General features: G+C 38.0%; 1 pseudogene; it reads right to left on the bottom strand.

The window, feature by feature from the left end:
* Nucleotides 1–57,365: 57,365 nt before the first annotated feature.
* Nucleotides 57,366–59,282, bottom strand: LOC147024121 (uncharacterized; annotated as a pseudogene).
* Between the last annotated feature and the right edge of the window lie 12,807 nt (nt 59,283–72,089).

The raw sequence follows: 72,089 nt of genomic DNA, 5'->3' as shown, positions 1-72,089 counted from the left end.
CCAAGGTGTGAAAAATTCGGGCGAGCAGCTATGGGTATTGAACCACATCTGTAAGGAAAATGTAACAAGGCTTTTCACACTCCACCACACCGCAGCGAATTAATAATTATATTATTATATAAAGTTTTTTGGTTGTCCAAAACAACTTGAACTTATAGATGGTGAAGAGTTGAACATATGACGACGCCGAGATTAAAGTTGAAAAAAACTATCCAAACTTGAATTGAAGGAAAATTTAATTAGTCACAGCAATGGATAAATGTAAGTAGAGGATGTTGAATTCAAATGATGATTGTTCAAGTTTTACATTGTACTGAGATAATGACATAATACAATAAGTAAGCAATGTATGATTGTGAATGAAATGTCATTGCAAAAGTATATTTTCAAAAAAGTAGGAAAGGTCATGATTGAAATCGACCTTGGAATAGGAAAAGGCTCGTTCAAATCTTCCACTTTTTATGATCAGAAAGTCTTTTGAATTTGCAGAAATCACAACTTTACAGGAGGGCCTTTTGCGATACACCTCTACCGGTGCATATGAAGATCACAAGACCTTTTTCTCGGATGATAGTCATTGTGCAGGTCAATAATTGAATAAACCATATTGGTTTTTTTTGAGGACAAATGAAACAACAGATATTGTACTACTTTAACCTTTTGAATTGTCATTTTGTTCTAACTGCTCTGCAACTCTGATGCCATTCTGAAGTGATGTACTATCAGTGCAACATGATGACTACTATTATAATACAGGATATGATACCTGATGACAAATATTATAACACTATTATAGCAAACAAATGTTATAATACTGTTTATAAGACTGTGTTCAAAATGTTCTTGAAACTAGATGCCATAGATGAGAATTGGTGGTGTGTGAGAATGGAGTTGTCTGAGTAAGTAGGTACAGGTGAAGACCGGTGCAAAGTGCAAGAAGGTAGTGGTGAGTCAGGGGTGCAGGCAAGCAGAAGTGAGGGTGTGGGGCAGGCAGTCAATGGTGATGCATGGATGTGGGCAGACAGTGGTGAGACAGGGGTCTTTGGTAGGTGAGGGTGTAGAGGAGGAGCAACCTGAAAGAAAGGAATAATGGAGATGATGTTGGTGGCAGATAAGAGAATTGGACATGTAGATTTAGCTTTACGCTGTCAGGATGGCAATAATAGAGTGATGGCGATGTCAAAAGACTTGGTGGGTGGGCGGGGGGGGGGAGGGAGGAGGGAGGGATCAATATTTGATATCACAGAAAAGGTGAATATCAATAAGCTGGACCAGAGCAGGGGGACATTGATAGTAGCATATGGAAGAGCAAATGAGGGTGGTAAAATTTAATCTGAGTTTAAAGATCATTGGAGGTAAATAGTAAGCTGACTGTAAACAATATATTGAAAGTTTACATTCTCTGGCCTTTTTCAAAGAATAGGATAAGAAAGAGAATTTACGAGCAAGGTATTAGTTGTTACCTGTATTAGAAAAAATTGTGCTTGCAGCAATATTTTGCAATTTTTAAAAAGAGGGAATCATTTAAGGGGGGTGGGGGGAGTGTCTTCTGAAGGATGAGTGGAACCTAAGCAGATGGGGCACAGAATACTTTGCATTGAGGATTTTGGAGGGGATAAAGGCTTACTGTATGTGGGCTAGAGGATGGAAGAAAGGCCCCCAAAAGACAGCACATGTGGATGGAGTCGGCAGAAAATAAAATTTATGTGAAAGGAGGAGTTAAAAGTTGATTGTACCAAGGCCAGTCATATAAATATTAAGATGGGGGAGCTTGAAACAATAGTAAGGATTTAGGATTGTGCCATACAGTACTGACATGAAGTGAAACCTGGTTCAATGAGGAGAGTAATGAAAATAAAAGAAAAGGAAGCCAGAGGGCAGACACTGTAGTTGTGACTGGAAGAGAACACAGGAGGAGGCAAAGTACCGGTAATCTTGGTAAAGCATAGTACTGTATTGTAACATTTGAACAAAATGAGGTGACAATGAACTAAAGTGGAGGAAACTGTGAATGCTAAACCTGTGAATGTGTTTCCAGGTTGTTTCAAAAAAAGTGGATGATTTGAACATTTTATTGGAGAAAAATTACAAAATTTAGCAAATTCAGTGATACATTGATGGAAAGCATGCAAAATGCCATTTTCAAATCACTCATTATACTGCTTGTAATTGACATTTTCAAAGTGTGCTCTGCCTCTGTTTAAGCAGGCTTTGACCTGCCTGAAATTCTCCACAAATCGTTTGCAAGTGGCTGCAGTGGTGGCCTGATGGTAGTCCGGCAACGGCATCCGCCCTGCACTCCAAAGCGACCACACCACAATGCCAGGGCTCTGTCTTTCAATACAAGCTGACATATTCCTAGTTATTATGTACACACCAACGATGCAACGACATGTGAGGAATAATACAACACTTGATACAACATGCAGATCAATACAAATCAGTGCGTATACATATCAGATATAAATACAAACAAACAAGAGTTCTGTCTTTTCAACTTATGACTAAAACAAATACAGTTCTTTCAACTTGTGCTTAAAGGTAATAAATTTCACGATTTAGCTCTTCAGCTCAATTTATCCCTTCCAGGTTGGAACACACAACTTACATCCTTAACACAAAACTTAACATTTCCAATTACATAGGATTTACAAATCAGTAACACCTCCTCACAATAACAATGCAACAGTTTCACAGCAAGCAAATTTCCAGCGAGCACAATGAACAAACAGAAATCCAAAGACATAACTTGATAAACATTCGTAACACTTATTCATTCTCCCCCATGGGGACTTGAACTTCTTAGCGAGCAGGGCCTCCAACCCTATCCTGGGGGGTGGGGGCTAACCCCCCCTCCCCTTTCAGAGGCCTACAACCCCTGTTAGCACGGCAGAGCCTTCAACTCTCCGTTTGAGGTTTCGAATCCCGATTTAAAACATTTGAATGCCCATGATAAATCCTGTAATCTTAAATTGCCTCCAACGACCTAATTTTTCGGCCGGTCACTAAAGGTTCTCCTTTGTATACCTCGCCTATCAATGGAGTACCACGTTACTGGTTTGGCGGAGAGATGCAGCATCCAATCTGAAGTAAGAGGAAACATCTCAGTGGCCACTTGCTTGCTGTTATGCAAAAGAATGCTGTTCCCAGCCCTGCCGGGGTTTGTGGTCCCTGTTCAGGCACCAAAATTGTGGTGGAAAAGAACTTAATTTCCACAATCGATTGATCAGCATATCAAAGGAGAATCTTTAATTGTGTATGTACAGAGGAAGAACATTTATAGCCTGGTGTTGGCGCAGTGGTAAGGGCAGCGGCTTGGGATCCTGAAGGTCCTGAGTTCAAGCCCCGTTGGACCACTGAATTAATACACCAGGGGGTTGACTCAGCCATCCTTCCGAGGTCGGCGAAATGAGTACCAGTGTACTGGGCCGGTGTATACCCTGGTTAAAATAGGTGTACCATATCCCTGTGTCGTAAGAGGCGACCAGGGTTGCGTCAGGAAGGGCATCCGGCGTAAAACATGTGCCAAATCACTATGCGGATCATGCGGATGATTCGCTGTGGCGACCCCTAAAGGGAGCAGCCGAAAGAAGAAGAAGAAGAAGTACAGAGGAAGAACATTCAATGAGTCATTGAAACAGAAGCCTGAAGTCATCACTCTTATACACAATTTGATATCCAAAAATGGGAGGGTGAGACATTTGGCAATTCAACCATGGGATGAGCTGATAAGCACTAGGGAAAATAACTCAGAACTGCAATACATGGCCACTTTGGATGGGAGGGAGAGAATGACACAATCAAGACAAAAGTTTACAGTGTTAACAACCAGGTCACCCTGTTTCTATGCAGTGAGCAAGACCTTTTTCATAGTAAGATATTCCTTTTATCAATATGCAAGTCAAAAGACTTTGGAAAAGGTAAACATTACTGACAGCCAATTCGAATAGAGTACAAAAATTAATTTTATAAAGTACCAGCAACAATTCAACAAGTGAATATAATTTAGAATACATGTTAAAAGTGGAGCAACATTTGAATACCACAGGATATCTGAACATCATTGGCAATAAGGTGCATCCCTTAATGGCAGCAGTGTATTCATCTATGAAAGAATTTCTACTGCAGGTTAATGTCCCATGCCACAAGGCTAGGATTGTCCATGAATGGTTCCACAAACATGACATTGAATTCAGCTGACTGCAGTGGCCTGCCCAGTCACCAGATCTCAATCCAATTTGGCATCTGTGGGAAGAGATGGAATGAGCTATTTGGAGTGGAGATCCGCTACCAGCCAACTTTACGCAACTGTGGGAACATTGGTGTCAACATGGCCAACATCCACGTGGAACGCTTTGGACACCGAGTTGAGTCCATGCCCTGACAAATTGAGGCTATTCTGAGGGCAAAAGGGGGGGGGGTGAAACCCATTATGAGGGAGGTGTTGCTAATGTTTTGTAAACTGAGTGTATATCATATACATATATATATATATATATATATATATATATATATATATATATATATATATATATATATATATATATATATATATATATATATATATATATATATATATATATATATATATATATATATATATATATATATACATACATATATATATATTTAAAATCCCATTAGACTTAAATTGTCTAATGTGAACTTAGACTTAAATTGTCTAATTGTCTCATGTAAATTTCTTTTGTGAACACTTTTGGTTTTCACCCAACTTTTCAAGGATTATAAACAAATTGATATGCATGTAATATTGCATGAAGTAAATCTATATACAACTAAAACTCTCATCTTGTATGTATGTATGTTCCAGAAATATAGCTAAAACGGTACACGATAGCACAAAAATTTTAGGACCACCTTACTCACCATTCGCCTGCGGTGTGCAGTATCAAGTTTCGTTCAAATCAGGCAACGAAAAAATTATTAAAAAATCAATTCCCGATTCAGTCAAGTTTTGCTTTGACGATGCATTAAGCGCAAGGACAAACCATGGAGAATGTGTTGATATACCTCGAGAAACCAGTTGGCCGAATGACTCCTGAGATAAATACTCAAATTTTCTTCAAGTTAAAGTTTGACCACTAAATAATGTAAAAATTTTGGGTCTTTTTTTTTTCCATCAACTGCTGTCACAACGGGAACCCGACGGGTTCACGGGTCATCTAGTAAACATTAAAATTGGCATGGTTGTGAAAACCTGCATCTGTAATTAGTCGGGAGGCTGGGGAAATTCCCAAAATATATTTATCAAGTACACGTACACTTTAAAGAAGGTACAGGATGTACACACATATTTTAAAGTTGTATGAAATGTACATGTCCAATTTTGTACACTCAACATCACCTCTGAGTTCATGTACATTTTAAAACTGAACAAGGTCCATTTTCATTAGAATGAAAATAGTCATCATTAATATTTGAAGTCTTTAATGAAAAAAGAAGGAGTCCTTTTGTCGGTATTTTGTATGTACTATGCGTATGTTGTTGAGATGTCCAGGCGTGTGTTCAATTATATTATCAAGCAACTAGCTTGTGTTTGCCAAGCCAGTTGTTCCTTATCAATGGTTTCTAATGGAGCGTTTGCTTGAGTGCTTAAGCTACTCGACGAGTGTTCGACAAGAAACTTGGGAACTGAGCACACTCCAGATTCATTGCATAGTGACGAGGATAGACATCCATACACTGTGCTCCCCGGCATTGCCGCGTAGCGCTGTATGTTTGTGTATATGAAGACCACAAGGGGAAAACCAGAAATGTCAGGATAAGTCAATTTTGAAGAAACTGAAAAACAAAGTTTGAAGACTTTGGTGGACTGTTTAATAACTGTCATATAGATTTCTTTTCCAGTAAAAGGAAGAGTGATCATTGGCCGATCAAATTAAGCATGTAGCATTTGCCAAGCTTCTGTGTTATTTAATTTAAGAGCAAAGAACGAATCAATGTTGCAAACTGACATCACTGTTTATTCCCTTGTTTAATAATTGCCATGCAATTTTAACCCAGGATGTGTAGCAAATTCATGCTTGTTGGTTATTATCATACATTACATGACTTTGGTGATCACAGATTATTTTTTTCAACATTAAACGGTCATTGTTTTTTTTGTTTGATTGGTGTTCAACGCCATACTCAAGGGTATTTCGCTTATATGACGACGGATTCTCCATTTCTTACTCCGTACTACTTAATATGATGGAAAACCGGGAGGAAACCAAAGATAAACCACCCCCGCGATAGCCGAAGTCACCTCATGTGACTCCCTCATATACCTAAGCAGGTTGATTGGGCGGTGGGTACATCGAATGAGGATGGGTACTCAGATGCGTTAACCATTAAGTCACAGCGTGGGTCCCATAAAAGTCACAATAAAGGTTTGACCAGGCTTGAACCACGATATGCACCAACTATGGAGCCCGTGATATAACCAAATAGGCTATTGTAGTGCTCAGAGTTTATGCTGTGAAAGTTTTACAACCTTTCATTTTTTAGTTTCTCAACTCTGAATATTTTGGTGGAACAGTTATCATGAATGAAAGGGAGATAACCAGGAGTAAAGTACTGAGAACTCTGGGTTTCTACTTGTTCAGCTTTGACAACACTTGTTTTTTCATTGCACGGCTAAACTTTATCCCATATAAATTATGTGACACCTCTGGTTATTTGTAAAAGTAATATTGTGAGAGGAAACCTTATGTTGCCAACTATTGGCAGGTGCAATAACCCTGAAATTTATAAAAAGTGACATCTCTGGTTTTCCCCTTGTGGTCTTCATATATATATATATATATATATATATATATATATATATATATATATATATATATATATATATATATATATATATATATATATATTACTATCCAACCTGTACGTGTTTGTCCTTTCCCTCCATTGGTCTAGCATTGTCCAAGCCTAGATAGACTCGGAGGTAATTACCACAGATTTGACCAAAAATAGTCGGTACGCAGCAGCAGTTAAAATGCTCGGCCACCCTAATTAAGATCGAATCAAGATAAGATTGGTGCTTTGCCGAGGGCGCACTCCCCGCTCAGGCAACCATGTGACCTCTAGTTAAACGGCATAATTAGACTGTGGACACTGGAACTCGTGGTTCTAAAGCAACCCACCATACCACTACATTAATTGTGAGTGGTGGCCCCAGGTACGGCTCTTCCGAGGACATCTGGGGATTAATCCCCCTGAGTGACAAAGTGTCTCGGTACCCATGGCCGCAACAATGTATATATGTATGTATGTATATATATATATATATATATATATATATATATATATATATATATATATATATATATATATATATATATATATATATATATATATATACACACACACATACATAAATACAGTATTAGAATGAGTGTATGACTCACTTTGGGGAAACTGAAGCTGGAATAAAATTGTAAATTTGAGATATTTGTGCACACAAAATAATTGAATTTGAAACTAATTAAATAATGAAACTATCACAGAACGTGCTTATATGAGCTGATTGAGAAGAAGACCCAGTATTTCAGTGTTTTTCCAGCATGTTGCAGATGTATATGCACACACACACACACACACCCACACATATTTCTGTCTGTGTATGTATATATATATATATATATATATATATATATATATATATATATATATATATATATATATATATATATATATATATATATATATATATATATATATATATATATATATCTTCTTCTTCTTCTTTCGGCTGCTCCCGTTAGGGGTCGCCACAGCGGATCATCCGTATGATCCGCATAGTGATTTGGCACATGTTTTACGCCGGATGCCCTTCCTGACGCAACCCTGGTCGCCTCTTACGACACAGGGATATGGTACACCTATTTTAACCGGGGTATGCACCGGCCCAGTATACTGGTACTCAATTGGCCGACCTCGGAAGGATGACAGGCTGAGTCAACCCCCTGGTGTATTAATTCAGTGGCCCAACGGGGCTTGAACTCAGGACCTTTTGGATCCCAAGCCGCTGCCCTAACCACTGCGCTATATATATATATATATATATATATATATATATATATATATATATATATATATATATATATATATATATATATATATATATATATATATATATATATATATATACACATTTCTATCAGTAAACATGATAGGGTTTTTGGTTGTATCGCAGGTGGGATAAATTATAAATCAAGAGGTAGTCTTCATCCTCTACAGGAATTTATCGAGGCCTCACTTATAATATTGTGTCAAGTTTTGGTCACCACATCTAAGGAAGGATATAGTTCACATCTAGAACGTTCACCATTTCGTGAATAATTGGTTCCAGGACCAGCTAAACTAAGCTATGAGGAGCAACTCTGAGGAGACAGGGATATGTACATTAGAAAGGAGGTAATTACGAGGAGATCTGGCAGAGGTGTTTAAGACAGTAAAGAGTATAAGAAAAATGAATGCTGACACTTTTTTCAGAAGAATGGTCAGTAAATGAATCTGAGGAAATCGGCAACTTAGGGGGAAGTAGACGAGACTTAGGATGGTAGTAAGGCAGGGCCGTTTCACTCAGAGGAGCTAATACATGAAATTGTCTCCCGAAAAAGGTAGTCATAGAAGAAATTGTAACAAGAAAGATGTCGGCCAGAGCACGATACTTTTGAAAATCACGAAAACGAATTTGACTGTAAAATAATTGGTGGTTGAATTCAGTGACATGATATGCATATCTTTAAATTTAAAGTCAATCGGATGAAAATTAGGGATTTTAGAAATTACACTGAAGTTGTTGACCTTCAGCCTCTGTTGATTCTTTGGCCAATGTTGACCTAAAAAATAATTTGTGGTTGAATTCACTGACATTATATGCAAGCCATGTTCAAATGTCAAGTCAATCAGATGAAAATTGAGGAAATTTGAGATTGATGTTGATCTTTGGACTGTATTGACCTAAAATAAATAAATAAATAAATAGCCTTCTTGCTTATGACGAACTCTTCCATGTGGTGATGTTTCCTGCAGATTGGTTTAAAATTGTGACCTATAGGTGGTTGGCAAATACAGATAAACAGACAGACAGACAAACAAACAGACAGAATAACAAAGTCGACTGACCAATATACTTGAAAAATCTTCGGTTTTTTAAGTCACAAACAAAGACAGAACAAGGAGAAAGACAAAGATGTCATAGCCCCCATGGTTTTAGTAATTTTGCTGTGCGGAGTTAAAGAGCGAGCCCATATTTTCAAGATTTATGTGTGTATGGAACTGACTTGAGTGGTCATGTAACATGGAAGGTTCCATGCAATTTCGTTATTCGGTAATAAATATTAATGATGTGGATCGCATTGTTATATTGTGGAAAATAGTTGGTAACGTGACATGTGTGATGCTTTCGATTGGAAATGCAAATTTCGTACAGAGGGGATTCAATGCTTATACATTTTTGGGAAGACATACTTCTCCTCCCTTGATTTTTTTTTTTGAGCTGTTAATTACTGTTAATTATCTTCAAAAGGGGTGTAATTAATCCAATGCAATCATGCAATCCCTTGGAGTTCTCTCGGGATGGAAGTAAAGTTTCAGGTTGCTAGGTTTCATGGTTTTGGAGTTATGGAGGACATACACACACACCCACACACACACTGATATTTCTGATTATAGCCGAGCAAATACCACCCATCACTTCGCTGATGGATATACTAAAGGGGGGAGGGAGAAAAGGAGTAGGGAAGAGGGAGAGAGGGGTGGGGAGAAGAGAAGACAGTGTGAGGTGACAGGAAGGGGCAGACGTGCGGTGGAGTTTAATTGCGATTCATACCGTTTCATCAAAATGATTCTGCATTGAATAGTAGTGAAGATGGCAACAAAAACATGTCTGAAATCCATTTTCTACCGGTCATATTAAAAACATGGCCCAGAGATAAACATGGTCCAGACACATCCGGAGATAAAACTCACCGGACGAGTCCTGAGACAAAATGACCGGACACACATTGCTCAGACACATCTGAAGACAAGCTCCCATTCGGAGACAAACTCCCATCTGGAGACAAATTCCCGCCCAGATGCATCCGGAGACAAACTCCTCTCCAGACTCGTCTGTGGACAAACTCGCGTCCGGGGGATGCATGTGACAGGTGGAAAAAAAATTGGCTCTGTAATTTAGAAAACACGTCAACAAGATAACAGCACAAAAATTAGGTGTTGTTTCACAACTCGCTCAAGGTGATGGAGCATGGACCACTTGCTCAGGGTGGCAGAGCACGGACCACTCACTCAGGATGGCAGAGCACAGACCACTCAATCAGGGTGGCAGAGCACGGACTACTCACTCAGGGTGGCAGGGCAAGGAACACTCACTCAGGGTGGCGAGGCAAGGAACACTCACTCAGGGTGGCGAGGCCTGGCAAAAGCATCCAAGGTGAGCCAACAATTCAATCTCTGCAACGGGGCTCAAGTTGTCGACCTCCTCGTGGTGAGCCCTGGTAACTGATCACTCAGGCGAACGACAGCATCCAGAGACAGCAGCAGCAGTATCACCACTAACGTTTATTTAAACGCTGCTACAGCAACTCCAATGCACCTTCAGAGACTACAGCCTGGTGCCAACCCGGAACATGTGCCCTTTTCAGGGCAGACATCAACAGATGTCATACGGGACAGTATCATTGTGCTGAAACTGAATGTGGAAGGCCTTATTAAGGGCAAGATCATCATTATTAAACATTTGCTACAAATCCATAAAGTTAATGCAATTCTTCTCCAAGAGACCCATATAAGCGATAGCTCCCGCTTGAAGATTCCCGGCTTCACCTTGGCTGCAGATACTGAGAGAGATATCCACGGGATCGCCACCTTTATCAGGAATACAGCAAAGTGGAAAACAATTGCTACTTCCCCCTCAGACTCCAGCGTGGAATGGGCAGCAACACAAATCGAAAGCGTCACTGCCATCAATGTGTACAAGCCACCAACATCCCGGCTTCAAGCAGACTCCATTCCCGCCTTTGGCCCACCCTGCATCTACGCTGGAGACTTCAATTGCCGCAGCACCACATGGGGCTACAGCACAACCAACCCGGATGGCACCACACTGGAGGACTGGGCCTAAGCAACTGGTGTGAAACTTCTGTATGACCCTAAACAACCAGATAGCTTCCACTCAGGCAGGTGGAACACGACTTCAAACCCTGACCTGGCCTTCGTAAATTTGAATGGCCCTATACCCCAGCGCATTATCCTGGACCTTTTCCAAAATCACAACATAGGCCGTCGATAATCATCCCAGATAGCCCTATTGAACCAGTCCCGACTAAACCGGTCAAGAGATGGAACATCCGCAAGGCTAACTGGGATCAGTTTACAAACCTGGGGGATTCAGGGATAGATAGTCTTCCCACTCCAATTTCTTCTAACCTGGATAATGCCAACTCAGCCCTCTGTAAACTCCTCATCAGGTCAGCAAAGAGCACCATTCCACATGGTTTTCGCCACTGCTACATCCCCACATGGGATGAGGAGTGTGACACACACCACAACGAATTCCTGAATGCTGAACCTGGAGAAGAGGCAGCCACCAAGGCATCACAGCTGACAAACTGCCTTGACAAAAAACGCAGGGAGCGTTGGGAGGAGACGGTTCAAGGAATCGACTTCACACACTCCAGCAGACTGGCTTGGAAGACCCTCAAGCGCCTCACTGGTAGAAGTTCCAAGCCAACTCAATGCCCTGTGATGGCCAACTCAATTGCTGAGCATCTCCTTTGGCCGATTTGGCCAAACATCTCCTTTGGCCGACATCTCCTTTGGCCATCAAATGGCCGATTTAAGGACGCGAACAAGGACTATACTCGCTCCATCAAGCAGGAAACCACAAAACTGTGGCATGCTCCAGGTGTTGATGGCTCCCTTTCAGCACCCTTTTCAGCCGAAGAGCTGTCTCCTGCCATCCTTCAACTGAAAAGCGGGAAGGCCCAGGGGCCCGATAACATTCCTCCGGAGTTCCTGCTACACTGTGGCCCAGGATGCCTGAACTGGCTTCAAGAGTTCTACTCCTGTTGCCTCTTCAACCAGTCCATACCTAAAATCTGGCGGAAGGCAACCATCATTGCTCCACCCAAACCAAACAAGCCTACGGACGATTCAAAGAACTATCGACCCATTTCACTACTCTGTGACCCCTTCAAGCTCCTTGAATGACTCCTCCTTGCCCGGCTGGAACCAGTTGTCAACCCACAACTACCTGACAAACAAGCAGGCTTCCGTCGTGGACGCAGCACTGCCCAACAGATCGTGAAGCTGTCAAATGATATAGAAGACCGCTTTGAGAAAGGCCACAAAGCGGGCGCTGTTCTAGTCGATCTTACTGCAGCCTACGACACTGTCTGGCATCAGGGTCTAACTTTGAAGCTCCTCCGGACCATCCCTGATCGACATCTCGTGTGGTTTGTCACAAATATCCTTGCAAACTGCAGCTTTGTCCTAAAGACCAGTGATGGACAGTCCAGTAGGCCTCGACGCCTCAGAAATAGAGTCCCACAAGGCTCAGTATTGGCTCCAATGCTATTCAAACTATACATCAGCGACCTGCCACCTACAACATCCCAACAGTACGGCTACACTGACGACCTCGCTCTTCTACACTCAGACAGAAGTTGGTCAAATGTAGAGGATGCACTGATGTCAGACATGGCACTTGTGGCAGTGTACCTCAAGACCTGAAGACTGAAGCTGAGCATGAAAAAAACCACTTCAACAGCCTTCCGTCTAAACACCAAGGAGGCCCGCCGTCAGCTCACAGTCAACATCAATGGGTCACCTCTGCCCTAAAACCCTCCCCAACATACCTGTGGTGAAATTAGATCGGCAGTTGACATTTAAGCAACACCTTGAATCCCTTCGTGCAAAAGTGTCCTTTAGGAATAACCCCCTACGTCATCTGGCAGGGTCGTCATGTGGAGTCAGAACATCCACTCTCCGAACTAGTGCTCTCGCCATGGTCTACAGTGCTGCCGAATATTCCGCTCCAGCATGGTTCCGGAGCTCACACACAAGGAAGCTAGATGCAACTCTCAATAACACCTTGAAAATCGTCATCGGCTGCCTGCGACCCACCCCAACTGAGTTCCTGCCAATGCTTTCAGGCATCGCTCCTGCAGCCTTTCGCAGAGAACACCACGCATATAGTCTGGTGAACAAGGCCCTGCTGGACACCAAGCATCCATTACACAATCTCGTACAGGACTCACAACAACTGGGCCATCAACGTCTGCCTTCTCGGCGCCCCTTCTCTCGTCACGCAGCGACCCTGTGTGGCTCGAACTTTAACACCCTACATACATGGAGACCTGGCTGGCAGCAAACCCCTCGACCCATTCAATTAACTGTCATACCAAACATGAAGTTGCCACCAGGCGCAGATCTACCCCGTAAAGAATGGGTAACCCTGAACCGGCTGCGCACAGGGGTTGACCGGTTCAACGCCAGCATGCACCGTTGGGGGCTGCGTCCATCTGCAGCCTGTTCATGCGGATATGTGGAACAGAGTGTGCAGCACATCATCTATGAGTGCCCTACCCTCCGCCCACCTGAGAATGCAATAATCGATCTGACGAACCCTAACCCCACCACAGTAAGCTAGCTGCAGCGTCTGTGTGATACCGCATAGCTGTCTCAAACACAAGTAGTAGTAGTAATCTCCGCAACGATCTGTGGAGAGACAAACGATGCGAGCCGATCCACATGAGTGATATGTAAAGCTCATTCAAATGACTCACTGATTCACTCACTGACTCACTGATATTAAAGTTTGGATCCTTCCGAGTGACATAGAAAGCTGAAATTTTGCATGCCCACAGACATTAAAGCCTAGACACAGGGAAATATCACAGAATTGGTGAAAAGCATCCATAAAGGAAAATATAAATAAATTTTAAAAAAAATGCAGTTGAGCAACCCGTGACATTGGGGAAGCACAGTAACAATTGGGAATTGTTATTGGAAAAGCACAGTAACATTAACGGGAAGCACATGCTGATGCACATCAAAGCCGATACACCGGAAAAAAATCAAAAAATCATTGAAAAGTGTCAGTGAATGAAAATTTGAACAAATGAAAATAAATAAATGAAAACTAAAATGCAGGTGAGCGACCCGAGACAATGGTGAAGCATGGTTCATTTTTGCTTGCAATGTGTAAGCATACCCTGATAGTACTGCATGTAGATCATTGGTGGTGGAGGTGGATGGAATTTTTAATTGTATTAAGTGTGAAAAATTGCTAAATTGAAAAGTGAAGTGCTGCATTAAAGGAAAGGTTAGCATTATCATGGGAGTTAAGGGAGTGTGACAAGTAAGAGTTCTTTATATGTGAGGAGGAAATTGACGAAGCAGGATGGAGCAGGTGCAGATAAGTAGTGGTATGGAGTGGCTGCAAGCGAACAGTAGTATAGAGGAAATGCCGATAGACAACAGTGTGGAGGGGTTGCAGGCAGGCAGTGGTGTAGTTGTGGTGCAGGCAGGCAGAAGAGTGGAGGATCCGCAGCTAGATATCGGTGTTGAGGCATGTAGAAGGATAGGAAGGAATAGACCACGGAAATAACATTGTTGTGATGAAAACATTAAATATGTACATTCAGCTGTCTGCAGGAGCATTTGAAGAATTTGAGTGGCATGTTGCCTGTAAAAAGTCAAGTCATTGATGTTGCAGAAAGGATGCATGGTATTGTGCACAACACAGGCATTGAAAGATAGGTATCGGGTAATGGGTAGCATAATGAATACAAGAGGTTATGAGGTTATGTTTTCTGGCATTCTTCTAGGAATAGTAATGGGAAGAGAATTAATGAGCAGAGCAATAGACATTAACCTGTGGTTGGAAAAATGGTGGTTGAAGCTAGATTTCACAGGAAAGAAGCAGCGTGGGAATAATTGAGGAGCAAAAGGAGTGCTTTCAGAAAGATTATTGTAGCCCAAATGTGAGACATGCAGGAAACTTTATAGTAGAAATAGGGGGAGCAGGGCTTTCTTAGGTGAGAGAATAGAGGAAGGGTTTATAAAGGTAGGAACCACACAAAAGAGAAATATTTGTATGAGCATCCAGGAAAGGAAAATGACAGAAAAGGATTGAAAAACATTTACACCAGGGATGGCCAATCCTGGCCAGTTAAAGTGAGGCTCAAATTAACTGAGTAAATAAAAAAAAGAACAAGGAATATGTAATACATAACATGATACTTGTGAATACCATAAAACAAATTTGACCTCAAAAATAATTAGTGGTTGAATTCAGTAACCTGATATGCAAATCCTGTTCAAATTTCAAGTTCATGGGATGAAAATTGAGGATTTTAGAAATGTCACAGCTTAGTTGTTGACCTTTTGGTCGATGTTGACCTCAAAAATAATTGGCTGGTTGAATTAATTGACCTGAAATATAAATCCTCTTCAAATTTCAAGTCAATCGGATGAAAATTGAGGATGTTAGTATTCTCCCCTAAGTTGTTGACCTTTGTCCTATGTTGACCTCAAAAATAATAGGTGGTTGAATTGAATGACTTGATATGCAACTCCTCTTCAAATTTCAAGTTCATCTGATGAAAATTGACAATTTTAGAAATTCTGACAATGTTGACCTTTTGGCCGATGTTGAGCTCAAATAATTGATGGCTGAATTCAATGACCTGATATGCAAATCTTCTTCAAATTTCAAGTCAATGGAATGAAAATTGAGGATTCCAACTAAGTTGTTGACCTTTGGATATTTTTTATGTAACTTTTTTCATTTGATGATCCTTTTTTCAAATTTCTTAGACTTATGTGGACCCACCTGAAGTCCTTCAATTGACATCTTCAAGTCCATTGACCATGGTTTGGGAATGAATACTCCACAACGTGTCATCATCTCGATGGACTACTACTCCTACTACTACAAAGCTACAAATTCGTACAATAAGTCTAATTAGGCCATCCAAGCTATACTGAATATTTCGAAACAGACTGAGCTATCAGAGTGCAGTCATCTCTTGATTTGCGGAATTTCTGCATTCTCGAAACGTACATAAAGCAAAATTCCATATATCGAGCCCTATTTACCCATTGACTTCCATTATATAATTGGAGAAGCATTCCTATGGAAAATTTTTGGCCCCAAGACAATAAAAACACATAAGAATCCAGCAAACCGTTTTAATCCAAATTCGGATTTTAGAAATTTTCAGTTGTGTTGCAACATGTATTTTTATGTGCCATTTTTCACCAATTTTTTTTTCTCAAATTCAATGGCATGAGCTGAATAAATTACATGTGCTTTACTGCTTATTCTGTTTTCCTAAGTACTTGTATCCATTGTCTCTGCTATGTATAAATTTGCTTGGAATTTGACAATAAGTTTTTGTTGCAGAAAATGTGAAAGATGGGTAACTTTTTTTTTTCATGAATTCTCCAAATAAAAATTTACATATACAGCACCATGTGACATACGACATGTTGATGTTTGACAAATGAAAAACCTGCAGAAAAGGCTAATCTATAAGATGTCATACATCAATTTGATCCATTGGGTCTATAAAAATGTTTTTATGCCTCTGCTGACGAAGTCACTGGAGGCATTGTTTTTGAGTTGTCCTTCCGTATGTACGTACATCCGTCCGTGCTCATTTTCTCTGTTTTCTCTGCAACTGCGTATCTAATTGACATGGAAATTTCACCATAGGTGTGACTACTCATGTAGAATGTTGTAATGATAATTATGACGGCATAGGTCACGTGGTATGGCAGCTGTGGAAGAAAAATAATTATATTCATGTTCTCTCAATAATAATTGTTGCTGGAACTTTATATGTTTAATTTTTATGCTATAGTCAAATTGGCTGTCAGTAAAGTTTCCCTTTACCCAAGGGTCATTTGACCTACATATTGATAAAAGGAATGTTTTGCTGTGAAACAGGGTAACCTGGTTGATAACACTGCAAACTTTCGCCACGATTGTGTCATCCTCTCACTGACACCCAGTGGACACCTATTGCAGTTTTGAGTTATTTTGCCTAATGCTTATCAGCTAATCCTGTAGTTGAGTTGCCAAATGTCTCCCCTCCCATTCTTTGGGATATCAAGTTGTGTATAAGAAGAATTGCTTCGGGCTTCTGTTTCAGTGAAGTCCATTCAAATGTTTCAGTGAAGCGTTCAATGTTCTTCCTCCGTATATACGAAATTAAAGATTCTCCTTTGGTATGCTGATCCAACTTGTGGAAGTTGAGTTATTTTCCACCACACAGCCATATTGGAAAGAAGGAAAAACTTTGGACCACCTGCTCTGAAACCGCTCTATGGGAAAAACATTGAAACTTGGCATCTGTCAACTACTTCCCATCGGAAACAAGTGCGATTTTTTTTTTGGTGATGTCATAGTTGGCTTTGTTATGATGTCGTTATTGCATATGTCGAACGCTTTATCTGATAAGTATGAAAATTTTGAGGCTCATCTAGGTGGGAGCAATTGTCTGGGGGAAAATCAATTGATGATGTCATTGGTCATGTGGTTCAGCAGGCATTTTTTTAAACATAAAAACTTTCAAAAACCTTCTCCAAAATGGTTGAACAGATTGAGGTATGTGGTTGAACAAAAAAATTTTTTGCCAAGTATGTTGGTCTGTCGCATTTGTTTATCTCTCTGTCTCTGTCTGTCTGTTGGTCACACAATTTTTGGCCACAGTTTTCAAGCAATCGTTCTGAATTTTTTTTTGCATGAATAGGTGACCAGCCTAGGACAGCAACGCTGAATTTTGGTGAAGATCTGAATCCGGATGTGGATATGAGAATTTTTAAGTGATTCTTCACCATTGAGAGATATGGCCAAAAATGATATATAGCACAATATCTCAAAAATATATTGGGCCCGATATGTTCTCCTGGATCAGGCAGGCATTGAGTGGCAGAAGTATGCGCTCTACCAAGTGCCCTTCTAGTTCAAATTAGAATGTTCTTTATTCGTTTCAGAAGGACTGAGGAAGGTCAACGTTGTGGACATACAGGAGGGAGGTTGAGCCCACCTTACTTTCCACACAACTACACTTTATATATATATATATATATATATATATATATATATATATATATATATATATATATATATATATTATTTACAGGACTTGTGAAGTCCACATAATTAGAGTTGTACATCATCATTTTCCTTCCTTAATGAAACCGGAACTCAATTTTTCTTGATGTTATCCATTTTTCTCATATTGTGAATGTTGCGATTTTACTCCATAGTGCACAGTGTATCATTTGTAAAAGTGATGAAATGAACAACCTTGTATGTCTCCAGAAACGACCAGGATGAAGAAGGTGATTGGGAGGATGTGGAAGATGATGAGGATTGTGAAATCTGTCCCAAGAACAGGATTACCACGTTTGAGAAAAAAAGGATAAACGATCAGGTTTTGGACGAACAAAGAAACCTCGATTGAAATTGTGCATTGCCCCAGGTTGTGTGGACTTGACACTTGAAACACGTGGAGACTACCTGCCTCTTCATAGCACACAGCTCCCTTGTAAGAACACAGTGGAAAAATAAGTTGATCCTGAACCTGAAAAGACATCATTTTATAAATGTCTACTGGGATCAGAAGGGTCATTTGGTGAATACTTAACTAGCGACGAGGATGTGAATAATGAAATTAAAAACAATGATGAAGTTGTGGATGATTGTGTGAAGGAGCCATTAGTTCACAATGGGGATGTTGATAATGAGGTTAAAAGCAATAATAATGACATTGTGAATGATTCTGTGAAGGATCAAATGATTGAGAATGGGGATGTTGACATTGAAGTAAAAAACAATGATGATGACATCGTGGATGATTCTGTGAATGATCAATTGTTTGACAATGGGGATGTTGACAATGAGGTTAAGAGCAATAATAATGACATCGTAGATGATTGTGTGAAGGAGCCAGTGGTTGATAATGGGATGTCGACAATGAAGTTAAAAGCAATCATAATGACAAAGTAGATGATTGTGTGAAAGATCAATTGGTTGACAATGATGTTAAAAACATTGATTTTGACATTGTGGATGATTGTGTGAAGGAGAAATTGTTTGACAAAGAGGATGTTGACAATGGGGATTTTGACATTGAGGTTAAAAACAAGGATGATGAAGTTGTGGATCACTCTGTAAAGAAGCAGTTGATTGTGGAGAACAACCAGAGCTGTGAAGAAATGTTTCGCAAATGCAAAACCCACCTGGAGCCTCTGAAATCACACTTCATGAAAGATCCAAAGCCGAGGCGGAGGCTTCATAGAATGCGCCAGCAGCAGCCACACTTCAACCGCCTCACCTTCAAGCCACACAAGACAGAGTTTGACTCTTCTGGCCTTGGTCATATTCTTGAAATGTATGACTTCTCTCCAGAAATGACAACTGGGGATTTCAAGGAAGCCTTTTCCTCATTCCGTAAGAGTGGATTTGATATCCGTTGGGTGGACGGTTGGCACGTACTGGCGATATTTTAAAGTGCAAATGCAGCAAATGAAGCTTTGGCGCTGCCACAAGCGAAGCTGCAAATACGCCCGCTTTTCCTGGGAAGCAAACAATCCCAACATGAATTCCAGATTCATAAACAGTTCCTGCAGGCAGTCAAGCCTCAGCTCCCACGTGATACGTTTGTTGCATATCGTTTGATATTGGGGGCACTGGGATTGCTGCGGAACAGTGTAAGCAGGCAGCAGTATGAAGCAGATATGCAACAGAAAAAGAAGGAGAGAGAAAAGTATAGGATTGCCAGATAGATAGAGGCCTGATTGGAAGACTGAGCTGTTGTAATTTGCAAGTTTGAAAGCTGGTAGTAGTATGAATGCGAGAGTTCTAAGACAAGTCCAATTTATGATTTTTACGAAAAAAAATTACGGATATGGGGTTTAATGTGAGGGTTGGGGTTTGGTTAGGGAAATGATTTTGATGTGAGGGTTTGGGTTGGGATTGGGGTATGGCTTTTGATGTGAGGGTTAGGGTTGGGCTCGGAATATGGGTTTTGATGTGAGGGTTGGGGTTGTATTCGGGACATGGGTTTTGATGTGAGGGCTGGGTTGGGTTCGTGACAAGGGTCGTGATGTGAGGCTTTGGTTGGGTTTGCGGTATGGCTCTTTTTCACAATAAATCAGTGAACTCTCTCAACATTGCATTTCATATCAACAACAAATTCTCCAACATTTCTAAAATGGCTTCACGTTTTTCATCCAACGTCACGCTATTATCATTATCAATATTATAGCCTGATGTTGGCTTAACGTTAAGGTGGCTGGATTATGATCTTAGGCATCTATATTTGGAGGCCCTGTTGTGCCGTTAAACAACACCTGGTGGGTGGGTTGAATCAGCCTCTCATCCTTCTGATGTCGGCAAAATGAGTACCCACTTATTGGGAACAGGGGGCACGACATCAGTTGCACACCTGTGCTCCCAGCAATGATGCAACCAGCAGCCAAAGGCTGCATATGAAAAAAAATAATCAGTGTTGGGTTTCATACAAACCTCATCAACCCTGTTTTTAGGTTTGCTCCAAGGTTTACGATTTCCATCCTCATGTAATCTTTTATCAAAGTTTGTTCCTGGTCTTCAGAAAGGATACCCTGGTAAGTGTAGTTCCCCACATATCCCCAGTTGTTTAAATTTACTTCCTGATAAAAACGTTTGTGTATCACCACCATTTTAATTTTTAGAGGTGAATTGACTCTTTTTAGATTCACACACTGAACATGTCCCCTTTTGCGTAACTATTGATTTTTACTTTCAACACGATATTTTTAGTATTAGTTTTATTTTTACATTTGAGACAAAAATTATCATTGATGCTTCAGTCAATCTATTTATTAATGTTAAAATTTGAAATCTTCGACAGAGTGTGTCAGAATTTTATACATTTCAGTCTATATTATCAAATCTTAATTTGGTATTCGTTCCACAGAGCAGATTGCAAATTGTACTCAAAAACATCTTTCGTTTATCATCTATTTACATAACAAAAAAAAAACGTTTTCACAAAAATCATTGTGTGAACAAAAGTATCTTTAAAATACTGAAAAATTTCAATCCATTTCAAGAAATCAGGGTGAACAGTTTACGTTTTGTATCCACTTGTTGTGGATTTTTTTAACCCACCCCGTTGTGTACGTTGAAGGATTCTACCTGGCCGATTGTGGAATCCTATTTGACTTCAGGAAGAGTTTAACGTTTGTCCGATTTGGTTATAAAATCCTGCATAAAACCACCGACACTGATAACCGATGTCCACACAAGTCCTTTCTTTGAAACAATTTATTTTCTAATTATCCACCATACACTTCTCACCCTCGTACAATGAACTTAAGAATCCCCATTTGTTGCAATATTATTTGGTTCTATTTCATTTATTCTTACTTTTAGTTAACAGTTAGACCAACCCGATTGAATTCACTTCCACATTACGTCAGAGAGTTTTATTCTAACTTGGTACTTGGTCAGTCCCAAGGAGTACAAGCCAGTGAGATTCTAATACTTCCTCAGGTACTTGCACTGAAACAATTTTACATTTCAAAGCATCTTATACTTTCGTGGGAGAGTGGTGGGGGATACCAACCCAGACTGCAGACGTGTCCTCTAGGCGAGAAGCCACTATGTACATTTCGAGGCAAAGGTTTGCTGTTATCAGCTCAGGTCACACTGCTCCAGACCAAGACACAACATACATTTCGAGGCAAAGGTTCGCTGTTATCAGCCCAGACCAAGACATAAAACTTACATTTCTCAAACCCCATTTGTTACAATTTAGAATACATGAATATAAATTTTTCCTCCACACACTGATAGGCTAGATCTGGATCCGAACCTGAACCAAAATGGAATTGGCTCGTTTTCGTCACCAAACCACCTCATCCACCTCGTTTTACCATAACTCGTCCACAACTGTACAAATTATACAACATTTCTCCATTGGCTTCATGCTTTTCTTCCAAAGTTGTGGTATTCCCAGAATCAATATTGTGTCTCATGCACACTTCATCAACCCTATTGATGGGCTTACTCCATGATTTAGGATTGTCTGCCTCATCTAATCTTTTATCCAAGTTTGTGCCTGGTCCACAGAAAGAATACCCTGGTAGATGTAATTCCCCTGGTATTCCAGTAGTTGTAAATTTACTTCCTGATAAAAACTTTTGTATATCTCCTCCACGTTTGTGTTTGGAGATAAATTGACACCTTTTTGAATCACACACCGAACATATACCTTTTTGTATAACACTATTATTTATACTTTTATAATATGAGATATTTTTAGTATTAGGTCTCTTTTTATATTTGAGAATAACTCATTTATTTATTAGAAAAATTCCAACAGAGTGCGAAAACCTTTTGTTTCCAACATGCACATTTGAATCTTAATTTTTAAAACATAAGGAATCCTTAGAAATGCCTTCACTCTCTCCTCCATTTATTTAAGAAAAAATTGAAAAACTTTAATTAAAGTCAATATCTTGTCCTTGAAAATTATGTCACTAGTCTTATCGAAAATATTGCAAATAGACTTGTCAATTCTTTGTTTTCCTCCTCAGTATGTTGAGATTTTTTTTCTGTAATACCCCCAATCTTTTTTTTTTAATCTCACTGGTTTCCATATTTTCATATTTATTCATTCTCGCTCTTTCCTCCCTCTCCTCCCTCTCCTCCTTCTCTCTCTTCTCCCTCTCCTCCTTCTCTCTCTTCTCCCTCTCCTTCTCTCTCTTCTCCTTTTCCTCCTCTTCTCTCTCTTCTTTAACTCCTTCCTCTTCCCTGAATATCCTTGAATCAGTTACACCCCATAGAATATCATACATATATTCATCAGGATTTCTTGTTATTCCTGTATCCAAAATATTTTTTTTACAACAGGAAACCAATAAAATTTATTTTGAATTTCTAAAACAGCCTTACGTTTTCTTAACTTTATAATTTTTTCATTATTTAACATTTTAATTATATCCAAAGTTGTTGGTTTATTAACATCAGTATAAAGCCAATCTTTAATTGAAAATACCTCGTTCTTGTGTTGTAGAACATATTTATTAAAATACCGAATACCCTTTTCTTGAAGGTATGCTTGGACACAGAAATGATAATTTTCTTGAAGCCTTCTTGCCATCATTTATGTATTAGAAATATATGTTGGAATAATATTATGACATGAAACACCTCCCCATCTTCCCATAGTTAAATCATTTTGTATTTCCTTACTTATCATATATATAATCCTGTTTTTTTCTATTTTCATGATATAAACAAGGGCAAAACCATTATTATATTTACCCTTATTAAATTCTTTTATTTGTTGTTTACTAATCGTGCTTCCACAAAACTCATTCTCTTTACGAAGTGGATAATATTCTTCCTTACGAGACTGATTTAATTATTCCAGGTCTTCTAGGTTAATTTTAAATGACCGATTATACCCTAAATCATTCATATCATACCCCATTGTTCTATTCTCATACAAAGGATACGCCCTTCTTTATAAAAATTAATTTTAATTCGAACTGTAAATTCTGTATGACCTGGAGATAAAATCAACACTTCTGTATCTTTGGAATACACGGCCATTTTATTTAAGGATATATATTGTGATAAATCGCTTAGTCTCAACAAGTCATTCGCATCAGTCGGGCTTGGATAATTTTTTTAATTCATAAGCATTTTGCATATTAATATTTTTGGTTATACAATATTTCTGTCGTTCAGCCTGTGCCTTTGTGTAATAAATTGATAAATCAATATCCAGTTCTTGGGATACACCAAAGATAGAACCATCTTTACCAACATAAGTCATTTATCTTAGATTAAAAATAATGTCATAAAAATTTTTTTTATTGAGTTGAAATAACACATACAGACATAATTGACCACAACACTTGGAATTTAATTCTTGGACTTGGAATGTTTGATAAATACCATTTTGTAAGAACTTTATGACTTCAACAGGTGGTGGAAGACCAAAACTATCAAAATAATATTTGTCTTGACTATTTAAAATACAAATGCAATGAGAACCATTCCCATTATTATCTTCTAAGTTCACAATAATATTCTTTGTATGTTTAGGCACGTTTGTTATTCATCTCTCATGCAAATAACCACATCAATTTTTAATACCTTACAATATTTGACAAGTTGTAAATATGATGTTGTATTCTTTCCAAATTCTGTAAACCTCTCATCAATGCTCATTTATTTATTAGAAAGATATAATCCATTACCCCTTTTAGTTAATTTTACACCTGCTTGTGCGATAGAAGAAAGCATATCTCCAACTAACAATCTTGCTTTATCAGGCAGACCTTCAAGTTTTTCAGCAAAATCTACAATTACACTACTTCCACTAATTTGTTTCTCCAACTCTTTGTAATGTCTTTCCAATTCTTTTTGAGCCAGGAGTTTTTTTTTTTTTTTTTTTGTATACCTTGGTCGAGGCTCGTATGAGAGCTAACACACAACTCACAGCAAGGAGGCATGAGACAAGAGGGGCGGGAGTGGAAGGGACAAAACAGTGGGGAACAGACACATTAGGTGAACTGTGGAAGGGAGAGGGATGGGGATGGCACGGGAACATGGCGAAGAGAAGACGGACATTTCAGGGACTTTCAGGAAGGAAAGCAGGAGAAATGAAGGAAGTGGGCTTGGGTGGATTATCGGGGGTAGAAAAGATCGAGGATTTGGATGGGGGAAGATAAGAGGTGGTGGTGAACAGCTGTTTTGAAAGCCTGGAGGGAAGAATGGGAAAGAATAGAGTGAGGAAGTCTATTCCAAAGGCGGGAAAAAAGAGGAATGAAAGAGTGAAGATGAGCAGTGATTCGTGATTTTGGTAGTTTTACCAGAAGGGGGTTGTTGGCGGACCTTGAGCGCCCAGTGGAAATGTGGTGGGGACAAATCGCAGAGAGAGCAGGGGGGCAAGGCTGGAGAGGAGTCGGTAGAAGGCAGAAAGACCACCGACCAACCTGCGGTGATTGAGTGAGAGGCCCAAAGACTCAGCTTCATTGCGGGAGATACCGATGATCTTAAATGACCTGGTTTCGACAGCGTGAAGCCGAGAAAGGTGGGAGGCAGGAGCACCAGCCCAGAGGGGAGAGCAGTACTCCATCAGGCTATGGACAAAAGCTTTGTAAGTGGTCAGGAGCTCAAGAGGGCCGAGGAAGGACTGAGCACGACGGAGCATTCCCAGTCGGCGACTGGCTTTTGAGGCGAGGTTGGAAATGTGACTTTCCCAGGAAAGGTCATGGCAGATAGTGAGACCTAGAAGCTTGAAAGAAAAGACTTCTTCCAGAGGATTGTTGAGAAAGTGGATGGGGGGGTTTTGTAAATGGTCCTTTCGAAGAGACATAGTGAGACTGTGAGATTTGTCTGGATTGAAAGACTTGTTCCACATGTTGGAACAGTTTGTGATTTTATCCAGATCTGCAGTGAGCGAAGAAGCTGCTGCTTGCCGGTCTGAGGGATGACAGATGGTACGGCAGAGGGTGGAGTCGTCGGCAAAGAGAAATAGAGGATTTTCCAGAGAGTCCGAGAGATCATTGATGAAAACCAGAAAAAGAACAGGGCCCAGAACGCGACCTTGAGGAACTCCAGCTTGCACAGGAAGAGGGGATGAAAGAACTCCATTTAGGGCCACACGTTGACTGTGACAGGAGAGGAAATCTGCGAGCCATGAGTGGAGATGGCCTTGAATACCATGGGAAGAGAGTTTGGTGAGTAGGGCAGGGTGCCAGACTGTGTCAAAAGCACATGATATGTCCAGGGATACGGCTCGGATTTCCTGTCTGGCATTGAGGACCTCCATCCATTGATGGGAGAGCAGAAGCAGCATATCCAGGGTAGAGTGACCTGGTCTGAAACCAAATTGATGATTGGAAATCAAGCCATTGGAGAAGAGGAAGGATTTCATGTCTGAAGCGATGATGGATTCCATCACCTTGCTGATGATTGGGAGAAGGCTGATTGGTCTGTAGTTACAGGGATCTGTTTTTGCACCTTTTTTATGCAGGGCAGTGATGTTAGCAGATTTCCAAGCAGATGGCAGATGACCTTGGGCAAATGAGAGGGTGAATAGAACAGAGAGAGGGTGAGCAAGAGCAGAAGAGCAGGCTTTGAGGATACGTGGGCTGATGCCGTCTGGACCGGTTGCAGAATCTGACTCGAGGTTTGAAAGCAAGCTCTCCACCTTGTCAGGAGAAAAGGATACAGAGTCCAGGGACAGTTGGGTGCGACTGGGTAAAGTGGGTAGAGATAGTGATGGGTTTAGGACACTAGATTTATCTGCAAAAACCGAGTTTAGACATTCAGCTTTATCACGTGTGGAATCAGCAGTGCGGCCATTTGAGGTAAGGGAGGGGATGGAGAGGGAACATACACCAGAAACAGATTTGATTAAACGCCACCAGGATTTTGAGGAGGGAGAGAGGTTTGAGAGTTCAGACTTGAGATGAGAAAGATGTTGTTTTCTGGCTCTCCTGAGGGTAGATACACACTTGTTCCGAGCTTTGTGGAAAGAACTGAGATTGCCCTCAGTTGGGTTTGCTTTCCATGAGGCAAAGGCAAGTTGTTTCAGGACAACTGCCTCGCCACAAGCTTCAGTAAACCAAGGGCGGGAGGAAGGGTAAGACAACTGAACAAGAGAGGGGATAAATCTGTGCATGAGGGAGAGCAAGTTTCTTTGAAAGAATTCCCAGGATGAGTTGATGTTTGAGAAAGTAGTGATAGGAGACCAGTCTGTAAGTTTGATGGCTGCTCGGAGACCCTGCCAGTCGGCTTGAATGAAATGCCAGACTCGACGGCGGTGAGGTGGTTCTCTGATAACAGCCAGAGAGATGTCCACTTTGACAAGGACATGGTCAGAAGAACCAATTGGAGCGAAGGAAGAGCAGCAGATATTGTCAGGGAAATTTGTCAAAATCAGATCCAGAAGAGATGGAGTACCATTGGTTGAGATCCAGGTCGGGAAGTTGACCGATTGAGTCAGTCCTAATGAGTCGCAGAAAGCTTTTGCTGAGGTGCCATGGCAGGTGAGAGAGGTACCCACACCTAGCCAACTGGCGTGATGACAATTGAAGTCACCACATGAGAGGAAGAGAGAGTTTGGATGAGAAGATAGAAGATGGTCCATGTTTTCGGATAGTGAGCTGTAGATGGAGTCATCACTGTTCGGTGGACGGTACAGTACACATATAAACATGAGGTGGGAGTGGAGGGGAAGCCGAAGCCAGAGGTATTCCTGAGGGTGTGGGGGAGTGAGAGCAGAGCATGGAGAGTGAGGAATAGAGTCTTTGATGAAGAGAGCAACACCTCCACCAGGACGAGGCTCAGGTCTGTCATACCGTAAGAGAGAGTAACCAGGGAGAGATACTTGGGAGTCAGACACGTCTTGGGAGAGGAAAGTTTCTGTTAGGCAGATAATGTCTGGTTTGTCAGTGGCAACCTGTATGGAAAGATCTGAAAGCTTTGAGCCAATGCCCCAGATATTTGAGTTCCACACTTTTAATGAAGAGGAAGGGGAGGAGGGTTTGGGTGCAGGAGGGGGAGGGGGAGGGTAGGACAAGGGACGAGGGGGGCAGGTAAGGAGGGTTGCTGAAGGAGTGTGGGGTATTGCAGAATAGCGAGGGGAAGGGGCCGAATGAGGAGGAGAAAAGGCTCTGTGGTGCTGGGGGAGAGGGCGGACAAGAGACAAGGAAGAAGGCAGTTGAGGATTTGAGGAGGTGGAGCGAAGAGATGGAGGTGAGAGGGCAGTGGAGGGAGGCAGGTTGGTGGATGAGAGGGGGGCAACTTTGAGAAGGAAGAGTGAGGGGGATGAAAGGTGGGAGAAAGGTGAGGGGTCAATTTTTGAGAGAGGTGAGAGGGAGGCTTGGAGGGAGAAGAGTGGGATGGTTGCTTTGAGAGTGAGAGTGAGGGGTGAGGGGGGTGAGTTGGCACTGAAGTTGGAAAAAAAGAATGGTTGATGGAAAGCGAGCATACATGGCAAACTGTGGTTTTTAAAAGTTTTAGGTCAGAGATGCGATTTAACACAATTCTTGATGGATGCAATGAAGGCGAATTCAGAGCATGGAGAAAAGAAGCGCTGTAATAGTTGGATTTTTTAGGCAAGGAATGAAGGAGAGGTCGAAATGAGAGCAGTCTGTTAAAATAGCAGAATAGTAGTGCATTGTCAAACAGTAAAGAGTACCACATGTGTGGGAGAGGAAGATGAAGCATTATAAGATCGTTTTTGTTGTTAAAAATAATCTATGAGAGAGTTCAACAGATTAGGTCATGGAAGTGTAAAAAAAAAAAAAAATCGAGGAAGAAGACGAGGAGGAGGTTAAGAGGAAGAAGAAGCAGAATCGGGAGAAGGTGAGCGTGTTGTTGTTGTTGTTGTTGGGTATATATGTATATGTATATGTATATGTATATGTATATGTATATGTATTTTTGTTGTTGTTGTTGTTGTTGTTGTTGTTAATATTAATGTATGAGAGAGTTCAACAGATTAGGTCATGGAAGTGTAAAAAAAAAAAATCGAGGAAGAAGACGAGGAGGAAGTTAAGAGGAAGAAGAAGAAGCAGAATCGGGAGAAGGTGAGCGTGTTGTTGTTGTTGTTGTAGGGTATTTTTTTTTTCTGAAATAAGAAAGAGATTAGTTGGGAGAATGGGGGATGTTTGGAAAGTGGGGAGGATCAAAATCGAAGGTAATGGGGAGGATAGAAATTGAAGGTAATGGGGAGAAAAAACAAACAAACAAACAAAACAAACAAAAAAATGATCGAACACCGAGTGGAACCGGTGGGCCTCAAGCCTAGGCCTAGGCCTCAAGCACCAGGTAAGAACGTCGACAAAAATACTCACAAAATAGCACGATTTTTGAAACAAAACCGAACTAGCAACACACAGTAACATGTAGGTGAGAAAATTAAACCGTTAAAACGGGACAAATAACAACCGGAAACTTAGCTTTGAGAACGTCACCAGGGAGCCCCGAAGTAGACCTCTCGCTGCTCCAAAACCGGAACCAGAAAAAATGTTGAGTTGAGTTGAGCCTTCCTTTCATTGGCAGTTTTCACCGCTGTTGAAATACCACCCGTCAATGCTCCAACTGCACTTAAACCTGCAAATGAAGGAATTAGAAATGGGAGAAATCCTCCACTCGTCTCTCAGACTGAATATTTTTTTAACATTGGTTTTGTAATTTTAATTTTAAGTGAGTCAGTATCGTTCAAGATTTTAACCTGTTCTCTTGTGAGCAAAACATCAATTCTTACTGCTCCTTTTCTCTGAATTGTTTTAACGTTAATTGTACAAGGCTTTTTATTTTGAACACAAGATAATAGTATATGAAGATTGATTTGATTAACATATACCCCAGTTGGTACTTTGCCAATCATTTATTTCACAAAATATTACGTGAGACAAATCATAACACCATTATCTGTATTAATTTGTAATTCTATTTCTTCCAAAAGCAAACAATATGAATCAACTTCTTCACTCTCTCCTCTTTCAAAGTATAGGGAGTATCCACTCGATTCGACTTTATAGTTTCCTTTTGAGCACTCAGATCAAACGCATAGATTGTATACAAACTTTTAAATGCTGTCATATCCAAAATAGGTTCTTTATTTCCATTACTTTCACACACCTTTTCGTAAGACTTGTATGCTACAGCATAATAATTTTTTTCCCAATTAATTTCCAATCTATCTCGTGGATAAAATGTTCCATCGAGAGAAACACGAAGTTGTTTCGCCTTCGCATTATCACTCAATGCATTATTCTTATCAGTCGTAGTATCGCCATCTGGTTTTTAAAAAAATGATCCACAGATATCGTGGCTTTCCTTCCAGAACACCCAAATTCCACGTGTAAGTGGTTTGGTTTAGTTTAACGTGTTGACATCTTCTTTTGATGTATGATACACTGAGTGGTTTCTTTGAGTTATGTCTTCTGTACAACATCTCTTCTGTTTTACGGTTAGCAGTATAATCACGAATATACCAACGCATTTCATCAATTACAAATTTATTCTGATCACCAAAAGCACGAGCAACACCAAAAAGTAATCTATTTTCATTATAATTCCGTTGGAGTTGAAATCTAATTTTAAGACCATACAGAACTTTATCATGATCACAAAATCCAAATATACCTTTAAGAGGAACTGCCACAGTAAAACTACTAACTGCTTTTGTATCATCAGGATACGTTCCTTTCCTTTGAGTTTATCCAGGATCTGTGGTTGTTCCCATTGACATATCAGGAATAAAGCCTTCGACAGCCCCCTTTCCCATTCTATTACTGAATGTATATAGTGTAAATTTCATCATTTCAGATACAGCAGAGACATAATCAACCACTTCAACTTCTTGTGTTCCAATGCACAAAAGAAAACTATCAAACATTTACCAGAAGAAATCATTTACGAGTGTAGCGTTTGTCTTATTCCCAGCCTTAGTGAATGTAAATTTACACAAGAAACTTTCGGATCGATTCACATAAGTTTGTTGATTATTCATATCAAAACTTTTTGTACCTTTTGCATTCCAGTCTGTTCCAGTTATTGCATTTACCTTGAAGTAATCTTCGATGTTTAGTGGAGTTTGAGATGGTAATGGTATCATCCAAATCAGAGATACTATCAATTGCTTCCATACTTGTATTTATTTCGGAAAAAAAAGATGTTAAAACTTTTGAAACCCCGACCCAAGTATTTGAATTATTGTGTGTCATTCTTGGGGGGACAACTGAGTTTTGCCTTTCTTAATTTATTTTATTGCTTGTAATTTATGAGATTCCTCTTGGGCATCTTTTATGCTCTTTACAGCACCTGCTACATTTCCCACAGCAGAAGCAGTTGAACCAATTCGGTCTTTATGTTGAAGAATAGTTTAACCGATACCCATTAGAGTATCAATTATCCCATCTCCTGTAAATTTATGTCTGACACCCCTTTGTCTCTTAGGTTTATAGTATCCTCTACCAAGATACATACGTTCACACTTGTAGTATGGGGAAAGGAATATCCCATCCCCTGTAATTATTTTATATTTTCCCAACTCGTGTTTCCTCACAATAACCATCGTATTTATTTATTGGAAAACTTCACGTAGGTGAATTCTGATGGATATAACTTCTCCATTTAAAGAAATCATGCGATTATCTTGGTCGGTTATCCTAAAATTTACTCTGTGTATGGTTTTTTCTGACACAGGGAGATAAACCAAATTTTTTGGGTTCCATATTGAATTTATAACCAATTGGGCTTGAGTATGCGGTGAATGAAAATATTGTATTTGTTTTTATTCCATCATTATAAGCACCATCAATCAAATCACAGTGAATTAATACCGAATTTATTCCTGGGGATATTTGAATGACATTATCACTGCAAAACATCCCATGAGTTTCAATCTTTTTTGAGGAGAAACCCAATAACTCTCTAAATGAATTATAAATTGTGAAATCAACCTTGTAGTTGTTTTTCAGTTGAATCGTTGATTTTAAAAAATGTTTTTGAATATCTATAACAATATTTTTTGGTTCATCACACTGTTCTTTCATAAGATGAACAATTTCGGAAGATATTTGACAAATCTCATATGCTCCGGGTGAGACTGTTATCGTTTTGTATCCACTTCCCGGATTATAATTAACTTGTCATTTTTCTCAGTTATATCAAATAAGGTATTATAAGTTTCCATGGACAATAAAGATGCCTCATTTTCTTTTGTGGGGTCAAGTTGTAGTGGGTATGGAAATGAAGATGTGTGGTCACTTGTTGTGAAATTAAAACTAAGGATTGTGCTTCTCATATTATTTAATATGAAATAAAATGTCTTTATATCGATATTTATTAATTATTTTCATGTTCATCAACTGGTCTAAAATGGCTGATGCTTCATTAAAACAATTGTTATTTCCAGCCTTCTTACTACCTAACAACAATAATAGTCTATTACCTAATTGTGATGGGTCATTTGGAAGAAAACTAACACCTGAACCAAGGATACTTAAAGCCTGAATAATGTGTTTCTCCTTCTCATTCTTGCCACGTTTACCAGAAAGACTAACCCTATAATTAACAGAGTTCAGCAGACAAATATATACTCTATCATCATTATTTTTCATATCCAATGGTTTATCAAAATTCTTTGATTCACCCCTCACAGTTAAACCATGTCTTCCATCTTTTGTGAGAAGAAACATTAATCTCAGAGTTAGTTTGATAGGGGGTTGAGCAGAACCCAAGAACTTTCATTCATCATTAAATATCAATACCTTTTCTTGAACAAGATTAAATATTGCTGGTTGTTCTGTTGGAATGAGTCCCGCTTTGGTTTTTGAATCCGCTGAATATTCATTGTTTTGACGAGCATTCACAATATAATCTGGGGGGTGATTAATCTCTTCCAGTTGTTGAAATAATCCTTCATCATTTTATGCTAATTCTCCTATATGCTCTAATTCTTCCTCCTTCATTTGACTGAAATCCTTTATGAATTGAAATTTTTTAAGAGTATATTCTATTGTGGGAACTGTGGAAACATCTATCATTTTTTCTTTGGAAGTTTTAAAAAGTGGTTTAAAAAATTTCTCTTGTTTTCTTTCAAATGCTTCTTCACCCGTTAGTTTCTGTCTGCGTTTCTTCTTTATGTCTTCCTGTTGTTTTACAACTTTTGAAACCAACTCTTGATGTTCCTTAAATCTTCTTGCTCTTTCTTTCACATCCATTTATTTAATGGAAAATATCATTTAATATCTCATCTTGTTTCACAACAATATATTTATATTTTTCAGTTGTGTGCTTCAAGTAGTCCCCAAATTCCTTTTTACTACATAATGTAAAAAAATTATCTCTCCAAAAATTTTTTATATCAATTGAATTTAACTTGAATAAAATTAAAGTATTAGCATTGTTTCTGATGGAACGACAAGGAAGTTGAAAGTACGATTGACTAAGATAAATACAATTACAAGAAGAATGTCTCCCTCTTGTGTAGTAGCTGTCCATTACCGTTTGGTTTCTCTTATTAACACAATCATCAAAGATAACGAGGTTCTTTTTTGATTTATCCAAATCTTGGGGAGATGGTATATCATCCGTATGATAACTAAGAAGATAAGTTGTCAGTTTTGATTTCTTTTTACATCTGTGTATCAAAAAATAGTTGTATTATATCTTCAATGTTGTAATCATTTAGGTTTTTTGAAGTTTAAATAACCGATTATATCTTCTTTTTGAAGACCAGCATTAAAACCTTGTGAGAGTAGATGATACTCTGGTTGAAAACTCGACTTTGTGAAAATTATTAAATTATCATAATCTAAAAAGTTGGGAGTCAGGAGCATCTTCAAAAGTAAGCAGGTTTTTCCGCATCCGCTTGAACCAACTATGAGACATCTTCATGAATTTGGGAGATTTTTATGGTTGTTAAATTTTATCTTCTTTTCCAAAATGGGTAAAAAATAATTCATTTATATATTTGGAAAACAGGTTATTTAATTTATTATTTGCTTTTTTAGAAACTCTATATTTTATCCTAAGTTCGGGTTTAATTACAATATAATCCATTATTTTATTTATACAATATCTTGTGTTGATAATACACTGAAAATGACATCCATGAATAACATATAACAACAATCCTTTGAACATTTCTCTAATGCGTTCAGTTTCTTCCCTTGTAAGGAAAGGTGTGTTATCACCCTTATACTTTACATTCATTTATTCAATCAATCTTGTAAAGTAATTCATTTTTGGTGTTAATCTAAAAGAGTTATTTTCCTTTTTATATTTTTTATTATCAGTAATTAGATGATAATCACAGAATATACATTGTTTATAGGCTTTTGACTCTGTGTTTAATCCCACACTATCACACGCAAGACAATTCTAAAATTTGTCATATGGAGAATCAGGGAATTCTCGCATATTTATAAATAAAACTTTACTTAAACTAAAGTTCATCTTCAGAATCATCTTTAAAACTATCATAATCACTCTCATAATCCTCAAAATCTTGAGTTGAATATTGACTCATATTTAATTCGTCGAAAAAACATTACCATCGATATCTAGATACTTTTTTCATTACAAGATTCAACTGCAACATTTTTTTATATTAAAGGTAATTTTAAAATGATCTTTAACTTCTATTGAACGAAATGTCATTTCACCTGATATATTAACATCCTTTATTTCATCAGTATTTACATCTTTAAGGTTGTTGAAAAAAAATACAAATTTCTCCTTGCATATTACAGATGGTCTTATCTTTTCTTTCTAAAGCTTCATCCATTAGGTTTTTATTTTTTGATACTTTTTCTTGTTTCATTGCTTTTTCTACTTTTGAATATATTACCAGAAGGAAAGGAGAAACTTTTGTTGGAGATACTTTAATTGATGTTCTTCCAGGTATGCTGAAAGCCCTTTCACTGAAGGAAATTGAAGAACTCATCTTATTTACCATAATTGTTTTTATCCAACAGTTGTTATATTTATGTTTGTTCAATTTTACATCCTTGACATATTTCTCAATATCTTTAACAAATGAAGAGATTGATTGAAACTTGTCTTTTGTGTCTTGAAACATTGTATTTATAAAGTGAAAAAAGTTGGAGGATAAAATGGTTTTAAGCACATATTCACCTATAAATTAAACGAAATTTTCATCAAGAAAATTTTAGTTTAAGCAAAGTTTTATTGTATAAATATGGTGAACACAACGTACTGCGATGTTTGTAATCACGAATATAAACTTTATAAAAAAAACACCTTCAAACCAACAAACACACATTTAATCTATTTCATCAAATATCTCCTCTTGAGTTGGAAAGAAAACATTGTGATATCTGCTCAAAGGATGTTTTGAAGAGGAGTTATAAGAATCACCTTCAATCACAAAAATACAAGAAAAATGAGTTTAAAGTAAAGGGAGACTATTATATTGAAAACACTGATGGAGCTTTTAAGAATCATATTAAAATAAGGATTTTTCAATTTGGAGAACCCGCTCCATCATCAATAGCTGAATCAATTGAAATAGTGAAACCTGATGTTGAAAAAGTTATTAGAAAGACATTAAAAGAAATGAAAACTATAAAGTTTTATATGGGAGTGAAAATGAATATGAAAAGACAAGACGAAGAACAAACTCCTTATATGAGAACAGATCTTCATTTTTTAACATCATTTCAAGATTTTTTGAATCGTGGGGTTGATGAAGAACTATCAAGACAAGAGGACGATGTTGAAAATACAGTGGTAGGAAGTGGATTTAATAGTTTTAAAATCATCTTTTTAGATATACACATTCTAAAATCAAACCCTCTTAAAGCTTCTTATATTGAATTACCAAATGAAATAAAACGAAAGAAGGCAGTTGTTAATATTAAGAACAATGATAATAAATGTTTTCTCTGGTCTGTTCTTGCTGACTTACATCCACCAAAATGTAATTCAGAAAGAGTAAAACAATATATGAAATATGAGAATACCTTGGACATTAAAGATTTTAAATTCCCAATGCCACAAACAGATATTCCTAAATTTGAGAAAAAGAATAATCTTTCTATTAATGTATATGGATTAACGGATATAAACAAAGTTCAAATATTAAAAATTTCAAACAACTATAAAAATGAAGAAACACACATTGATCTTTTATATTTTAGTGTTGGAAAGAATTCACATTACACATACATCAATAATTTATCAAGATTAATCTCTTCTCAGGTATTCAGAACAGCAAACAAAATATATCCTTGTAAGCGATGTCCGAATTCATTTCATACAAAAGAACAATTAGAACAACATTCAAAATATTGTAGTAATCAGAAATCAGCTGTAATTACAATGCCTAAACCTGGTGAAAAGATTTCTTTTGAAGATTATAATAAATCTATCATGCACCCATTTGTGATATACACTGATTTTGAATGTATCCTTAAAAAGATAAATACTGCTTCTCCTAATCCAAAAGAATCACATACAAATAAATATCAAAAACATATTCCTTGTGGTTTCTGTTATTAATACAAATCATCTGTTGGAGAAAAGTATAATAAACTTGAACATTATAGTGGAAAAAAAGCTTCACAAGAGTTTGTAAAGCGATTAGAAAAGGATTGTATAAGACAAACTAAATTAATGAAAGAAACAAATGAACCGATGAAATTAACCAAAGAAGAATAATTAGAATTTATAAAGAACAATATCTGTCATATTTGTGAGGAGAAAATTGAGGAGTCTAAAGTTAGGGATCATTGTCATCTTACTGGTAAATATAGAGGTCCGGCTCATTCCTGTTGTAATCTTAATTATAAATTTCCTTCTTTTATTCCAGTCTTTCTTCAAAACAGCGCCAACTATGATACACATCTATTTATAAATGAACTTTCAAAAACACCAGGGAATATTTCTGCCATAACAAACACAAGTCCAAAGTATATTTCATTTACAAAAATGATATTCACAAAATCTTTAACTCGTATTAGGTTTGTAGATTCTTACAAGTTTATGGGAACACCACTAGCCAACCTAGCATCAAATCTAAGCGCCACGGGCTCTTTTCCAAATCTTAATTCATTCTTTCCAAAAGAGGAAATTCTCACTGAAGAGGAAATTCAGATTAAAGAGAGAATTCAAAGTAAAGAGGAAATTCTAATTAATGAGGAAATTAATGAAGAAATTCTAACTGAAGATGAAATTCTAATTATAAAGAAAATTTGAACAATGAATGAAATTCTAATGAAAGAGGAAATTCTGATTATAGATGAAATTCTGATTAAAGAGGGAATTCTAACGAGAGAGGTAATTCAAACAAAGAATGAAATTCAAAGTGAAGAGAAAATTCTTACAAGTAAGGGAATTTATCCTTATGATTATATGAATTCATTTATGAGATTTAAAGAAACACAACTTCCTTCAAAAGAAAGTTTCTATAATAACCTTTATGAGGAAGAGATAAGTGATAAGGAACATAAACACGCACAAGAAATTTGGAAAATATTTAAGATAAAGAACCTTGGAGAATATCATGATTTGTATCTAAAAACAGATGTATTATTGTTCGCTGATGTGTTTGTAGCTTTGAGATCACTCTGTCATAATAAAAAATTGTTATGGATTAGATCCTGCCCACTATTTCACAGCTCCTGGTTTAGCTTGGAGTGCAATGTTGAAAATGACAAAACAAGATATAGATTTAATCAGTGATGTAGATATGCTTTTGATGATTGAGAAGTCTAAGAGAGGTGGAATATCACAAGTATGTTCAAAAAGATATGCTCAAGCAAATAATAAATATCTTCCAAATTATGAGAGTGAAAAAGATAGTAATTATTTGATGTATTTTGATGCTAATAATTTGTATGGATGGGCAATGTCTCAATCTCTGCCTTATGGTAAATTAGAGTGGGTGGAAGAATAGGATTATGAAAAGGCTTTGATGAATATTGTTATTTCTTTTCAAGAGGAATTGAATGAGGAAGAAGAAGGTTATTATTTTGAAGTTGATTTGAGGTACCCGAGTGATCTTCATAATAAGCATAAAGACCTTCCTTTTGCATGTGAGAAAGAAACCCCAAAGAAAGAATGGTTAAGTGATTATCATAAAAGTTTTAATATTAAAGGTAAATTAACAGAAAAGTTATTAACAACATTCTATGATAAAGAGGGATATGTTTTGCATCAAAGGAACTTGAGACAATATTTATCTGCTGGGTTGAGAGTCGCTAAAATTCATGGAGTTTTAAAATTTAAACAAAGTCCTTGGATGGAAAAGTATATTAAATTCAATACAGACATGAGAGCAAATACAAAAGTAAAATTTGAAGGGGACTTTTATAAATTAATGAATAATGCTGTATTTGGAAAGACTATGGAAAATGTTAGAGACAGACAAAACATTAGATTCGCAACATCTTGGAAAGAAGCTTCCAGATTGATAAATAAACCAAGTTTTGAGAGAGAAGAGGTTTTTTCAGAGAACTTTTCTGCCATTCATATGAAAAAGGAAAATATTGTCATGGATAAACCAATTTACATTGGAACAGCAGTTCTTGATTTATCAAAGATATTGATGTATGATTAATTGTATAATGACTTAAAGAAAGACTATGGTGAAAATGTTTCATTGTTGTATATGGACACTGATAGTTTTATTCTAGATATAAAAACTGATGATGTTTATTAAGATATGAAGAAAAGTATTGGAGTATATGATACAAGTAATTTGAGTAAGAAGAGCGAGTTATTTTCAAAAAAGAATGAAAAGGATATTGGTAAGTTTAAGGATGAGTTGGGTGGAAAAGTAATTCGTGAGTTTATTGGATTGAGAGCAAAGGCATATGCTTATAATATGGTGATCAGATTGATAAAAGGTTGAAGGGAATAAAGAAATATGTAATAAAGAAATCAATAACTTTTAGAAATTATTATAATTGTTTGATGAATAAGAAAGAAGAATATAGGAAAATGAATACAATAAGAAGTTATAAACATATGATATATATAGTCTTCTTCTTCCTCTTTCGGCTTGCTCCCGTTAGGGGTCACCACAGCGGACCAACCGTCTCCATTTCGCTCTATCCTCCACATCTTCCATTGACACTCCAACCACCCGCATGTCCGCCCTCACCGCATCCATGAACCTCTTCTTTGGCCTTCCTCTTCTCTTCCTGCCTGGCGGCTCCATCTTCAACATCCTTCTCCCGATATACTCCGTTTCCCTCCTGTGCACATGTCCAAACCATCTCAATCTCGCCTCTCTCACTTTGTCTCCAAACCGTCCTACCTGTGCAGTCCCTCTAATATACTCATTTCTTATCCTATCCATCCTCGTCACTCCCAACGAGAATCGCAGCATCTTTAACTCTGCCACCTCCAGCTCCACTTCCTGTCTTTTTGTTAGTGCCACCGCCTCCAAACCATACAACATAGCTGGTCTCACTACCGTCTTATATACTTTCCCCTTCACTCTTGCAGCTACCCTTCTGTCACAAATCACTCCTGCAACTCTTCTCCACCCACTCCATCCTGCCTGCACTCTCTTTTTCACTTCTCTCCCACACTCTCCGTTACTTTGGACAGTTGATCCCAAGTATTTAAACCAATCCACCTTCCCCACCTCAACTCCTTGCAACCGCACCATACCACCACCCTCCCTCTCATTTACGCACATGTACTCCGTCTTACTCCTGCTGACTAACATTCCCCTTCCCTCCAGTGCGTACCTCCACCTCTCAAGGCTCGATTCAGCCTGCTCCCTACTCTCCCTACTGATCATAATGTCATCCACGAACATCATAGTCCATGGGGACTCCAGTCTGATCTCGTCCGTCAACCTGTCCATCACCATTGCAAACAGGAAAGGGCTCAGAGTCGATCCTTGGTGCAATCCCACTTTAACCTTAAACCGGTCCGTCATTCCTACCGCACACCTCACTGCTGTCACACTGTCCTCATACATATCCTGCACCATCCTCACATACTTCTCCACCACTCCCGACTTCCTCATACAATGCCACAACTCCTCTCTTGGCACCCTATCATAAGCTTTCTCTAAATCCACAAACACACAATGTAACTCTTTCTGGCCTTCCCTGTACTTCTCCATCAACATTCTCAAAGCAAACATCGCATCAGTGGTGCTCTTTCCTGGCATAAACCCATATTGCTGCTCACAGATCGTCACCTCTCCTCTCAACGGAGCTTCCACTACTCTTTCCCACAACTTCATCGTGTGGCTTAACAACTTCATCCCTCTGTAATTTCCACAGCTCGGCACATCACCCTTATTCTTGAAAATCGGAACCAGTACACTTAATCTCCACTCCTCCGGCATCCTCTCACTTTCCAAGACTTTATTAAACAATCTGGTTGACAAGCCCACAGCCATCTCTCCTAAGCACTTCCATGCCTCCACTGGTATACCATCTGGGCCAACCGCCTTTCCACTTTTCATCTTCTTCATAGCAGTCCTCACTTCATCCTTACTGATCCACCCCACTTCCAGATTCACTATCTCCACCTCTTCCAACCTTCTCTCTCTCTCTCATTTTCTTCATTCATCAGCTCCTCAAAGTACTCCATCCACCTTCTCAACACACTCTCCTCGCTCGTCAGCACATTCCCATTTGCGTCCTTTATCACCCTAACCTGCAGCACATCCTTCCCAGCTCTGTCCCTCTGTCTTGCCAATCGGTATAAATCCTTTTCCCCTTCTTTTGTATCCAACTTCTCATACAGCTCGTCATATGCCTTTTCCTTGGCCTTTGCCACCTCTCTTTTTGCTTTTCGACGCCACTCCTTGTACTCCTCCCTACTTTCTTCATCTCTCTGACTATCCCACTTCTTTTTCGCCAACCCCTTCTTCCTTATACTTTCCTGTACTTCGTCATTCCACCACCAAGTCTCTTTATCTTCCTTCCTCTGTCCAGATGTCACACCAAGTACCTTCCTAGCTATCTCCCTCACAACTTCTGCTGTCGTTGCCCAATCATCCCACCCATCATTACCACCATCCAATGCCTGTCTCACCTCCTCCCTAAATTTCACGCAACAGTCTTCCTCCTTCAGCTTCCACCATCTGGTCCTTGGTTCAGCCCTCACTCTCTTCCTCAACCTCACCTCTAAAGTCATCCTACAGACCACCAATCGATGCTGTTGAGCTACACTCTCCCCTGCCACAACCTTACAGTCACTAATCTCTTTCAGGTTACATCTCCTACTTAAGATGTAATCCACCTGTGTGCAATTTCCTCCACTCTTATATGTCACCCTGTGTTCCTCCTTCTTTTTGAAATACGTATTTACCACTGCCATTTCCATTCTTTTTGCAAACTCTACCACCATTTGCCCTTCCACATTTCTCTTGTTGAGACCGTACCTCCCCATCACCTCCTCATCCTCTTTATTCCCTTCCCCAACATGTCCATTGAAATCTGCTCCAATCACCACTCTTTCATCCTTGGATACACTCTCCACCACTTCATCTAACTCACTCCAGAAATCTTCTTTATATTCCATCTCACACCCCATATGTGGGGCATATGCACTGATGACATTCATCATCACCCCTTCAATTTCCAACTTCACACTCATCACTCGGTCAGACACTCTCCTCACCTCCAATACCCTCTTGACATAATCTTCCTTCAGGATTACCCCGACACCATTTCTCCTCCCATCCACACCATGGTAGAACAGTTTGAAACCACCTCCAATGCTCCTTGCCTTACTCCCCATCCACTTGGTCTCTTGTACGCACAGTATGTCCAACTTTCTTCTCTCCATCATATCAGCCAACTCTCGCCCTTTGCCAGTCATCGTCCCAACATTCAGAGTTCCAACTTTCACCTCCACACTTCTACCCTTCCCCCTCTCCCACTGCCTCCGGACTCGCCTTCCCCGTCTCCTTCTCCTCCTTCGCCCAGCAGTAGCACAATTTCCACTGGTACCCTGCTGACCACCGGTACCGGTGGCGGTCCGGTCGTTGGTAACCCGGGCCTCGACCGATCCGGTATGGAAATTCGTTTTGTTGTCCGCATAATGATTTGGCATAGGTTTTTATGCCGGATGCCCTTCCTGACGCAACCCTGGTCGCCTCTTACGACACACAGGGATATGGTACACCTATTCTAACCGGGGCATACACCGGACCCAGTACAACTGGTGCTCATTTCGCCGTCCTCGGAAGGATGGCAGGCTGTGTCAACCCCCTGGTGTTTTCGACTTGGTATATATATATATATATATATATATATATATATATATATATATATATATATATATATATATATATATACATATACATACATATATTAATTCAGTGTCCCAATGTGGCTTGAACTCAGGACCTCTTGGGTCCCAAGCCACTACCCTAACCACTGCGCCAACACCAGGCATTATATAGTGAAACAAATGATCTATAGTGATGAAGTAAATAAAAAGGCATTAGGAGCCTTTGATGAAAAGAGATTTATTTTCGATAATGGAATAGATTGCGTTCCATATGGATATTCTATGATAGAGTGAATATTTAATCATAGAGTATATAGAATAGATTGTGTTCCATATGGATATTCTATGATAGAGTGAATAGAATAGATTGTGTTTCATATGGACACAAGTTTTAACGATGGGAAGATGGGTTTGGGGTTTTAAGGGCTACCGCCGCGTTTTTCACAATATATAAATGGTCGAACCAAGTATTAATCAAACTAAAGAGAAGAGAAAATCTCAGTCTTGGTATATAAATGGAAAACATAATGAATGTGAAAAATATCAAATAAGTCTTATTGAAAAAATAACTAAAACAAAGGTATATAAAACAAATAAGTGAATCAATTTAAAAACCAATAAGTTAGAGGATGTAAAGAAAATAATAAATATCCTTGAATGGACTGAAAAATTTGATGGTTATCAATTGAACAATGGAAAAATAATTTACTGCAATCTCAAAATGATATGCAACTCAGGAGGTGGTCAGATGAGATCATTAAGAGAAGTATATCATTTCATAATGACACAAAAGGGGTATCTTGAAAAATATAAAGATTCAAATGTTTTATTTTTAAATATTTTAGATGGGGATTATTGTGCAAAGAAAATTAAACTATTGATGGAATTTGAGAATGAACAAATGTTTATTGGTTCAATGAGTGAGCTAAACAATATGCATTGGTTATTTAAAAAAGAGTGTCCCTAGGCTTACATGTTTCAGATATTTATTCAGAATCACCTTTAACAAATCACATTACTACTTTGCTACTTGAACAAATCTTTATATTGTTGCATTGGTTATTTGATTAGAGTGCCCCAAGGTTAAAAGGGGAGACACATAAATATACCTTGGGCTAAAAAGGGGGTTTATATTTTAGGGAAAAAAAAAATGAATCACTGAAAATCCCCCATTCACTTACATGGGGAAAGGTGAGCCAGAATCAGTATACTCACCCTACTCCACCTTAGTTGTTGACCTTGGGCCTATGTTGACCTTTTGGTCTATGTTGACCTCAAATAATTAGGTGGTTTAATTCAGTACCCTTAAATATAAATCATCTTCAAATTTCAAGTCAATCGGATGAAAATTGAGGATTTTAGAAATACCACCTTAGTTGATGACCTTGAGCCTATGTTGACCATTTGTTCTATGTTGACCACAAAAATAAATGGCCTCTTGAATTCATTGACCTGAAATAGAAAACTTCAAATTTCAAGTCAATCGGATGAAATTTGAGGAATTAAAAAATCTCCCTTAAGTTGTTGACCTTTGGCCTATGTTGACTCTTCGTCTATGCTGACCTCAAAAATAATTGGCTAGTTGAATTAATTGACCTGAAATATAAATCCTCTTCAAATTTCAAGTCAATCAGAAGAAAATTGAGGATTTTAGAAATTCGACGAAGTTTTTGACCTTCAGTCTATGTTGACCTTTTGACCTTTTGACCTCAAAAACAATATTCCTCTTCCTTATGACAAACTCAACCATGTGATGAAGTTTCGTGTAGATCATTTTAAAATAGTAACCTGTTGGCGACAAACAGACAGACAGACAGGCAGACAGAGAAATAGACAAACAGACAGGCGGACAGAATCACAAACTCGACTGACCAATATACCTGAAAAATCTTCGCTTTTGCAAGTAACAAGCAGGCCCAAATGCAATGCCCTCTCCTCAGGTGAGGGTAACAACGAACATATAACCCCCATTCTGGCCCCAAGCACATCTGCCATCTGGGTTTGGTGAGAGGCAAGCTCATGCTCAAGCAGTACAGCAGGTGGGTATGCAACAAGGCTCTGAAGATCAACGAAAATTTGGTCCATCGGATTAACAGGCTCACTCTTATAGTTTAATAGAACCAAGTTAGCATAGTGATTTGATTTTCAATCGTCGATGTTTGATTAATTTCATTGTAGATGTCGCACCTCAAAAGAACAATTTTTTGGAGTGTGTATTATTGGTAGACACAGCAATTCAGTGTAAAAATTCAGTGATGATATATCGTAGTGGGTGGATTCAGTGACCTTGGCAACCATTTTTTTTTCGATTTCTAAATGGTTTCTGGTTACCATCACAGAAATATTCAATCACAGGTGAGATGTACTTCATTTCTTACAATATTTTCGATATTGCCAACCTTTTAGCAATGTCTTATTGAAATGGCCAGATGTTCCCCCAAAAAACTGACAGTTTTCAAGCTGACAGTTATATCCAAATGTTCAACATTGCAATGAAGTAAAAATCTTTTCTCCGGTGGTGTTATCTTCTCTCTAGGTTAAGCCCCAAACCCCATTCGCCAAATCGCTGATAAATAAATAAATATTTAAAAATGAAAAAGCAAAGCTGTAATCTCTACCCCTATTCTGCATCGCCTCCTGGTGGCAAATGTTACCGAGGTGTTTATCAGTAGCCAATGTAAGCAATGGGGTGATATTACATGATCGGAAATATACCATATTAGCAAAGGCTGTACAAAATTGTCAGCCTGTTCAGATAGAACCCCAAGCAGTTGCATTTTTGGCTGCATCCAACAGCACAAAGATAAATTTTTCCAAGAATATTTATTCATCGAGCACAATGTGCAGGGAAATTTTTATAACAAGGAACAGACATTTCGTTTTTAGAATGCAACTATCAAAAAGTGGCAGATGGATTGAATCTCTTTCAAGGCATTATAACCAATGGTTCGGTCTTAACTGAATGCTGCTGCTGCTGTACTGTGTGCCAATATGCCTGCAGAGAAAGGGATAAGCAGACACACCATGATTCTCACTATAACACCATAAACACAGATGGCCATTTTCTTGCCAGCATCCACGAGCACATCAAACCTCGGGTATTCCATTACGCATTACCAAGAGGCCTGGGTATTATAAGCCACTGCAGCGAGTCACAGGAAGACTGGGCCGCAATCGCTGCAGTGCTCCAGGGATCGCAGTTGGAAATGAATAAAGATTGTATGTGTTCTGACGACTCGAAAGTCGGAATGGGATTGTTTTCACTGGGTGCAGTCTGGGTCTTGAGGTGTGATGTTGCATATGAGCCAAGGAGGTGGATGTGGACTAAATGTTGTCAATTCAGCACCTTGAGAATAAGATTATTACGTAATGGCTCAAGGAGAATGAGAATGAAGTTTTATATGTAATTCGCTGCAACAGAATATTAAGAAAATGGCTGCTTTTTGACAATGTTATATATCAAATATAAAAAGCTCTTTCTAACTACTGAATGACTAACTCACTGACTGATATTAAAGATCGGTACTTTCCGGGTGACGTAGAAAGCTGAAATTTTTTGGTCGATGGACATCGAAGCCAATGTCCCGGGAAAAATCAAAGAATCATCAAACAACATCGAGAAATGAAAATATAAATAAATGAAAAAAAAATGAAAAAAATGCAGGTGAGCGAACCGAGACAATGGGGAAGCACGGTAATTTTGTGTGCTGACAGACATCGAAGCCAACACTACAGAAAAATCACAGTACTGACAGAAAACATCTATATATGAAAATATAATTAAATGAAAAAAATGCAAAATAAATAATTGAAAAATCAAATGCAGGTGATCGACCTGAGTCAATGGGGAAGCACAATTCATAAGCTTACACAAACCGTTTTTTTATTGTTCTCATTTAACGCGTAAGCATACCGCATACTGTGCATATGTGTGTGTGTGTGTGTGTGTGTGTGTGTGTGTGTGTGTGTGTGTGTGTGTGTGTGTGTGTGTGTGTGTGTGTGTGTGTGTGTGTGTGTGTGTGTGTGTGTGTTTGTGTGTGTGTATAAACATGAATACACATGTGTATATAATCTCGACACTAATAAATATCAATGTGTGTGTCAGTGTGTCTCCTCCAAAACTCCAAAATCATAAAACGGCCTTATTTACTTATCTCGGCTTATTTACTTATATTGGCCTTATTTAAAAGAGCCTTAAATAATTAAAATACTTAACGGCCTTATTTAATTATATCCTTCATCAGGCTATCTTTGACCACCTCAGTCTCTGGAGTCTTAAGGCTTTTCTTGGGAAATCTCTCTGGGGTCAGAAACCGCCATGTTTTTTGGCCTACTCGACCATGCCTTGATTTTGAACAGGCCGCAACTATTTCTTAATGATAAAGTTTTTTTCCCTCCTTCCTCACTCATATTATGTTGCCTGTTCATCAAAGCTATAAATCGCTGTTTCCATCAATTTTGGCAGGAATATAGTTTTGAAATGGAGTTTGGAACGGTTTCATGCATTATATGATACGATTTTCCACGATACACTCTCACGGGCTAATTAAAGTATCACCAAAATATTATTTCGGTTTTGAGGATCGGATATATTCCGGACTAAATATGTGTCGAAATCTATTGTGAAATCTCATGATTAAAAAGAAATATCGAGTCTAAGAAACTAAGCTGTTATACCTATTTACTTTCAGCAAGCAAGGCGATGTTCTCTCTTTCTCCATACATACACAAGAAAATGTAAAATTTCCGAAGCATTCAACTTATCTTTTTCTACTATCTGGAGAATTCTATTGAGTGAACAAAAAATTTAGGAACGTGCCACAATTTACCAGCTTCATTGAGCTGTAAGATTTAATGTATTCACTGCTGGACCTTGTGCTCTGTTCCCCAGAGAAACTGCCTATTCATACTGTTTGCCAGATCTATATCTATATTTTCGGAGGTTTCACGAGGTGCTCTGTAGAGAATCAAAGCAACTCTGGTAAAAAAAACGGACGTTTTTAAAAAAAAAAGTTCGAACGTTTGCGCAAACCCCGAACCGATGTTCCTTGTTACACGCGCACAGACGAGAAAGCAAAATGGCAGATTTATAGATTAATTTTATGACATTAACTGCCCCGTGCGCAGTGAAGACATGCTCTAAAGTTAACGGAATCCTTTATGGAATGCATCGACAGCCTGGCCAACTTTTCCTTTTCAACTATTGAATTGGAGTGCTTAAGCCACTTTCTGAGCACGGATTGTTGACAGTGACAACACGTGATGTCATTCTAAATGAATTGTTCACTCAATGGGGATGGAATTGTAGCGCCACATCATTCAGAGCGAGTGGTTCATGCACCATCACCCTGAGCAAGTGGTTCGTGCTCCGTCACTCTGAGCGAGTGGTTCGTGCTCTGTGACCCTGAGAGGTTTGTGCTCCATCACGCTGAGTGAGTGGTTTTGGCTCCATCACCCTGAGCGAGTGGTTCCTGCTCCATCACCCTGAGCGAGTGGTTCCTGCTCCATCACCCTGAGCGAGTGGTTCATGCTCCATCACCCTGAGCAAGTGGTTCCTTCTCCTGCACCCTGAGTGAGCATTTCCTGCTTATTAGTATTTATTAAAATTGAATGTGAATTTTCCTGTCATGTGATTGTGGGTAACATTTACAGGTCTCCTGGTTCTCATCCTGAAATTTTCAACAATATCTTGATTTTTGTCATGATGTTAATTGCTCGAGAAAAGAAACTCTTATTTAATGGGAGATTTTAATTTCAACTTACTCAATTGATCTCATCAACAACCCACTGATGACTGTTAACACTTTTTATTCATGTTGATTTCATCCACTGATTAACCAGCCAACTCACATTATCTCTCTAACTACTTCCCTTATTGACAATATACTTACCAATAACGATGATGATATTTATGCAGGGATCCTTAATATTGACATTTCTGTTCACTCACCTCTATTCCAGATAACCTCTTCATGCTTTCTAAATTATACTTCTGTTAAAAAGTGTTATGGCACTCGGGAAATCACCTTGTGTTCTTTCACTGCAGATATCAAATCCATGGATTGGGGGAAGTCAACAAGTGCCATCAAGCGAACTCTGCTTACAATACTTTTATTTCTTTTCTCACGAACTCTTACAATCGCCATTTCCCACTTATTACGACAAGAAATAGAAGTGGACAAGTGGAAGAGGAAAGACCAATCATCCATGGCTCACCCAGTCTATCATCAATTCCTGTCATTCCAAAATAGGTTGTTTTGGCACTTCTTACATAATTCCTTTGAGAATAATGGGTGACATTATAAGAGTTACCATAATCTATCAACTATTACTATCCGATTTGTCAAAAAAATTATTGCATCAATAAGTTAAATATGAATAAAAATTATATGAAGAATACTTGGCGTGAAATTAATAAAATTCTTGGCAAATAAAAAAGCGGATATTCTGTAAAATTGCTCCAATGGGCAGGAGGTTCACTCGAATCCTCGAGATATTGTTAACGCCTTAAATTCTTATTTTACTAACATTGGTGCATCACTTTGTAATAAAATCTCACCAACATAAACTTCAGGGACTATTTGCACAACTCTAATACATCATCTTTTTTCCTTGTACCAAGAAATTCTTTCGAAATAATTGAGATTGGCAGGAAGCTCAATAGTGCCAAGAGTTGTGGCTTTGATGAAATTCTTTCTTCTGTGATAAAGTCTGTCATTTCTTTTATTTCTCACCCCTGAGCCCATATATTCAATCCATCATTTCTTTCTGTTTCTGTTCCTCTGAATCTGAAGTTTGCTAATGTTACTCCCGTTTTCAAAAGTAGCGATCGACAGTTCATTCACAATTACAGACCCATATCTGTTCTTCTGTGTTTTTCTAAAATGTTGGAGAGACTTGTTTATAACCATCGAACTAAATTTCTCTCTAAATTTAACATTATTTTTGATAGGCAGTATGGCTTTCATCATAAACACTCCACAGATATGGCTCTTATACATATGACATTTAATTTCAAATTCCCTCCCTGACAGATTGTATACCGCTGGTGTTTTCATTGACTTGTCCAAAGTCTTTGATATGATTGATCATAATATTCTTCTCTCCAAACTTGATGTTTTATTCTTTTAGAAGTTGTGCACTTGAATGGTTTAAATACTGTCTTACTAATAGGCAACAATTTACAGTTGTTAAAAGCTCTAATTCGTCATAGAGAGCTATCAGCCATAGGGTTCCCCAAGGTTCTATACTTAGGCCTCTTCTTTTCCTATTATATGTTAATGATCTTCATACTTGTTCTTCTTTATTATCTTTTTTTTCTCTTTGCTGATGATACAACTATCATCTATTCCAATCCTAGTTATGAATGATCTGTGCTACTCTTGATAGTGAGCTCAGTAACGTTTCATCCTGGTTTAAACCAAACAAACTCTCCATAAATTCCATAAAACCAAGTGTATGTTCTTTAGAAAATCCACCAAACCTCTGTCTGACAGCATTTCTTCTATCTATACAGACAATAAACCCATGACTTTTGTTCATTCGACATAATTTTTAGGTGTTACCTTGGATGACAAACTTAACTGGACTAATCACATTTCATTGACTGCTAAGATTGTTTCTCGAAACACGGGCATACTGTCTGAACTTCATACCTTCCTTCCTCCTTGTATTTTATTATAACTGTATCATACGTTAATTCAGCCATACTTGAACTATTGTAACATTGTCTGGGTATGCTTTAATAACAATCAGTACACTCACTCTGTTATTCAAAAGTGTTCCATAAGGATCTGTGCCCTTTCTCATCCATGGGACCACATTGCACCTCTTTTCACCAAACTCAACACATTGACACTTTTTCCCATTAATAAATTCCATACAGGGATATTTATGTAAAAGCATATCAATAATCTTTTTCCACAAGTCTTTTCATCTGACTTTGCAGCAGTCCATGATATCCACAATCATTTCACGATATAACAAGAAAACTTATTTCTACCTTTTACTCGCACATCATATTCTAGTAATACACTACGTTATTATGGGCCACGTCTTTGGAATGGTATTGATGGAGCAATAAAGGCACAGTTGTCTGTGGGTCGATTTAAGCCTTCTGATAAACAAAATTTCATCTCCTATTATTAAAAATTTCCTGTCTTACACATTGATTTGTTATTCACCATTGCAACTCTTTTCTTTATTATTTCAGTTCTTTTTAAATGTTTGTTGTTGTTATTCACAGTATTCTTGACCATTTTTCCATAATTCTATGTCATTCCTTAGTTTTGTTCGAATTTATCGTTTTTTATTTATATTGTTAGTCCAAAGGCATATCAATACATGCCTTGGCTTCTGAATATGCCTTCACATTTGCCTCTGTATGTGTTATTTTAATTGTATCCTTCTGAATTCACCAAGTTTCGGAAATATTACTTTCATATATTTTTCTTTTACTGAACTTATATTGGCAATTATGGAAATGATTTTTGAAATTGCAAAATTGAAAAAAAATTCAAAATAATTTACAAAAATAATGATAACATTGTACCAAACCATATATTAATTAATACAAATAATATGAACAAAAATAATAATAGTACAGGTAGTATCATTTGGCAAGAATAATAATGAACACATAAAACCCCATCCTGGCCCAAACACATCTGGGCTTGGTGAAAACAAACTAATGCTCAAGCAGTACAGCAGACATGTATGCACCAAGGCCTTGAATACAAATTAAAATTTGGTCCAATTGACCAACAAGCCCACTTTTAATTATTGTGGGTTTTAAAGGGTAATTCTGAAGGGTTCCAAAGGGTAATTCCAAACGGTTCTAAAGGGTAATTCCAAAGGATACTTTTAAAGGGTAATTCTATGGGGTTCCAAGTGGGTAATTCCAAACAATTCCAGAGTTCTAAAGGATAATTCCAAAGGATATTTCTAAAAGGTTCTAAAGGGTAATTATAATGGGTTTCATTCATTTCTAGGCTTTGCCTATTTCATATTAAAAATGCCAAACTGAACCACTTCCTTCGGACAGAGGTGAGATTTTTGAATTATATGCAGATGGAATGTTTTTGCCTTGTGCAGGTAACCCAGGTTATGTTTTTTTTGCTTCGACAAAGCTGTCAGTTGTCTATACACTGAGCAAATAAAGGTTTGCATCAGAAGAATATGTTGCTTGCTTGGAACAGCTCGTTTTAATAATGTTGGTACTCAGCTCGTTTTAATAATGTTTAAGAAAAGGAATTACTGCTTTTTTTTGTTAGGAACACTAACAAAATATAATGACGTAAATAAATACAATCAAATAGAGTACAAAGACATTTAACTTGGTGTTGGCTTAGCGGTTATGGTAGTGGCTTGGAATCTTAGGCTCCCGAATTCAAGCCCCGTTACCCACTGAATTAACACCAGGGGGTTGACTCAGCCTGTCATCCTGAGGTCGGTGAAATGAGTACCAGTGTAGCAGCCAAAAAGGCTGCACATGAAGGGAAGGGGTATTGACGGATTGATTAAATCTGGTATTGGTGTGGTACAGGCATGATGGGCCGAATGGCCTCCTCTTGAGCCTTAATTCCTTGTAATAATTGTAATTTAGGTCACATGACGATTGACAAGTCTATGGATTAATTTTTTTAAGTCATTCATTGGTTAAAATGATTACATTTTTGAAAGAGTCCCAATATATGGGAAAAATTCAGTTTAAATTATTGCAAAAAACATGTTGAACAATAATAGTTTTCTACGTATATAAATCGTGGCTTATATATATTAACAGTCTTTTGGTACGTACAGTGGCCATTCTGCTTGTCCTGGAGCACTCTCATTGACCCTCCAGTGGTACCATAATCAAAAAGCAGATTTAAAAATGCTGAGCCTAAAAGTATTGGCTGCCAAACAGACAGCAAGTTTTGTGGCCTACCTTTAGTCTAATTGCAACTGTCATTGGCTTCAGGTTTCACGATTTTCATTTAAAAATACATGGTGAAGATATATTGAACTATAATTGAATACTTCTACTACTTATGCATTTTCATGGCTCCATTTATTTCAACATTCTTGTGAGGTAGGACACTGAAAGTTATTCATGCAAGTTTTTTGAGAAAGCAGTTGGTCAGGCCTGACATTCACCTGAAAGTGTCAGGAATGTGGCATGAATTCAACCAGTTCACCTACTTTTAAGAAGAAAAAAAAAACACATATTTTACTGACACCAAATAATGTCAGCAGAAATGTGAAAAGTTTGGTCCCTTGAATGTACTTTAAAGATCACAATGTGCCTTTGCAGAAGGATGCAAATTTGACCCATTATCTGCTGGTCGCATCTTAATGACTGGCCACTGTATGCACCTAGTGCAAGTACACTGGCCCAATTCTAAATTTCTGCCTTGATCTATTCGGAGTAAAGCATACATGCCATGCTTTATTTGAGCCGTGCCTCAGTAATTAAGATGCAACCAGCAGATCATGGGTCAAATATGCATTAATCGATAGATAGTTTAATTGTTCTCATGCTCAAAACGTGATTGAGCCATAAAATAATAGGTACAGGTAAGTGATTCTATAATGACGTAACATCGAGTCACGTGCAGACATCACCAGCTGCTGTGTCTCGAGTATCTCGCAGCGCGTGGCTGTTTGTGCACTTGCTCCCTGGAAAGTGTTTATTATCTCAACTCTGCCAGAGAATGCAAGGCAGACAAGTTAAGAGGGTATAATTAGCCCTGAAATAGACTTCAACTTAACTGCTACGTAACGAGCGCCTCAGCGGCTAATGGTGTCTTTACTGTTCCAAAAAGGGCCACAAGAGCGAACATTCGATTGCAGTCTTGACTCACTTTTTTTCTACAAAGCATATTATCCAGATACTTTTTTATACAAAGTGTATTCTTTGTCCAAATTTGAACCTCATGGAACAGCTAAGTCACAGAACAGAAACAGCAACGTAGTGGCAGTGGGACCACAGTAGGATCCAACAAGCTAAGAGATGAACCAACAATAACAGAGAGAGGGGATGGGAGTAAACAGTAACTTGCAAGCAAGAAAATGGAGTTGAGTGGGGTATTAGGGGGTAGAAAATTTAATGGGTCGGAGCAATGGGGAATGACATGAGATGGTGGTCCACAGCTCGCTCGAAGCCAGAGGAAAGAAGAGTGTGATCGAACTCTCTTTGGAAGGCAGCTCCACAAACGAGAGAAAAGATGATCAGATGTGTGGTGGGCAGAAAACCAGGATTTTGGGACTTGAACCAGGAGGGATTACTGGATAAACACTTGAATGGTGAAGGAGCTGGAAAGGGTCCAATAGTTGAGAGAGAAGAGGAAGCATGACCAGAAGAGAGGCAGTAAAAAAACAGTGGCTAATAACGTGCTTGTAATTTCAATTAATATATTATTTATTCATGCATGTGTATAGACATGGATTGCTGTGAAAATACAAAAATAATTTTATCTTTATCGATATCTATATCCCATATCACCTATATCATATGATATCATCTCATTGATATCATATTAAAACATCGAAATCATATAATCTCCATACCTGAGCATGACTATTATGCTATTATGCTGTTAATGAGTATTATGCTGACAAGAGATATTCCAAGCAAACTCCGAAAATATACTACACTCTATTGTGAAAAGATTCCCTGACAACAGCCTGGTGGAATCGAGTTTTCTGCTTGTGTGTGCGTGTGCGTGTGTGTGTGTGTATATCTTCTTCTTCTTCTTTCGGCTGCTCCCATTAGGGGTCGCCACAGCGGATCATCTGTATGATCCGCATAGTGATTTGGCACATGTTTTACGCCGGATGCCCTTCCTGACGCAACCCTGGTCGCCTCCTACGACACAGGGATATGGTACACCTATTTTAACCGGGGAATACACCGGCCCAGCATACTGGTACTCATTTTGCCGACCTCGGAAGGATGTCAGGCTGAGTCAACCTGTGTGTGTATATATATATATATATATATATATATATATATATATATATATATATATATATATATATATATATATATATATATATATATATATACACTTGTGTGAATATATTCCTGAGGAGTGCAATATGTATGTATGTATGTCTGTGTGTGTATATATATATATGTATATATATATATATATATATATATATATATATATATATATATATATATATATATATATATATATATATCACCCCAATAACACCATCCTGACCGTGAAGCATGGTGATGGCAGCATCATGTTTATGGGGATGTTTATCATCAGTAGGCACTGTGGCACTTGTCAGGATAGAAAGGAAAAAGGAGGGAGCAAAATACAGAAAAATCCGAGAGGTAAACCTGCTACCCTCTGCAAGAAAGCTGAAATTGGGACGGAAGTTCACCTTTCAGCACGACGACGACTCGAAGCACACAGCCAAAGATACACTGGAGTGGCAAAGCAACAAAAAGATAAATGTCCTTGAGTGGCGTCGTCAGAGCCCTGACCGAAATGCAAGCGAAAATCTGTGACATGTATCTTTGGCTACCTTAGCATGACTATGCAACTTGAGGAAACTTGAAAATTGCCATCCATCAATGCACCCCACTCAACTTGATCAAGCTTGAACTGTTTTGAACAGAAGAATGGGCAAATATTGCCCAATCAAGGTGTGCAATGTTGGTAGAGACCTGAGTAGTGTCAAAAGGGAACGTTTTGATGCAGTAATGTGTCCCATTTCTCAAAGTCGCAAAATTCACTCGCTTTCGCTCACTCATATTTCTCCTTTTCAAACAGGAACACATTACTTCGTCAAACACCTTCCTTTTGACACTACTCCCCTGAGGGTCTGGGCTTCGCCTTCCTTTCGTATTGTTATGGCCAGGGGTACCGAATGTATTATGAGGGGGTTTAATCCCCGTTTGTCCTCGGAAGAACAGGACCAGGGGCCACCATTCACAATTAACTTTGTGGTATGGTGGGTTGCTTTACAACCACAAACACCAATCAGTTAACCACGAGTTCCACTGTCCACCGTCTAATTATTCCGTTTAACTTGAGGTCACGTGGTTTCTTGAATGAGGAGCGTGCCCTCAGCAAAGCACCAATCTTATCTTGATCATATCTTAATTAGGGTGGCCAAATGTTTTAACCTCTGGTGTGTGCCGACTATTATTGGTCAATTCATGTGCTAATTACCTCCCAGTCTATCTAGATACTTATTACTATGCCTTAATTAATGATTAAACATGAGACAAAGGTACCCAGCAGATCATTCAGGGGGGGAGGGGAGAAATCGGTCTCGGCTTAACAAGGCAAAAGTCGTCATGTGTCCAATAAAATGTCCCAAAATGTGTGAGCATACCTTGGTCCTCTGCCAGCGCCCTGCCTCGCTGTGCACCCACCCAGAAACAGGCTAGAACACCAATCGACATCATGTCGTCACCCCCAGGAACCAGGGACACCAAGAATCAGGTACGCCATGAGCAGGTACTGGGCAGAACCAGCAGGAATGGTCCATCCGTCACCCACCGCCAGGAGCTATCAGGAGCTGTAACCAATGGACTGTAACCAGCTGTAAGAAGCTCTAAAGTGCTGTAAGGAGTTGTAAGAAGCTGTAAGGCTGTCACCAACTCACTACCTGTCAGGAATTGTCACCAACTATCAGGAATTGCACCAACTGTCAGTCAGGAATTGTCACCAACTGACTGGAATTGTCACCAACTGACTGGAGCTGTAAGGAACCATCACCCAGCTGTCAGGAATTGTCATCAACTGACTGGAACTGTGAGGAACCGTCACCCAGCTGTCACCAACTCACCAACTGTTACGAATTGTCAGGAAAGCGGTCTTCCCGTCCTTTTTATAGCGACGAGTGTGGGCGGAGCCTCACACAGACTTCAGCCAAATCCACATTGCCTATTGGTGCATCACTGCACGAGACTGCCAACTGTCAATCTCGCGATCATTCCTTACTCGTTCAGCCCGACACGAACAAGAGCCAGCCAGCATCCATTGGGCTGCCAAACGGGGCGTCAAAGGTCGATGGAAAAAAAAGGTTGACATCAACTTCGGTGAAAGAGAGGTGGGTGTCAAACATCAATGAAAGATAGGTGGGCGAGGTAAATGATCCACAGCCGTATTTGACCGTCAGATTAACCATTCAGGAAAAGCCCACGGTGTGCTTAATCAAACGTCCTGTAAGTCCAAGGTGTATATAAATCGTCCACCTCCAAGCCAATGTGTTCCGATGGAAAGGGGGTAGAACGAGCCTCCATTGGGCTAATAGCTATCTCTCGCGTGCATGAACGTGTCGTAAAGAGAGAGAAAAAAAGGCCATCTCATAAGAAAGGGAATCTGTTCTATACCATTCTCCAATGCATCAAAGATTTAGAATCCCACCAGACGAGGGGATGGGTCTATCCTGGACATGGATTTATGGAAATAACTGTCTGAAGCCCTCAATGTTGTATGCATTAGTCGGATCCGTTCTGAAATCCTTAACAATATCATCATTTCTTCAACCAAAGTAAGGAGTCAAATAGAGTTGTAAGGAACTGTATATGTAAGGAAATAGAGCTGTATATCCTATAAATATTTGTTTATATTTTATTTTCGGGAATAACTTCATTTTCTCATAACACTCAATGCCATCAAGTATACCTGAACTTGCTAAATCGTTTAAGTATCTTTGTTGAGCAGAGAAATGACATACCTCTCTTAATGCTCTTGTCTGAGTTCCACCTTTTGGGGTAATGACAGCCTGACTCAACTTGAAAAAATTCCCAGACTCACCACTGTGTGTGTGTGTGTGTGTGTGTGTGTGTGTGTGTGTGTGTGTGTGTGTGTGTGTGTGTGTGTGTGTGTGTGTGTGTGTGTGTGTGTGTGTGTGTGTGTGTGTGTGTGTGTGTGTGTGTGTGTGTGTGTGTGTGTGTGTGTGTGTGTGTGTCGATGTATAAAATTGTATATGTTTGGATTTGTGTGTGTATGTGTGTGTTATTTTTCCTGTTTTTCAACTACATGCAGTATTTTCCTAAAATATTGTCAAAATGCGTTTCACTTCCTCAAAATACTTTTTGCATTATAAAAAGCCACGCTTCTCCAACTTGAAAACATTTTGACCCAACGGAGATGAATGAGAACTTGCTTTATAGTCAGGTTCCTTGTGTCCATAATTTGACATTCGTTGGAATTTTTTGGAGAGTAGCTAACCCCAACATTTTTGGAAAGCTTAAACAATACCAAAACAGAAAATCCATGTTTCACATTTTTTTTTCAATGCATATAATGTGGTCAAATTGGTCAGTTTGGGGTAAAACCCCGTTTTTTTAATTTCAGCTCTGAAAATTCAAAATTAATCGCAAGCAAGCAACTAATGATGAATAATTGTTAACTAGAGGACAGTTCTTAATATAGAATACATATAGCTGTATTTTGAGCAATGGTTGCCATGGAAACGGCTATCATTTTGTCAAATTACCGTTTATTTAATGTATTGCTTTCAAATCTTGAAACAAGTAATGCATGAATAGGGTGATCAGTGAAATGTACTTAATGTCAACGATGAGTTTGTGGCCAATTGGCATCACTGTCTCTCATGTCACTCATCATTGCCATCGTCATCATCACTATCGTGGTCCTGCCGTTCAATGTTTGAGTCCTCGTCATTCTCACACGAAGTGCTGCACATGCAAAGATCAGTGCATGTTAAGTTCTTGGCCCTGCAGGAACATCTCTGTGATAAACATTCTGTCTTGCACTGGCACCTTATCATCTCGATAATTGCCTTTGGTGCATTGAGAAGGTCTACCATCTTTTTATTCCTTGTGTCATGGTGGACGGCTAGAGCCATACCGATAACATTAGGATTTTTCCTTTGATGTTGCGGACGGAATAGAGCAGAATCGTTCCGTGGCTTGTACATTGCCTGCCTCCGAGACTAGAGGCCGTACATGATGGTTTGGCTTACAGTTAATACTGATCTGTCCACAACATTTGTCCGTGCTTCTGATTGCATCTCTTCCACTGGGCCAAGCATTATCCAATGTACCATTGCCTTAAGCTCTCCGGGGACGTCCTGTTCACTGCTAGAAACTTGTACATATTCATCTTGTTGGTCCTTGGTGGAGAAGTTCTCTAGACTTTTGCAAACAAGCATAGCCGCTTTGTATATAGCATCCATATGGTCCATTGTATCATCATTTGTAATGCGAGCATTGACCATATCTTCCTCGCATGTCTCAGGTGAATAGAGAATAGAAGATTTCCGTCTGTTCTTTTGGAGCACTGACCTTACATTGGGTAACGCCTGTAAGATTCTATTCTTCAGCCATTTTCTACTGAACGTGGGTACATGATGTTCTAAGGCATATTTACCACCTAGAAGGTTAACATAAGTTGGCTTGATGTCCTCCATATGGAGTTGAGTTTTCTGCTTGGTTAGGACATCTACCAAGTTAATCAGTTCAATTAAACTCACAACTTGTGTCATTGATGCTTTATCCTTCTCTCCTTTGGTGTCGTGATCTCACAAGACATGGAAGACATGTTTCATCCAGCAAGACCTGTGGTACATAATGTCAATTGCATGTGCATCACTTGGCGCTATAGCAGTGTTCAATCGAGTCATAAAAACAGGGTTCTGAGAAACATAAACAGCTTTTCTCAGCGATTTGCCCGCATTGTCACTCCGTACAAGGTAAATAGGTTGACCATCAGTCCTCTGGCAAAAGAAGCACAATGCCTTGTCATAGGGGTCTGTGGAGGAGCTTGACGACTCCAGACATACTTCGGGCATTTTTCTCTTTCGACCTGGCCCTTTGTGACCCTGATGTGACCCTGATGATAGTGCCTGATCGTCACGAACCCTGGCACAACGAATTTGGTCCTTGTTAGTTGCGTTGGAATAGCATGTTCTGTGCCAGACAGCCTTCTCCATTTGCAACAGTTCTGCTGACATCCCCTCAAGTCGTTTATGAATCTGTACGTAATCACCATCCTGTAAAGTGGCTCGCTCCTGTATTGTCTCTATTAAACGGCAGAACGACTCGACTTTTGGTTGCAACACCAAGGACCCTTTCAGGGAAGAATTATCTTGGCACAGGACACATTTTGTCCAGTTCGTTGATCCTTTCGTCTGGCATGAATCCTTGCCACTCAGTGGTACTTCATCCATCATGTTGTTGGTCCTGCAAATATAAAAATAAATCGTCAGCTCATGAATGTCAAATCTATCATACGTGATACAGCCTATAAAACTCGGGCTGTGCCTATGTTTAGGGCCATATCAAGGGCACAAATAACATTCATCACCATAAAAAGCAAACAGATGAGAAAAACAACATCCTTATTTTCTTTGACTAATTTATTGACCTAAACTTATGTGATTTAAACGGAAGATGCGGGTAAATGTCGCAATGATAGAACTTTATTCGAATCCAAAATAAAAACCGCCACGAAGACGTAAAATTACCTGAATAAAATAAAAGTAGAGATGAGTGGGAAATCAACAATACGCGCTAACTACATGCCAGTAAACTAAATATAAACTCCAAATAGACTCCCTCTGTAATTCCAGCCCCCGGGCACAAAGCTAACCTAATCCTCTCCTATTATACAGCAGTTAATCTAATGGAACAAAATACGTCAGTGACTGATTACATTGATGGTGACCTTCTTTCCGGATAAATGAAAGCACGAACCAGCACATAAGGACATATTTAAAGATCAACCCGAAATAATAGAAAAAGGATAAACACAGAGCTATAACATTATGACTACCCGACTTACAACTCCGAGCCTTACAGGAAACGCAATTAAAATCTCCAACCCCATGGCCATTCAAACCATAATCCTACCCCATACAGAAGAACATAAAATGACAAAAAGGTACATACGCCTCAAAGGATATCACAACTTACCGAAAAAAGGAAGAAAGGTGTTGAAAACCGAATATGCTGAAACGAAGCTCCGAAGTAAACTGTCATGAATAAATCGAGAATAAACGAAGCGAACTGAAAATGATGTCATAGTGCTGCACGTGCTTGGATGCGTGCCGCGCCACATCACGACGTCATGTCACGCCCAACAACCGTAACCTGAAGCGATGGCATGGCGTCGCGACGTGGCATCACCTATGTTCCCTACAAGATTACACTTACAATACATCAAACTACAAAAACTTAAAATCAAACGTTTTACTACTGAAGGTGCGAAAATCTTCTGATATTGAACAACAGACACACCAATGTTTCATTGCACAGATGGCTGTTTCTGAACTGAAGAAACTGAACGTATTAGAGAAATGTTCAAAGGATTGTTGTTATATATTATTCATGGATGTGATTTTCAGGGAAATATCAACACAAGATATTGCATAAATAAAATAATGGATTATCTTTAAATTAAACCTGAACTTAGGATAAAATATAGAGTTTCTAAAAAAGCCAATAATAAATTAAATAACCTGTTTTCCAAATATATAAATGAATGATTTTTTACCCATTTGGGAAAATAAGATAAAATTTAACAATCATAAAAATCTTCCAAATTCATGAAGATGTCTCATAGTTGGTTCAAGCGGATGTGGAAAAACCTGCTTACTTTTGAAGATGCTCCTGACTCCCAACTTTTTAGATTATGATAATTTAATAATTTTCACAAAGTCGAGTTTTCAACCAGAGTATCAACGACTCTCACAAGGTTTTAATGATGGTCTTCAAAAAGAAGAAATAATCGGTTTATTTAAACTTCAAAAAACCCAAAATGATAATAATATTGAAGATATAATTCAACTAATTTGTGATACACAGAGATGTAAAAAGAAATCAAAACCGATAACTTGTATTCTTAGTGATAATACGGATGATATACCATCTCCCCAAGATTTGGATAATTCAAAAAAGAACCTCGTTATCTTTGATGATTGTGTTAATGAGAGAAACCAAACGGTAATGGACAGCTACTACACAAGAGGGAGACATTCTTCGTGTAATTGTATTTATCTTAGTCAATCGTACTTTCAACTTCCTCGTCGTTCCATCAGAAACAATGCTAATACTTTTATTTTATTCAAGTTAAATTATATATATATATATATATATATATTTATATATATATATATATATATATATATATATATATATATATATATATATATATATAATTTTTGGAGAAATAATTGTTCTACATTATGAAGTAAAAAGGAATTTGGGGATTACCTGAACCACACGACTGAAAAATATAAATATATTATTGTGAAACAAGATGAGATATTAAGGGATATATTTTTTGTTTTATAAACAATTACATATATAAATGACAACTATTATTGTAAATCTTGTGGGTAAATCTGCTTCTGGAAAAAACTTTCATAAATCAAGGTTCTTGTGTAGTACAAATGAGAATATTGTAAATTTACTTAAAAAACACCCCGTGATATGCATTGTATCAACAACAACTAGAGCAATAAGACCTGGAGAAGGAAAAGGTGAAGATTATCACTATATTTCAGTGGAGGAACATATGTGATTGAGGAATGAAGGTCAAATATTTGAGGAGGTTTCTCTTGGTACAACAAAATATTCACATTGTAAGAGTCAGTTAAAGAAACTAAAATCTGGTGGTCTTGGGATAATAGAAACTCATCCAGAAGGAACGAGACAAATTATTAAACATCTGAGCGGAGTGAAGATTTTATCATTCGGTTTTGATGTTGATGAATAAACTCAACGCAAACGTATGAAAAGCAGAGATGAAAGTATTAGTGAAGAAGAAATTACAACTCGTATTTATGTTAATAAACAATTTGATGAAAGATTTAAAGAAAAGGATTTATTTGAACACATCTACTTGGATGATGAAGAAAAGGAAAATTTCCCTGTTGATCTTTACAATTCATTAAATGATATTATCCAATAAATCAATGGATGCGAAAGAAAGAGCAAGAAAATTTAAGGAACATCAAGAGTTGGTTTCAAAAGTTGCAAAACAACAGGAAGACATAAAGAAGAAATGCAGACAGAAAGTAACAGGCAAAGAAGCATTTGAAAGAAAACAAGAGAATTTTTTTAAACCACTTTTAAAAACTTCCAAGGAAAAAATGCAAGATGTTTTCACAGATCCCACAGTAGAATATACTCCTAAAAAAACTTCAAATGTTAAAAGATTTTGATCAAATGACGGAGGAAGAATCAGAGCATGTAGGAGAATTAGAATATGATGATGAAGGTTTATTTCAACAACTGGAAGAGATTAATCGACCCCCTGATTATATTGTGAATGCTCTTCAAAACAATGAATATTCAGCGGATTCAAAAACCAAAGCAGGACTCATTCCAACAGAACAACCAGCAATATTTCATCTTGTTCAAGAAAAGGTATTGATATTTAATGATGAATTAAGGTTCTTGGGTTTTACTCAACCCCCTGTTAAACTAACTCCAAGATTAATGTTTCTTCTCACAAAAGATGGAAGACAAGGTTCAACTGTGAGGGATGAATCAAAGTATATTGATAAACCATTGGATATGAAAAATAATGATGATAGAGTATATATTGATCTTCTGAACACTCTTAATTATAGGGTTAGTATTTCTGGTAAAAGTAGAAAAAATGAGAAGGAGAAACACATTATTCAGGCTTTCAGTATCCTTGGTTCAGGTGTTAGTTTTCTTCCAAATGACCCATCACAATTAGTTAAGAGACTGTTATTGTTGTGAGGCAGGAAGAAGGCTGGAAATAACAATTGTTTTTAATGGAGCATCAGCCATTTTAGAACAGTTGATGAACATGAAAATAATTAATAAATCTCAATATAAAGACATTTTATCTCATGAAATAAGATGGGAAGCACAATCCTGAGTTTTAATTTCACAACAAATGACCACACATCTTCATTCCCATACCCACTACAACTTGAGACAACAAAAGAATATGAGGCATCTTTATTGTCCATGGAAACTTATAATACCTTATTTAATAAAACTGAGAAAAATGACAAGTTTAGTTATAATCCCGTAAGTGGATACAAAACGATAACAGTCTCACCCGGAGCATATCTGATATCTCAAATATCTTCCGAAATTGCTCGTCTTATGAAAGAACAGGGTGATGAACCCAAAAATATTGTTATAGACATTCAAAAACATACTTCAAAATCAACGATTAAAGTTAAAAATAACTACAAGGTTGATTTCACAATTGATAATTCATTTGGAGAGTTATTGGGTTTCTCCTCAAAAAATATTAAAACAAATGGGACGTTTTACAGTGATAATGTCATTCAAATATCCTCAGGAATAAACTCGGTATTAATTCACTGTGATTTGATTGATGGTGCATATAATGATGGAATAAAACAAATACAATATTTTCATTCAGAGCATACTCAACCCCAATTGGTTATAAATTCAATATGGAACCCAAAAATTTGGTTTATCTCCATGTCAGGAAAAAACATACACAGAGTAAATTTTAGGATAACCGACCAAGATAATTGTATGATTTCTTTTAATGGGGAAGTTATATCCATCAGAATTCACCTATGTGAAGTTTTCCAATAAATAAATATAATGGTTATTGTGAGGAAACACGAGTTGGGAAAATTAAAAATGATTACAAGGGAAGGGATGTTCCTTTCCCCATACTACAAGGGTGAAGGTATGTATCTTGGTAGAGGATACTATAAACCTAAGAGACAAAGGGGTGTTGGACATCAATTTAGAGGAGATGGGATAATTGATACTCTAATGGGTATCGGTTCAACTATTCTTAAACATAAAGACCGAATTGGTTCAACTGCTTCTGCTGTGGGAAATGTAGCAGGTGCTGTAAAGAGCATAAAAGATGCCCAAAAGGAATCTCATAAATTACAAGCAATTAAAGAAATTAAGAAAGGCTAAACTCAGTTGTCCCCCCAAGAACGACAGAAAATAATTCGAATACTTGGATGAAGGTTTCAAAAGTTTTAACATCTTTTTTCCTCAATAAATACAAGAATGGAAGCAATTGATAGAATCTATGATTTAGATGATACTATTGTTATCTCAAACTCCACTAAAAAAGAAGATTACTTCAAGGTAAGTGCAATAACTAGAACAGACTGGAATACGAATGGTACAAAAAGTTTTGAAATAAATAATCAACAAACCTATTTGAATCTATCTGAAAGTTTCTTGTTGTGAAAATTTACATTCACTAAGGCTGGGAATAACACAAATGTTTTATAGTGCGCGTTTGTACATTGGAACACAAGAAGTTGAAGCGGTTGATTATGTCTCTGCTGTATCTGAAATGATGAAATTTACACTCGATACATTCAGTGATAGAATGGGAAAGGGGTCTGTCGAAGGTTTTATTCCTGATATGTCAACGGGAAAAACCACAGACCCTGGATATAATCAAAGGAAAGGAGCGTATAATGTTGATGCAAAAGCAGTTAATAGTTTTACTGTGGCAGTTCCTCTTAAAGGTATATTTGGATTTTGTGATCATGATAAAGTTGTGGATGGTCTTAAAATTAGATTTCAACTCCAAAGGATTGATAATGAAAATAGATTGCTCTTTGTTGTTGGTAGTGCTTTTGGTGAGCAGAATAAATTTGTAATTGATGAAATGAGTTAGTATATTAGTGAATATACTCCAAATCTTAAAACAAAAGAGATGTTGAATGGAAGACTTAACTCAAAGAAACCACTCAGTGTATCATACCTCAAAAGAAGATGTCAACAGGTTAAACTCAACCAAACCACTTACACGTGGAATTTGTGTGTTCTGGAAGGAAAGCCACGATATCTGTGGATCATTTTTAAAAAGCAAGATGGTGATACTGCGACTGATAAGAAATAATGTATTGAGTGATAATGCTTAGGTGAAACAACTTCGCGTTTCTCTCGATGGAACATTTTATCCACGAGATAGATTGAAAATTAATTGGAAAAAAATGATTTTGCTGAAGCATTCAAGTCTTACCAAAAGATGTGTGAAAGTAATGGAAATAAAGAACCTATTTTGGATATGACAGCATTTAAAAGTTTGTATACAATCTATGCATTTGACCTGAGCGCTCAAAAGGAAACTATAAAGTCTAATCAAGTGGATACTTCCCTGTACATTCAAAGAGGAGAGAGTGAAGAAGTTGATTCATATTGTTTGCTTTTGGAAGAAACAGAATTGCAGATTAATACAGATAATGGTGTTATGATTGGTCTCACATAATTTTTTGAAAAATAAATGAGTGGCAAAGTACCAACTGGTGTATATGTTAATCAAATCAATCTTCATAAACCATCATCTTGTGTTCAAAATCAAAAGCCTTGTACGATTAACGTTAATACAATTCAGAGAAAAGGGGCAGTAAGAATTTGTTTTGCTCACAAGAGAACAGGTTAAAATCTTGAACGACACTGGCTCACTTAAAATTAAAATGACAAAACCAATGTTGAAAAAAATTCAATAAGAGAGACGAGTGGAGGATTTCTCCCATTTCTAATTCTTTTATTTTCTGCTTTAAGTGTGGTTGGAGCATTGACGGGTGGTATGTCAACAGCGGTGAAAACTGCCAACGAGAGGAAGGCTCAACTCCAGGCTCAAAAAGAATTGGAAAGACATAACAAAGAGTTGGAGAAACAAATTCGTGGAAGTCGTGTAATTGTAGATTTTGCTGAAAAACTTGAAGGTCTGCCTGATAAAGTGAGATTGTTAGTTGGAGATATGCTTTCTTCTATTGCACAAGCAGGTGTAAAATTAACTAAAAGAGGTAATGGATTATATCTTTCTAATAAATAAATGAGCATTGATGAGTGGTTTACAGAATTTGGAAAGAATACAACATCAAATTTACAACTTGTCAAATATTGTAAGAAATTAAAAATTCTTAATGTGGTTATTTGCATGAGAGATGAACATGCCTAAACATACAAAGAATATTATTATGAACTTCCAAGATAATAATGGGAACGGTTCTCATTGGGTTTGTATTTTTAATCGTCAAGACAAATATTATTTTGATAGTTTTGGTCTTCCACCACCTGTTGAAGTCATAAAATTCTTACAGAATGGTGTTTCTCAAACATTTCAAGTCCAAGAATTAAATTCCAAGTGTGGTCAATTATGACTATATGTGTTATTTCAACTCAACAAAAGTAAAAAAATTTATGACATTATTTTTAATCTAATATAAATGACTTATGTTGGTAAAGATGGTTCTATCTTTGGTGTATCCCAAGAACTGGATATTGATTTATCAAATTATTACACAAAGGCACAGGCTGAACGACATAAATATGATATAACCAAAAATACTAATATGAAAAATGCTTATAAATTAAAAAATTATCCAAGCCTGACTGACGCTAATGACTTGGTGAGATTAAGCGATTTATCACAATATATATCCTTAAATAAAACGTCCGCGTATTCCAAAGATACAGAAGTGTTGATTTTATCTCCAGGTCATACAGAATTCACAGTTCGAATTCAAATAATTTTTTATAAAGGACATATCGTTTGTATGAGAATAGAACAATGGGGGTATGATATGAATGATTTTGGATATAATTGGTCATTTAAAATTGACCTCGAAGACCTGGAACAATTAAATCAGTCTCGTAAGGAAGAATATTATCCACATGGTATAGAGAATGAGTTTTGTGGAAGCACGATTAGGAAAGAACAAATAAAATAATTTAATAAGGGTAAATATAATAATGGTTTTGCCATAGTTGATATCATGAAAACAGAAAAAACAGGATTATATATAATAAGTAAGGAAATACAAAATGATTTTACTATGGGAAGATGGGGAGCTCTTTCGTGCCATCATATTATTCTAACATATATTTCTAATACATAAATGACAGCAAGAAGGCTTCAAGAAAATTATCATTTCTGTGTCCAAGCATACCTTCAAGAAAAGGGTATTTGGTATTTTAATAAATATGTTCTACAACACAAGAATGAGGTATTTTCAATAAAAGATTGGCATTATGCTGATGTTGATAAACCGACAACTTTGAATTTAATTAGAATGTTAAACAATGAAAAAAATTATAAAGTTTAGAAAAGGTAAGGCTCTTTTTGAAATTCAAAAGAAATTTTATTGGTTTCCTGTTGTAAAAAATTTTTTATTTTGGATACAGGAATAACAAGAAATCCTGATGAATATATGTATGGTATTCCATGGGGTGTAAGTGATTCAAGGATAGTAAGGGATGAGGAAGGATTTGAAGAAGAGAGGGAAGAGGAGGAAAAGGAGAAGAGAGAGAAGGAGGAGAGGGAGAAGAGAGAGAAGAGAGAGGGGGAGGAGAGGGTGGAAAGAGGGAGAATGAATAAATATCAAAATGTGGAAACCAGTAAGATTAAAAAAAAGATTGGGGGTATTACAGAAAATAACTCAACCCACCGAGTAGGAAAACGAAGAATTGACAAGTCTATATGCAATATTTTCGACAAGACTATTGACATCAGCAAGATATTCATTTTGATTCAAGTTTTTCATTTTTTTCTTAAATAAATGGAGGAGAGAGTGAAGGCATTTCTAAGGATTCTTTATGTTTTAAAAATTAAGATTCAAATGTGCATCTTGAAAACTAAAAAGGTTTTTGCACTCTGCAGGAATTTTTCTCATAAATAAATGAGTTATTGTCTCAAATGTAAAAAGAAAACTAATACTAAAAATATTTCATCTATTAAAAGTAAAAATAACAGGGTTATACAAAAAGGTATATGTTCGGTGTGTGGTTCAAAAAAAAACATCAATTTATCTCCAAACACAAACTCGGAGGAGATATGCAAAAATTTTTATCAGGAAGTAAATTTACAACTACTGGAATACCAGGGGAATTACATCTATCAGGATATTCTTTTTGCGGTCCAGGCACAAACTTGGATAAAAGATTAGATGAGGCAGACAATCCTAAATCATGGAGTCAACCCATCAATAGAGTTGATGAAGTGTGCATGAGATACGATATTGATTTTGGGAATACTACAACTTTGGAAGAAAAGCATGAAGCTGATAGAGAAATGTTGTATAATTTGTCGCTGATACAAAATCCAACCTTGAGAGAAAAAGTTGATCACCAAAATAAAAGAATTGACCAAAAAAAAGGTTCATTGTGAAGAAGATGATCAGTGCTGAATTGAAACTTGGACTTGGAAATTCAAAAAACTTATAGGCTCTACTGATGTCATTAAGACTGAAGAGCAATTGGCTGATGAATTACATGAAACAATATTCACAAAGTTTCGTAGAAGGAAGGTTTATTCCAAGGAAGTTGATTATATGTTGTTGTTCATCTTTCGGCTGCTCCCGTTAGGGGTCGCCACAGCGGATTATCCGTTATGATCCGCATACTGATTTGGCATAGGTTTTACGCCGGATGCCCTTCCTGACGCAACCCTGGTCGCCTCTTACGACACAGGGATCAGGATTTGGGTTTCGCCATGATTCCGGGCTGCTCTACACCCCGCCCAGTGCAGAGCCCCCGTCCTCAAGCGATCCTCCAACCCAACCCTCCGAGTCGCCGGATTACAGGCGCACGCCACTACGCCCGGTCAAGGAAGTTGATTATATCTGGTCCGCTAATTTGATTGAACTCAATAATGATAAGGGGTACAAGTATGCTTTAACCGTTATTGATTTGAGGAGTAGATACGCATGGGTTGTCCCTTTAAAAAACAAAACAGGTAATACTCTTATGTTAGCCTTTTAACAGATATTTATTAAAAGTAAGAGAAAACCTAAAAATATTTGGACTGATGAGGGTAGAGAGTTTTACAACAAGACATTTATGAATTTTCTAAAAAATAACTATTACATTATACAGTACCTTTAATGAAGGGAAGGCAGTTGTTGTTGAACGTTTTAATCACACCTTAAAAGAGAGACTATATAAAAAATTCACAGAACTCGGTTCACAACAATGGTCATCTTTTATTCAGGATATTGTGGATATGTATAATGACACGATTCACACGTCAACGAATATGAAACCATCACAAACATTTACAAAATTAAAATATGAAATAGAGATTAATATCAGAAAACCTAAGTTCAAAGTTGGTGATATCGTAAGAATATATAGGTGGAAATCTCATTTTGAAAAGGTTATATTAAACGATGGACGAACGAACTTTTTAAAATTGTTTTTGTCATAGATACGGTTGCTTGGACTTATAAGATATATGATTTAGAAGGGGATGAGATTTTAGGTTCATTTTATTCACAGGAATTACAAAAGACAAAACTAAGCAGATAATACCCATGTGAGCAATGGGTTGGTCCTTCACTCCCTTCTAATATACACCGTTGTGGACACTCGAGGGCCAAGTCCGAGGTGTATAACAGTATATAATGTGTGTCAAGGGGGACGTTCTTCGATCTTTGAACCCCAAACACAGAATCCTCAACTGAATAGTCAAAGCTTAAATTTTCTTTGTTGATGTGTGTCTGTGTGTGTGTGTGTGTGTGTGTGTGTGTGTGTGTGTGTGTGTGTGTGTGTGTGTGTGTGTGTGTGTGTGTGTGTGTGTGTCCCAACCCTCACATTCAAAATCTTAACCCCAACCCTCACATTCAAAATCTCAACCCGAACCCCTCAACCCTCGCCCAACACAATGTCTTTTTCAAAATGAGATTTCCACCTTTGTATTTTTTTCGTTTTCCTAGTGTTGGCGCAGTTGTTAGGGCAGCGGCTTGGGATCCAAAAGGTCCTGAGTTCAATCCCCGTTGGGCCACTGAATTAATATACCAGGGGGTTGACTCAGCCTGTAATCCTTCCGAGGTTGGCGAAATGAGTACCAGTGTACTGGGCCGGTGTATACCCCAGTTAAAATAGGTGTACCATATCCCTGTGTTGTAAGAAGCGACCAGGGTTGCATCAGGAAGGGCATCCAGCGTAAAACATGTGCCAAATCACTATGCAGATCATACGGATGATCCGCTGTGGCGACCCCGAACGGGAGCAGCCGAAAGAAGAAGAAGAAGCAGAAGATATATTTTTTCGTTTTTTTTCTCTTCTTCCAATTCTGTCTTTTAAGGCTTTCAGGTTTGATGATGTAGAAAGGGGGAGTAAGCCTGCACTTTCTTCTCAGAACTAACAATATATATTTTTATGGTTTTTTTTTTTTCTCTTCTTCCCATTCTGTCTTTTAAGGCTTTCAGGTTTGATGACGTAGAAAGGGGGAATAAGAACTTTCTTGATAGGTTTAGATCCCAAAGAGTGGTAGCATTTCAAGTCTCCAAAATAAACCAACTATCCAAGTCTCCAGGGTATAACCACATTCCTGTTGAGTTTCCAAGATACGTATCACATTGTGAGTTATCAAGCCAGAACCCACATTTCAAGTCTCCAAAAATATAACCATCTATCCAAGACTCCAAGGTAGAATCGCAATTTCCAGAAATATTGTGGGTTTCGGTGATATATCTCACATAGTATAACTGTGGATCATCAAGGAAATCTCCATTTTTCCAATTTTTATGGGTTTCAGTGATAGATCTCACATAGTATAACTGTGGATCATCAAGGAAATCTCCATTTTTCCAATTTTGATGGGTTTCAGTGATAGATCTCACATAGTATAACTGTGGATCATCAAGGAAATCTCCATTTTTCCAATTTTGATGGGTTTCAGTGATAGATCTCACATAGTATAACTGTGGATCATCAAGGAAATCTCCATTTTTCCAATTTTTATGGGTTTCAGTGATAGATCTCACATTGTATAACTGTGGATCATCAAGGAAAACTCCATTTTTAAAAATGTCTGAAATTTGTGAGTCTCCAAGGTAAAACTTGTATTCTGGCTCATCAAGGTATAACTTGTTCAGGGGGTATTGTCTTGATAACTCACAATGAGTAATATTGTTGCAAAACTCTTTTTCAGGACTTTGTTGGTCTCCAAGGTATAACTCTTTGGTTGAATCATCAAGGACAAACTCGTTCTGTGGGTCTTGGTCGCTCAAAAGGTCTTCAAGCAAGCCAGCAATTTCGCCCCAAGTTGTTGCAAAAGCAGTATTTTCATTTCGTATTTCAGATCCAATTTCCTGTGAGAGAAAATAATAATGTATTAATTAAGTGATTTAATTGTTAAATGAGGATGCTTCAATCAAAGTTTGAAAATAGGAAAATAAAATCTTACCTCAACAGATAAGAGGTTTTAATCCAGTTCATCAACTTGAAGGTTTAGTTCCATACAAGTAGTCAATTTCCAAGGAACCCCAAAGTCATCCCACTCAAGGCCTAGCTCGTTCTGTGGGTCTTGGTCGCTCACAAGGTCTTCAACCAAGCCAACAATTTTGCCCAAAGTTGTGGCAAAATCGGTATTTTCAGATACAATTTCCTGTGAGAGAAAGTAATAATGTATTAATTAAGTTATTTAATTATTAAATGGGTCGATGCTTAAATCAAACTGAAAATAGGGAAATAAAATCTTACCTCAATGGATAAGAGGTTTGAATCCAGTTCATCAACTTGACGGTTTAGTTCCATACAAGTAGTCGATCTCCAGACAAGCACACAGCACACAATTGCCAGCAAAAAAAATGTTTAAAAGTGGAGCCTGGGCTTGAGGCTTTTATAGGGAAAGACTGGTGGGTGTGGTTTCCTTTGGAAAATCCCTGGGCAAGCCTTCGTTGGGAAATTTTTCAAAACCATAATATTCCAGAATTTTCTAGTGATTTCTTTGTGAGTCAGAGATGAACTGGAAATGATGTAAGAGTAGGCGGGGCTTAGCAAAAGTGGGCGGGGCTTAGGGAAGTGGGCGTGGCTTACGAAAATACCGCATGAGAGTGGGCGGTGCTTAGGAAAGTGGGCGTGGCTTGTGAACTACTTCATGAAAAGTGGGCGGGGCTTAGTGAAAAGTGGGCGGGGGTTAAAGATAAGTGGGCGGGGCTTATAAAATTTCATTAAAAGCAGGCGGGGCTAATGAAAAGTGGGCGTGGCTTAACAAAAAATAAGCTGTGGCTCAGGAAGTGGTCAAACAACAGCATTAAGAGAAGTTTATCATTTCGTAATGACACAAAAGGGGTATCTTAAAAAATATAAAGATTCAAATGTTTTGTTAAATATTTTAGATGGGGATTATTGTGCCAAGAAAATTAAACTATTGAAGGAATTTGAGAATGAACAAATCGTTATAGGTTCAATGAGTGAGCTAAACAATATGCATTGGTTATTTGAAAAAGAGTGTCCCGAGGCTTACATGTTTCAGATATTTCTTTAGAATCACCTTTACCAAATCACATTACTACTTTACTACTTGAACAAATATTTATCTTATTGCATTGGTTATTTGAAAAAAGTGTCCTGAGGTTAAAAGGG

Source organism: Eptatretus burgeri, chromosome 6 (assembly GCF_056783735.1).
Source record: "Eptatretus burgeri isolate ZD-2024b chromosome 6, Ebu_testis_v1, whole genome shotgun sequence".
In the NCBI taxonomy this organism is placed as follows: domain Eukaryota; kingdom Metazoa; phylum Chordata; class Myxini; order Myxiniformes; family Myxinidae; genus Eptatretus; species Eptatretus burgeri.
Note: the sequence above shows the minus strand (reverse complement) of the source record. Positions and strands in the feature narration are given on the sequence as shown.